Source organism: Ruditapes philippinarum, unplaced genomic scaffold, assembly GCF_026571515.1.
Source record: "Ruditapes philippinarum isolate M1 unplaced genomic scaffold, ASM2657151v2 ctg1013_1_1_1_1, whole genome shotgun sequence".
Classification (NCBI taxonomy): Eukaryota; Metazoa; Mollusca; class Bivalvia; order Venerida; family Veneridae; genus Ruditapes; species Ruditapes philippinarum.
Genome location: NW_026851668.1, coordinates 168,171 through 230,755, shown reverse-complemented (window position 1 = coordinate 230,755; position 62,585 = coordinate 168,171). Strand labels below are relative to the sequence as shown.

Genomic DNA, 62,585 nt, shown 5'->3' with positions numbered 1-62,585 from the left:
GAAAAGTTGACCCTTTTGCTGCCAGAGTATTAGTTACATAATTTAAAGGTATTTACCTGAGATATTTCTAATTATTACAGTATATATAATCAGTTCAATAAAAAGAAACGCTTTTCTTTAGCTTTCGACATATTGTCTACTTCAGACTATCATACTATAGAAATTTTTATAGATGAAATATATATAAAAAAACTAACGTTTTCTATGTAAGATATTGATTAAAGTTAAGATAAAATGGCTTTTTTTCCAAAACAATATTGTAGAAATGAAAAAAAAGAAGATATAATTCAATCAATAATCAGATATTAATGAGGTATACCATCTTGTAGGCAAATACATGCTACTGTGATTGGGAGGGATATACTTATTGTGCTGGCAGCGAAAGGGTTTGTAGACTTGCCCATTCATTATCAATGTAATACTGAATATATATACAGTTTTGTAAACAGAATCAATAATTCATGATGATATATCTAAATCATGTGAACATTTCAAAGTTAAATGATAAATTTGAATCTATTGTTGTGTATGATAATGAAATTTTAAGTTTTACGCATATTCAGTTCTAAGTCCTGTGTAAATTTTGTAAATGATTCTCTTTTTTTTTGTGACCATATATAAGTGATGTATTTACAATGTGCAATATAATCATGTCTTATATACATGTATTTGTACTGTGCTTAATGAAGGTAGCCTGCATAGTGTCTTAGTGCATGAAAGATGTTTGATTTGTGGGAAATTCCATTGGTATGGTGGCCATGAATCTTGGTGTGTGTGTGTGTGTTTATATGACTAACGATTTGAGGGCATTACAAGGTGTGTGTGTATGTGTACATTGTGAGGACATTACAGTGTGTGCATGTGAACATGTTAGCATGTATGTGTGTATGTGTACTTTGTGAGAGCATTACAAAGTGAGTGTGCATGTGAACATTAAATTGTGTGTTAAGAAAAAAGGTTTATTTTAAGCATATAATGAATGATTTGAAGGGAGAATGCTATGTGTTAAACTATTTGGGACCAAATGAATATCTAAATATCTAGTTGTGATACTTATATACTCTTGGATGAATGGACTGAGCTTTTTTTCTCCCCTTAATGAAATTGCAAGCTGTTAGATTCTTGTAGTAAGAGAACAAAAAAAAAATCAAAATTTCTTAATTTGATATTAGATATTTTAGTTAATTCAGCATTTCTGTAACCATGTAACTAAATTAAGCTTTTACAGTTTGAATGCTATTGGGGATATTGACTGCCCTATGCCATCAGCCAGACTGCACTAAACATGCCCGTCTGCTGCACACTATACATGCCGTCTGCTGCACACTAAACATGCAGTCTGCTGCACACTTAACATGCGGTCTGCTGCACACTTAACATGCAGTCTGCTGCACTAATGTATCAATATCCTTTACATTTACATTAACAATTGACTATTTCAAATTCAAAGCAGGACTAGTCCATTATACAAATTTAGTGAGGCCAGGGGTTGAAAATATACAAAAATTGGCAACCATTCTGTCAAATTTTTATAGACTGGTACAACAGCTTTTATTATGTTTTCATGATAAAATAAATTGCTCAAGTATTTCTACTTAAAACTTTATGTAATTGTATATATTATATTTATGTATTATAAAGAAATATATGTAGATTTTTATTAATATTTTTTAAAGGAGGTCTACATTTTTCTATTTTAACATTTGCTTATACATGCATACAACAGTTTTGTTTCTTTAGATCAAAACATGGTAGATAAATGATTTTGTTTTAATATGTTACCTGGTACTGTAGAATTGAATTAGAGAGAAAACGGTGTCCTCCTTTTTGAATGTTTATTCATAATGCTCATTTGTTTTTATAGCAGTGTTTTGTTTTTGTTTAAAATGATCAAAGAAATCCTTGAAAAAAATCATATTTAATGAATTTATTTAGGTTTATGTTTAAAAGCCTTGCTTGCAGATTACTTGCAACTGACTTGCTTATTTACTTGCATGTTTATTTGTTTACTTTCTTGTATATCTTAAATTGATTTTTGTTTTGGATATAGATATATCTGTATCTTGAAGAACTCTAGAAACAAAAATATATAATGAAATAAAATATACCGTAATATTTTGATTAAACATTTCAGTCAAAAACTGGGAAAACAGTTGAAGAAATCTACAATGGGCATACTTTTTAAATGTAACTCAAATATCTAATAATAAAGTCTTTATTTAAATCTGAAATGTGAAAATGGCCAGCTTTTATAGTTTCTAACAAATTATGGACAGAAGAGTTATTTCTTTCAAAGCTAAGGCCTTCCTTAAAAGTGGCCTGCTGACAAACTGCTTGCCGCATTTATGACAAAACTTATCTTGAATTTAAAATGAGCCGTGTCATGACAAAATCAACTAAATGACTTTGCGACCAGCATGGATCCAGACCAGCATGCGCTTCCATGCAGTCTGATCAGGATCCATGCTGTTCACTTACAAACCCTATAACAAGTAGAGAAACTGATAGCGAACAGCATGGATCCTGATCAGATTGCGCGGATGCGCAGGCTGGTCTGGATCCATGCTGGTCGCAAACCCACTATGTTGGTTTTGTCGTGACACAGCTCAAATGACCTCATGATTCCCAATGAGATGAGCCAATGATTTCCTTCGACATGTATAATTTTTGTATGTCCGTCATCGTCAACTTCAACTGATGTCCCATTTTTCTATTGCATGGTGTGTTAATTACTTTTCAATGAAATTGTATGATATAAATCAATAGTATGTATATTGTATATTTGTATGGTTTTTATTCAATGTACATATTGACATAGGGTTTTTGTTTTAAGATATATTCATGATAATTAAGCTTTGTATATTTTATAGCTGGTAACATTTGGCAGTGTCATTCTAAACAAGGTTTAATCAAGTAAATATTGATCACATGTTGATGATTTACTTTGTAATACACAAATAAGCTATCAATTTCACCTTTGTCAGTACTTGCAAATTTTAACAAATATATACAATGTAAAATGTGTTTTATAAAGTTTTTGATTTTGTTTTTCTCTTCTGATTTCATTTATTATTTAAGTCACAAAATAAGTATTTTTGTCGTATTTAGAAATCACTGTACTGTAAAATATACACGCAAGACTGTAAAAATGTGGACGACAAAACTTTTTTTTTTGTTTTTTGTTATATACATGTATATGTATATATAAATGTTCATTCAAAATAATTAAGATTGAATGTGAACAGTTTTTCTTTCCTGTTCATGAATTTATAGTTGTTGCATTTCTTTTCAAATTTGTGGGTTGCTCTTTATAAGTGTTTGATTTATGCTTTATTGTTCTTTACTGTTATTTTTAGCACCATTTCTTTAACAGTATTAAAGAACCCTTTCTCAAAGAACAGACCTCTTTAAGAACCCTTTCTCATACTCATAGCACATCCCCCACAGAAAGTCTTTGAATAAATTGATACCGTGATCCCAAAAGCTACTTATTTTAAAATCAATCTCCCAGAAAAAAAATATTTATCTAATTTTGTAACTTTCCCAGCCAAGCTTAATGAAAACTTTTTTTTTTTATTTGGAGAATTTGATTTTGATTATTGATATCAGAGTTTATATAAGAATCAATTACATCTATGTTGTTAAAAGTTTCATGTTAAGAAGTGAAAGTTTCAATATGAAAAACTAAAAATATTGTGAGTTGGGACCAATATAATGCAAAAATTTGGTACATTTTCTATTCAGTTGATATACATGTATATGTGATGTACAGAACTATTTTGTACCTTATCAATTTAGTATGGCTATGATTCTGATGAATTTTGTTGTTATTTCTATTTGTTTTATTCAGTTTATTAATTTCAAGTGAATGAATAAGTCACAGTCTTGTGCATGCTTTATGTGTAATAATAATTTTATATTGGTACTTGTATGACCTAATTTTCAATAAAATTGAGACATGTTCACAATTATTAGATTTATAATTTTACAGCAATCAGAAAAATTGTAAACTATATATAATTATATTTAAGTGTAGACTTGTATTGAAATGCTACATTATATGTTTTATGTTTTAAAGGAACTCAACTGAGGGTCAGAATACAAACAAAGTAACATAGATCAAGTTGGACACTTATTAATAAAAGGGATGAATTTAAAATAGATAATAAAGAAATATACTCCAATTTAAATTGAACAAAGAAAATCAATAGAAAGTGCAATTCTTAACCTGATTTGATTTGATTGAAACAAATTTTATTGCTCTTATTGTACACATTTATGAAAAGTATGTCATCAAAATATTTATACAAAAGTAGCAAGAGGGAATGAGTTTTTACAATATCAGCAAGAGGTTTTTCCTCATTTGAGATAAAGGCATAAATAAAAAACGCTTTTCATATTCAGATCATTTTGTGCAATAAAAAATATTATTTTGGAAAAGTGGCATGAGAGAATGATCTGAAACTTTGCACTCAAGTTTTTGCTACAGACCTACAACTATTGAAATAAAAATATACAAAAAAAAATCATGTCCTAATGCATGTAAAAAAAACCCTCAGTCGAGTCCCTTTAAAGTTAGCCATTCTATCACTAAGCTTTAATCTTGTTCATGCATTCCTGTAAACTTTACTTAAATACTCTTTAATAGTTATCAATTATTGATATTTTAATTGATTGAATTCAGGGAGTTTGAAATCTTAGAATCCTGCATTTGTAGTTAAAATAGTCAGAATCGTCAATTTTTAGCTCACCTGTCACAAAGTGACAGGGTGAGCTTTTGTGATCGCTTTTCGTCCGGCGTCCGTCCGTCCATAAACTTTTACTTTAAATGACATCTCCTCATAAACCACTAAGCCAATTTCATCCAAACTTCACATGAATGTTCCTTTGGTGGTCACCTTTAAAAATTGTTCAAAGAATTTAATTCCATGCAGAACTCTGGTTGCCATGGCAACCGAAAGAAAAAACTTTAAATATCTTCTTTTAAAAAACCCTTAGAGCTAGAGCTTAGATATTTGGCATGAAACATCTTCTAGTGAGTGTCTACCAAGTTTGTTCAAATAAAAGCCTTGGGGTCAAAATTGGCCCTGCCCCAGGGGGTCATTGATTTTCCCTATATGCATATAGTAAAAACTTAAAAAATCTTCTTTTAAAGAACCCAAAGAGCTAGAGCTAAGATATTTGGCATGAAACATCTTCATGAGGGGGGGAAGCCTTATACAAGTGAGCGGTCCAGGGCCATCATGGCCCTCTTGTAGAATGTTCTAAATGAAATTTATGTTCAAGGTTTAAAGAGTATGTTGGTGCTAGTGGGGAATGAAAGAGAGGTTTTACATTGTTTCTAGTGAACAGACAAGATCAAAACCAGTTCTTTCAATATTATATTCAATATTTTTTTGTTTTCAATTTTCTCGTCCCTTTTTCACTAGAACTTGTCATGTTTTAGCCCATTAGCTTTAATACTGGTACATTTCATAGCTTTAGTTGGCAAATCGTCATACTTTGAGTAAATTTTACATACAGGTTTGTATCTCCAAACTACTCAAAGGGGATAGGGTTTAACTTCACACACTTATTTTGGCAGCGTAATAGGTCACTCACTGTCCAAGACCCTTGACTGTAACATGGATTTTGACAGAAATATGGCTCTTTTTGAACTTAAAAAATTATACATTATCCAGTCTAGTTTTAATATTAGGCCCCGAGATTAGTTGAGAATGCAGTCCTACCTACAGCTCTTTTTTCTCTCTCCAGTTTTATGCCCAATATAGAAGCAATGCCTCATCATTTTACTTGATCATTAAAGTAGTATGAATTATTAAATAGTCTGTCTTAAGGTGTAAAATATGACTTATATCTGTTATTTTTGGCATTCGTCCATTTTAATCACAGCAAGTCATTTGCAAGTCATTTTCTTTTTTTAAATCATGTCCTGACAATAACACATTATTGATTCTCAAGTATTTTTTTTATTACAGTTTTAAATTTTCAGAAATGCTTTTGACAATCTTGTGTAATAGCTTTGCTGCTTTAAACTAGTCATGTAGGTAAATATTTTGTAGTTTAAGAATAAATTCAGTAAAAAAGACGCTGAAGATTAATAAAAGTTTAAAATTTTTTATTTTGTTCCCCCCGAGATAATCGCAATTAGGGAGAAGTCTTGTACATTGTATATGCATGTTTGGCAGAAAAAAGCAGTTATTTAACAAAAATTCGTAAAATAACAGCAGTATGAAAAAGAAAAATCATCATTTATTCACACATGTTGTATAATTATGGCATATTATTAATATTTTATTGATTTTTATTTTTTGATAAAGATAAATTGGTGTTTTTGGTTATTTTTGGTTATCATAAAAAAATCTGCCAAGCTGTTAAAGCTTTTATAAATCTTACTGCAGTTAAAGTCAAGTTTAATATCAAAATACAAAGATTGAGGCACCAACTGTATATAGCCGTGTCACACTTTACAGTTTTCATCATTTTGATATTAAATTCCCTTGAACTGACAATGGTTTGATCCAAATTTCAAAGCAGGGCCAGTCCATTACACAAATTTAGCAGAGTTACTTTGCAAATATTATTGCAGTTGGGATATGGTCTTTACAAGGGATGTTCAGTAAATAATGAAAAAAGAAAAAAACAATTGTATTTTAGTATATAACAATTTTGGTATGTTGAAATGAAGGGTTGATCTTTAGATACAAGCATAATAAAGGAAAGAAATATCAAGATGTATTTTTTAATACGATGAGCTTTGATGTTAAATAATAGTAATTTTATGTTTGAATCTCTAGTTTTGTTTATAAATACATCAAATTTAGTGTTTAGTTGAGTGACATTGAATAGCATTTACGGATAGATTAATTAATTTGTACCTCGTAAAATTACAAACAAACAAGCTTTTACAGAAAACATACATGTATATATTTTAAAGTTAAGTTTTACAAGTGTGCTATTCTTATGGATTGTGGGCTCAAAATGTGACAGTACAATTTGATGGATACACCATCCATAACTGTATTACAACTACGCAGTTTGTTTACATAGTTTATCATTAACTGATGAAAATGAAAAAATTTGTTATGAAATGATTTATAAAATTGAATGGTTATGTAAATTAAATGGATAATTATATAAAATTAAATGCTTTTATAAATTGAAATGGTTATAAAAATAAAATACTTTTATAAATTGAAATGGTTATATAAAATGAAATGCTTTTGTAAAATGAAATGCTTTAATTAGATTAAATGGTTATATAAAATGAAATGTTTATATAAAATGAAATGCTTCAATTAAATTCAATGGTTATATAAAATGAAATGGTTATTTAAAATGAAATGTTTATTTATAAAATGAAATGCTTTAATTAAATTCAATGGTTATATAAAATGAAATGGTTCTTTAAATTGAAATAGTTATATAAATTGAAATGGTTTTATTAAATGAAATGGTTATATAAAATGAAATAGTTAAGAAATGGAAGAAAATATAATTGTAGGTGATTTGAAAGTACATGTTATGATAATGCACGGACAAATGATGGTTATGTTAGAAATGTCATGTGTTAATTTAAGAATTAGAATATGTAAGGGAAGTGTTTGACACTGATGTAAGCAAATTTTGCTGTTGTATAAATGTAACTGCAAGAATATCTGTTCAAGTGTATATTGTTTAAATATGATTCAAATTCTATGTCCTGACAAATAAAAGCATATAAATTCTCAAAAGTCTTGTTTTAATGTCATAACATCATTCCAAATCAAGTACATATATTGTAATATTGAAGGAATGGGTAATTTATGGTGTGTGTGTGTTTATTTTTAAGCCATTGCTTTTAAGCCACAAGCCACATTGTTACTCAAAAAGTGCTATGGTTATATTAACACGGAAGAGGTGGAAGAAGATGTCAGGTACCACTGATCTGTATCATTTGGATCACATAGCAAACAACTGAAATTCTTTAAGCTATCTAGATAGCTTAGTCACTAAACGAGATTCAAAATCCCTGGCAGGACTTGAACTTGCAGCAATGAGGAGCAACTGATTCCTGAACTGATGTAGTGAACTTGACAAACCAGCCATCGATTTCGATTTATTCAGTGAATATACATTAACACATACAATATTGTCACATAATATCAACTTGCATATATATAAAAACACACAAAAAGGCAACAAAAATTATAAAATTAATTTATTGGTATGTTTTATGTTACCCTAGAATTGCCCATTAAGCTAAAAGCATGGTGACCAATTGTGCATGGATGAGCATACTAGTGCTGGAAAACATATGACAGGTATTATAAGATTCAGTCATTATACTTCCACTATAGAACAGATAGAAATCAGAAGGAAGTCACCACAGTTATTATCCCCCGCCGATGGAATCGGGAGGGGGATATAGTTTTGGCGTTGTCCATCCGTCCGTCCGAATTTCGTTTCCGGAGTAGTTCTCTGCAACTACTGGCTAGAATTCAACGAAACTTTATGGGAATCATCAATATCAAAAGGAGATGCGCATATCGTCGACTTGTTCTGGTCCGACCCTGTAACTCAGAGTTATGGCCCTTGATTAGTTATGTAGTATGCATATAGAGTAAAAATCGTTTCCGGAGTAGTTCTCTGCAACTACTGGCTGGAATTCAACGAAACTTTATGGGAATCATCAATACCAAGAGGAGATGCGCATATCGTCGGCTTGTTCTGGTCAGACACTTTAACCCAGAGTTATGGTCCTTGATTAGTTATGCAGTATGCATATGGAGTAAAAATCGTTTCCGCGCTACTTCTCTGCAACTACTGGCTGGAATTCAACGAAACTTTATGGGAACTTTCAATACCAAGAGGAGATGCGCATATCGTCGGCTTGTTCCGGTCAGACACTTTAACTCAGAGTTATGGCCCTTGATTAGTTATGCTATATGGATATGGAGTAAAAATCGTTTCCGCGCTACTTCTCTGCAACTACTGGCTTGAATTCAACGAAACTTTATGGGAACCTTCAATACCAAGAGGAGATGCGCATATCGTCAGCTTGTTCCGGTCAGACACTTTAACTAAGAGTTATGGCCCTTGATTAGTTATGCAGTATCCATATAGAAAAATATTTGTTTCCTCGCTACTTCTCTGCTACTACTGGCTGGAATTCAATGAAACTTTATGGGATACTAAGAGGAGATGTGCATATAGTCGCCTTGTTCCAGTCAGATACTTATAACTCAGATTTATGGCCCTTGATTAGTTATGTAGTATGCATACATCTCATTGGCATTTCCAGATTTTACTATTTAACACAAAGTTATGGCTCTGTTATTGCCCTGAATATTTATCAAGTTCAAAGAATATTACTGTTTATGCCATGATTAATATATAAATAAAGCCTTATGTCTTCAGTTGTTGTGTTAATAATAACCAGTACTCGGCGGGGGATATAAATTCAACGAATTTGCTTGTTACAGTAGGGACAGTACAAGTTCTAATTGAAACCAAATAACGGAATTCAAGTTAAATTTAACCATTTACTTGATGGTGGCTACAGAATATACCTATAATGTAGCCAGTGCAGACCAAGATTAGCTGCCACATCCAAGCGATCTGGTCATTATAAGTTTGCACAGTTTGTTATTCAGTCAGTACAGATTTTGAATTGTTCTCAATCTCTAAAAATGATGAATGCCCTTGTCCAGATTTAAAGAATGATGAATCTTATATAAGATACATGCATTTAGCTAGGTAAGAGTCAGAATGAATTACTTGCTCTTTATTGGATTTCCAGTTTATCAATTACACATGAAAAATGACAGATATCATTAAACATTTGTATATTTCAACAGAATGGAGAAAAAAAAAAACAATGCACAGGATACTGTGTGATGTGTCCCTCCCATTAAATATTCATTCAAATAATTGCCATTATAACTATAAAATGTAAATTTCTATAGAAACATTTAGTGACATCTGTTGTGTCTACGGCATGGCAAATGAGCAAGGATAATTAGATGAACAGATGGTAAATTTATGTTTTCCTTTATCAATATGATAGGAAAATAGCAAGTTATTAATTTTTAACGCTGTAAAGTTATATTGATATTCATGTACAATGTATTTGCAACATTAGAGTACAGTGAAAGAGGAAATTTGTTTTTGCAAGCTCTCTACCACTTATGGCATTAGCTTTCTACCACTTATGACAAGCTCTCTACTACTTATGACAAGCTCTCTATCACTTATGGCAAAGTTCTCTACCACTTATGGCAAGCTCTCTACCACTTATGGCAAGCTCTCTTCCTTTTATGGCAGGCTCTCTACCACTTATGGCAAGCTCTCTACCACTTATGGCAAGCTCTCTACCACTTATGGCAAGCTCTCTACCACATATGGCAAGCTCTCTTCCATTTATGGCAAGCTCTCTATACCATTTATGGCAAGCTCTCTACCACTTATGGCAAGCTCTCTATACCATTTATGGCAAGCTCCCTATAACTTATGGCAAGCTCTTTACCACTTATGGCAAGCTCTCTTCCACTTATGGCAAGCTCTCTACCAATTCTGAGTCTGTATGTTATATTACAGGGTTTATTTTTTCTCTTGTCTGAGTCTGTATGTTATATTACCAGGTTTATTATATCTCCTGTTTGAGTCTGTATGTGATATTACCAGGTTTATCATATCTCCTGTTTGAGCCTGTATACTATATTACCAGGTTTATTATATCTCCTGTCTGAACATATATGTTATATTTATTACCATGTTTTACTTCTGCCTAAGCCTGTATGTTATATTGCCAGGTTTATTAAACCTCTTGTCTGAGTCTGTATGTTATATTACCAGTTTAATTTTATCACCTGTCTGAGTCTGTATGTTATATTACCAGGTTTATTATATCTCCTGTCTGAGTCTGTATATTATATTACCAGGTTTATTTTATCTCCTGTCTGAGCCTCAATGTTATATTACCAGATTTATTATGTCTCCTGTCTGAAGCTATGTTATATTACCAGGTTTATTACACCTCTTGTCTGAGCCTGTATGTTATATTACCAGGTTTATTATATCTCCTGTCTGAGCATATATGTTATATTACCAGATTTATTATATCTCCTGCCTGAGCCTGCATGTAATACATGTATTACCAGGTTTTTGAAACCTCTTATCTGAGCCTGTATGTTTTATTACCAGGTTTATTATATCCCCTGTCTGAGCCTATAATATAACCAGGTTTATTATATCTTCTGTCTGAGGCTGTATCTTATATAACTGGGTTTATTATATCTCCTGTCTCACAGAGCCTATATCTCCTGTCTGAGGCTGTATCTTATATAACTGGGTTTATTATATCTCCTGTCTGAGCCTGTATGTTTTATTACCAGGTTTATTATATCTCCTGTCTGAGCATATATATTATATTACCAGGTTTATTATATCTCCTGTCTGAACCTGTATGTATATTATATTACCAGGTTTATTATATCTCCTGTCTGAGGCTGTATCTTATATAACTGGGTTTATTATATCTCCTGTCTGAGCCTGTATGTTTTATTACCAGGTTTATTATATCTCCTGTCTGAGCCTATAATATAACCAGGTTTATTATATCTCCTGTCTGAGGCTGTATCTTATATAACTGGGTTTATTATATCTCCTGTCTGCGGCTGTATGTTAAATTCCCAAAAGTTTATTATACCCTTTCGGGTCTGAGCCTTTTTATAAATCAAACTTTAAAATTAAAGTAAATTTCACCCTGAAAATTTCTAAAATAAAAACCCAAAAAAGGGGGTTTTAGGGGGTTTGGGGAAAATTATGATTTTATTAACATTTTTCCGGGTTTGGGAGTTTGTCTTATCCGACATCATCTCACTTTATACTGCTAAATATAATCTTCATTCATTGCCATAATACCAACTTGACATTATAAGATTTCTGTTTATTCCAATTAAAATTCTACTATTAATAATCTATTCATAAATATGATATGTGACGGTTTTACAAAGTGCAAGATTATTACTTTCTATTAATTAAATTTTTTTTTGCTGTATAATCGAGACTGGTTATAGGCAAGTTTGTTATTTCTTAGCTAGAAATACATTACAGACTGTTAGACTGTCTACCTTTATGTTAACTCTATATAATTGTTACATCTTTTCTACATACAAGATAATCCTATATAATCTAGGATATTGATGTAATAAAACTAACAATAAATGCAAATTTTGTTTGTTTTTTATGCTGATGTTGCTATTTTATGTTTCTAAGAACTTGACATTGTAATTGTTACAGGACTTTACCACAACACTAATAATAATCCTCTTGCCCTTGTTGAGTGGTTTACGCATTGGACTAGTAATCAAAGAATTTGCTGGCCTTATAGGTTCAAAGTATGTCAGAATCATTAGCCGCTGTTTCCTTAAGCAAGAGACTTTACACTCCCTGCTCAGTAGTGGTTGGTTTCAGGAACGGATTTGAGAGTGCTTTTATAAACTGATAGCTTCGAACTTAATCAAACTATAATAAATTCTATATAAACTAAATTGCAAAATTAATTGGTCATTTAACATTAATACAGATTCTAACTTGTCAGTTAATCTGTACAGTCTGACAAGGCTCTAGGTGCTAGGGGGCGTGAGGGATGTTGCACTTTTTCATTATCCCTCATGTACAGACTCAATAAAACCAAGTCTTCAATTTTCATGTAAATTTGCTGATTTTAATGCTTCCTAGGAGTCACTTTATTCCAGATATCTATACTGTTGGTTGTGTTCAATGCCATCATTTTTATCTAAAAATTCAATATATTAACAATGGTTTGTGTATTTCAGTGTATTTCTTTATTGTACAATACAACTTTGTGATTGGGTTTTCTCCCTTTAATTTGCTGAATTTCTATATTAATAGATTTCACTGTGCAGGGCTGGTGGGAACTACGCTGATGTCCTACTTATGGTAATCCCTTTTTAGCTCCAGCAGGTTTAGATTTTTTGTTGTTTCCAGTTTATATCTCTATTTTATAAAAAATAACATATGTGTACTTGAATGCTTGACAGCCACTCAATTTATATAAATAAGAGTATTTCAATATTGTACTTTTTTTTTGTTGGTATGGCAACAAAATATTTTTACTACGGCCAAAAATAGCACAGAGAGCAGAGTCAGCTACTCAGGTGAATGTACACAAAAAAACTTTTATTCAATCTTTTTTAAGACAGATTTTATTTCAAATCATTTTATAATTAGGCGTAACATAAACAAGCAAAAAGGCCTACATGGTTTTTCAGAAATGAAGTACAGTACATGTACAGCATATTTGTAAAACATAAATTTCAACAATTTAAAGTGTCTCACATATTCATAAATCATATATAAATTATCATTCTTGCACCATTTACCTGGAATTGTTTTCATAAACAAAACTCATAAAAAAAAATCAAGATTAACGCTGAATAATTTGAAAGTCTAAAAGCACTAAAGCACTCATTTAATATGATGATTTGACCCTTGAAATGACCATCATTATTTCAGGGGCTTTTGGACTCAGTCATACAACGGTATCATTGTAATAAAACACCACACAGGGGTATTTTAGCATTACTTGTTAAGAAAGACCACCATATCATCACCTTAGTGCAGTAATGGGTTAATTCCTATTGAATTTTAATAGGAGTAAACCCATTACTGCACTACGGCGATGATATGACCTTTAAAGTATCAGTGTGACTTTAAACACAGTACAGAAAGACCTTAAATGCCCCAGGTCTTTGAATAAGTCTTACCCTTACCTCGCTAAATACCTTACATGGAGTTGTCCAGCTTCTAATATGGACAAAATTGTACATGATTTTCAGGTAACTACTGGCTGAATTGTGGACAGTGCAGACCATGATCAAATGGCATGGATGTACCAGTTGATTTTGGTCTGCACTGTTCACACTGGTTGATCCAGTCAATAGCAGCATGGTAAAGGTTTAGCATGAACAGACACACAAGTACAACTACTAACACTCTAAATAAGCTAGCTGATTAGTTTCCGCATGAGGACGAAAAAAACTCAAAAGTTCGTAGAGTGATTCGAATCAACAACAAGATGCAAGTACATAAATGAAAGTCATGAACCATAACCATTTGGCCACAAATAGCCAAATTAATAACAAGGTATTTACTAGGTATATCATTTGGAGCCAACTTCACTATCTGGATATGCGATGCTCAGATCATTGTTTTAGTGTAAGTCTCCTGATGTGACGTAACCAATTTTTACGACCATTTTAATATACAATTTATATCATTCTACTCTTTTTAATCAAAGGTGTCTTATCTATTGACACTAATTATCAACGTTTCCAGAATACAACAAGTTCATGTATCAGTTATAAAGAGTTTGTTTCTTTAAAAAAATGCACGAATATTGAAATAAAGAGTGGTGGTGTATTGCTTTAAAAAATGTCTTCATTTAGAATAAAATCACAGTCCTAGCATCTAAAAACACATATATAAACATAGTTAATTTAAAAACATCTTATACAGACACTACACTCCATTTTAACAGTATCAGTATGATTGCATAAGAAAATCAAACACCTAAACCCAAGACATTGAACCCTTAACATTTATGACACATACAAAAGCTTATCAAGTTATCATGAAAATTGAGGGCTTGGTGCAAAAGGGTTGTAACTCAAATTACATAAAGAAGTTACACCCCTTTAACACCAAACTGTTGAAATTCTCTTAACACAAAACTAGTCAAAATAATAAACAATGACAATAATAAACCTTGATGTTCAGGTTTTGAATCACATATAACAGTTTTCATTTTTAACTTACTATTCTTAACAGAAATTAATGGTACTTAAAATGCAATAACTCAAAACAAGGGAATGTAAACAAAACTTAAACAAAGTATTCACTAACAAATAACATAAATGTAAAGATGCTACAGTTAATGTGCTACATAGAAGTTTAGATGGAAAATAGATGATCTAGTCTTTTTATGCGCTGAAACAAGATGACTGACTTCGGCTACTTTGTGCTTTGTAATTTAGGATAATGCAAACAAAAAAGTGTTTGCAGTATAACGAAGGATTCAATTAAAAGAAAATTGTAAGAGGGGTCTTTCATGCTGAAGTGAACGACCATGTTGAAAAACTTCCTTGATCTGATTTTTGCTTTTGGCTACGTCCAGACAAAATGGCTACACCAGCATCTCATGAAATGCTGGCCGTGCCAAATGTACCAGTGTACAAGTCTCAGATTAAGATACCAAGTACTATTTTTAGTAACATTTTGGTATTATACTTAAAGGAACTCCACTGAGGTCTAATAGCCTAAAATCATAAAATTTGAAATTCTTTAATAAATCAACTGATGCACTTTAAATGGAAAACTATGCAATAGATGATGTAAATATTCTCAGAACTAAATTGATTTTTATGCTTTTTTTGCCAAATTGAGTAAAAAGCATTAAATTTTGGGGTCAATTTGCGCAATAAAATTGGTTATCCCTGGGAATCAGAGTGAGTAAATGATCTGAAATTTTGCACACACAAATTATTGGTCCTGACCTACATACAGTAATGCAAAAATCTTATCAGTCTTTTCTTGTCAAAAAACCTCATCATGTCCCTTTAAGAACTGTATGACTCTGTGCAACATGAAAATAGCATACTTGATTGAAATTTCATTGATTTTTTTTAATTCAGCAGTTTATTAGAATTGTTGACAAAATAATAAAAATACTTGTTGAAGTTGATGACTTGATAAATGTATTTGTATACTTTAACCTGATAAAATTTGTGCAATGGAGTTACCAAATTTTGAATTAGAAACAATGTATTCAAAGCACAAAGGATTCCAATATCAAAACACTTATGAGCAGCGCCATGACAAAACCAACATAATGGGTTTGCGACCAGCATGTATCCAGACCAGTCTGCGCGTCCGCGCAGTCTGATCAGGATTCATGCTGCTCGCTATCAGTTTCCCTCCTTGTTATAGAGTTGTAAGCGAACTGCATGGATCCTGATCAGACTGAGCGGATGAGCAGGCTGGTCTGGATCCATGCTGGTCGCAAACCCATAATGTTGGTTTTATCGTGACACATGACGCATATATATTCAGCTTAACAACAGTTTAATGTGCTGGCCTAGTTTTATCCTTGTGGCAAAAGCTGATCACTTTCAAGCAGGTTCAAGGTCAAATGAATGTGGGATGAATAGTGATTAAAATTTAACATAAAATAGTGTGGAAATGAAAATTTAAAAATACATAACATTTATCTAGTTAATTACTTAGGATATTTTTTTTTCACAACAATATAAAATATGGCATACATTCTTGACATTGTAAAATGCATTTTTCTGACACTTAAGGAATGGCGCACAGTAGACAAAATATACAATGTAAAATAAATCTTAACTCTAATGAATGCAACTGGCAGATTATGTAACAATCTCTCACACTGACAATTCCCTCTATATAGATTTACCCCACTTTAATGAGAATTTGCCCCGTATATTAAAGTTTTTTTTTTCAAAAATAAAATAACACCAAAACATACATTAAATGTAAGCATTTATTATTGTTAAATGATTTAAAACAAGATTAGATTATTTCAAAGAGTGACAAGTTGACAATATCCTAGGGCAAATCACCCCTAATGTAAGAGAATCAATATGGGGCAAAACGTTATCATTTCCTCTGGTGAACTCTTGGCAAACTTTAATATAAAGAAAGCATTTTTTTTACAAAAATCTTATGATACGAAACAAAATTTGTACAACAGATAAACACAGTAAATCATGTACACTGTTTTAATACCATGCCTTTATTACTAGTTATCACATAATTTATGGAGTCTAAACCTTTAAATTATTCTACCCTAGACTTGCATAGACCTTGTTATTCTTAATATATATATCAATCACTTTATTGTTTCTTATACATATACCAGGAGTAAAAAATACTGTACTCTGTTGCCTTGCAAAAAATTAATATAGTTTATACATGTATACATATTGATTTAAGACACTTAAAGTGAAGTATTATCACACTTAAAAAAGGTATCGGGACACTAAATGGCAATTATCACAGGTGTTTATTCTTATGGAATGTTGTGGTTTCATTATCTATTGTCTGTTCTCCGTTTCTGAAAAAAAAAAAAATAAATAGTGATTAATTTGTGAAATAAAAAGAACACTCACACTTATGTATCTTCTTCAGTAGCAAAAATCTTACAAAAATTAACATTATGGCAGCAAACACCTTTCTTTAAAAAAATTCCAAACAACTAAAAACCTTTAATAATGAGTTTGAAGACATATTGTTTTAAAAAATTTACATAGTATTTTAATTTTTGTTTAAACTTACTGTTGAAGTCTTATTGGTTTGTGCGCCGAAAACGTTGTTGGCACGAGTACGTTGCCTCGATCCGGTAACTAGGTCAGATAATTCATCAGCTTCGTTCGGACGGACACGTACCTCAATATTAGGCTTGCTAGACCTGGAAAAAAGATAAAATATTTTGTGATAAATTAAGCTGGTAAAGTTAATCAAGCAATATTTTATATCTAAAAAAGAGACAACTTAGAAAATAATGTGTCCATAGAACACGGATGCCCCCACACGCCACTGTTCTGTCAATCTTATGACTCTAGGTCAAAATCTGCCATCCGGTTTAAGAGGAGTTGCGTTCACAAAATTTCTACATAGTATATAGTGAAAAAATCAACAAAGGGCCATAATTCTGTAAAATTTCGTCGCAGCGAAAATTCCTTCTTTTACTACCATCTACACATTAAGGTTGTTCATCCCTGGAAGTTTAAGCAAAATCTGCCATCCGGTTTAAGAGGAGTTGCATTCACAAAATTTCTACATAGTAGATAGTGAAAAAATCAACAAAGGGCCATAATTCTGTTAAATTTCGTTGCAGCGAAAATTCCTTCTTTTACTACCATCTACATATTAAGGTTGTTCATCCCTGGAAGTTTAAGCAAAATCTGCCATCCGGTTTAAGAGGAGTTGTATTCACAAAATTTCTACATAGTTGATAGTGAAAAAATCAACAAAGGGCCATAATTCTGTTAAATTTGATCGCAGCGAAAATGCCTTCCTTTACTACCATTTACACATTAAGGTTGTTCATCCCTGAGAGTTTAAGCAAAATCTGCCATCCGGTTTAAGAGGACTTGCGTTCACAAGATTTCGGGACGTACGGACAGACAGACGGACTGACGGAAGGACAAGTGCAACACTATATGCTCCCACTTTGTGGGGGCATAAAAAGCCCAACACGTCAAAATTGAAAATGTTGCAGGCTCGATTTGATTGAGCCTGTTCATAAACGGTACTGGCAAATGCATGTTACCGTTCACACCCCTTAGCACAGGCTTAGGCAGAATTCAACATTTAACATGAACTGATAAAATTTTGAATTTTGAAACAAGAGAAGTACACACAGCCAATGTTATAAAACTTTCCTACATTACAATTTACTCATGATACTACCTATTCATAATGTATTTTGCTAACATGATAACAACAAAATAAATAAGTATTAAGCATGAATTCCAAATTTTGCAACTTATTGTAGAAACATTTGAAAGTTTTCTTTTTTCTTTTTTTGGTGAGTGAGACTAGAAAAGTGTTGGAGCACATTGCTACATACCGTTGTATGGTATGTACTGGACAAGGCCCTTGAATGATTAAATGCTAAAATCTCCCCTTTTCACCAAACGGAATGAACTTTAGCACACCTAATTCAACTCTTCACACCAATTTATATACAATAATGAATGAAAATTTTAAGAATTAGCAAAAAAAACATTTTTTTTTTCTTTTTGGTTTGGGAGGGGAGGGGGGAATTGATTTTAATCGTCACCGTTTTGTCATAACCACGAAAACATTTATTTATCTAAATTTCATTCTGACATTTTATTCATCTAAGTAGCAGACTGACCTATTTTGAGCAGCACCACTGGAAGCATTACTGGCAGTGAATCTTGACAATTCTTTTTGTACATCTTTCGCTGTTGTGTTACTCCTCACCTTTGCTGTACCTTTAAAATCATTTAAAACAGTTTAGACAACAAAAAGTAAAATGGAATCCCCCTGGTTTAGAAATTAATATCTGTAAAATCAGGGCTAACTTTCCGTATGACCAAGCAGGCAGTTAAACTTCCCATGTTAAGCGACATGCCACTACATTCGATAATTTCTTTTACATTCTTTTCAATCTCATTAAAATCAGATAATCTATTTCGCTCCGTTACTCTTATCTAAGAGTGTAGGGTAGTGAAGCAACAGTTAGGATATGATTTTAATGAGATTGCATTTTTTCTATCTGGAACTAAAATACCTTCCCACATAAGGAAATGGCTCATAATAAACTACAAAGCAAAGTTTAACAAACAATTTATAGGTAAACATACTTAACTATGCAAGTTTCCTCAGTATTTTAATTTTTTTTTTTGCATAGTCACCGTACAGTATAACATCTACTTGTATATCACAATGACAAACTTTTTCAAATACTTACATCTTAATACAATTTATACATAAATCTTAAATGTAGTCATATTCAAATAGTATGTGCAATTATATTTACTTAAAACTCAGAAATTACACAAATTGCTCAGTCAAAAATGTCACATAAATAATCTGAGTGTCAGTTAAAAGAAAATCTGTACTTAGACTAAAGTAAAATTTATACTTCTAGTGTTTCCTGGTGTCACTGTTGGTTTCTGTCTGGGAATAGGCCTCGCCTCTTTTCTCCTAGCCGGAGCGCCACCTATATGACCTAAAAGGTCATGTGATGATGATTCCGTATTATCATTTAAGAGATTATCCAACGTACTCCTTGTCCTGGTATTTCCAGTTGCATATTTCCTCTGGACGCGAGGCTGACTCGGTTCAAGCCAGGAATCTGTCCCTGACTCGCTACTCTGTCGGGAAAAAGAACTTCTACCAGTGTAGTAATCTCCCCTGTCCGGAGTTTCTACCCCATATTTCTTTAACGTTGATCTTGTTTCCCTGGCAGGAGAAGTGATATTAGATTTATAAGTACCGTTTACAGATGACGGTTTCGGTTTATGCACCCTATGAGCAGCCCCGTTTGGCGCCTCTTCGTCACTATCGACTTGTGAACTAAAGAGGGAAGGAGGAGGCTGATGACGTTTGGAATTCAGGTTAGGAAAGTCCGCAGCTAATCTTTGAGCACTTGATTGAGAATTTTTCTTTTTAGGTTTTGGACGTTGTTCATGTGGCGGAGTCTGTGGCAAGGGAGTCATTGTCATTCTGTCACACATGGCCTGAAAGTGATTTGGTTGATCAGAGTTATAATAGTAAACAATATACTAGATCTTAACTTACAATAATTGCTAGTATAACCCTATTTTTCAAATATGTACCAGACAAAATTTAAATATATCAACAAGGCTTTTGTTTTTCTTTTGTCTGAAAATAAATACATTTAAACTAAACTTTACTTGAATTGGCTGCATGGTTGGAAATGACAAAATTATTGAAGCAGACCACAAATTGAAACAATACATAATTTAAATCAAAAGTACATGTATACAGTTTGGAAGATGATATTTTTGCTCCTGATGGCTTGAAAACAGAGTTCTTCAAAAGCGGTAAGATCCTTATTGAAGTTTTAAATATCATAATATTTTGTCTCATGCCAAATGATAAGACCATAGCAACAACTGAGTATAATGCAAACCTAAATAATCAAGCCAGTGCTAGTGGACACGAGAGATGTTGCACTATGTTATTATCCCTCATGTACAGACTCATTCAACCCAAGTCTGCATTTTCCATGTTATTATGCTGATTTTGATGCTTCTGAGGGATCACTATTTATCCAGATATTCACAAAAAATTTATCCTTGCTAGGGCTACACATCACAGCAACAACTTAAATCTTTGTCTCTGAAATGATGTTGCTATGTGGAGATTGTACTGTAAATTGTACTATTACTTTGCCTAAACAAGAGCACCGCTAGGCGGAGCATTATATGCCCGAAAATGATTTTTTTTTTTAGTAAAGATGAAACATTTCTAAGACATGGGAATTAAATAAAGTTTTACCTCCTTCACAAAACAATCCTCCTTTTAAGTTTCAATATTGTGGTCCAAATGGAACTTAAGTCATGCCCCGGAAACTGTTTTCAGTTCTAAGGTAATAGTGACCTTGACCTTTGACCTTGTGACCCCAAAATCATTAGGGGTCTTCTACCCAATATGGACAATCATACTACGAAGTTTAAACACAGTGGGCCAAATGAAACTTAAGTTATGTTCCGACAACTGTTTTCAGTTTTAAGGTCATAGTGACCTTGACCTTTGACCTTGTGACCCCAAAATCAATAGGAGTCTTTTACCTAATATGGACAATCATCCCATGAAGTTTGAATATTGTGGGCCAAATTGAACTTAAGTTATGCTAAAGAAACTGTTTTCAATTTCTAAGAAATAGTGACCTTGACCTTTGACCTTGTGACCCCAAAATCAATAGGGGTCTTCAACCCAATATGGACAATCATCCTATGAAGTTTGAACACTGTGGGCCAAATGGAACTTAAGTTATCCTCCGGAAACTGTTTTCAGTTTTAAGGTCATAGTGACCTTGACCTTTGACCCCAAAATCAATAGGGGTCTTCCACCCAATATGGACAATCATCCTATGAAGTTTGAACACTGTGGGCCAAATGGAACTTAAGTTATGCTCCGGAAACTGTTTTCAGTTTTAAGGTCATAGTGACCTTGACCTTTGACCTTGTGACCCCAAAATCAATAGGGGTCTTCTACCTAATATGGACAATCATCCTATGAAGTTTGAACACTGTGGGCCAAATGGAACTTAAGTTATGCTCCGGAAACTGTTTTCAGTTTTAAGGTCATAGTGACCTTGACCTTTGACCTTGTGACCCCAAAATCAATAGGGGTATTCTACCCAATATGGACAATCATCCTATGAAGTTTGAATACTGTGGGCCAAATGGAACTTAAGTTATGCTCCGGAAACCAAATTGCTAACGGACGGACGGACGGACGGACGCCAGGGGGTATAACATAATATGCCCGAAATTCTTTCGGGCATATAAAAAGGACAAGAACAAATATAAACTCCATGACCTGAATTTTTTCAAAATATAAACAGAAATCAAAAGCTGACCTGATGCTGTATAAGATTGTCTAATGGGAAAAGCTCATTGCAGAATTCACAAGGCAGAAACTGGTCGTCTCCCGCACCTCCAGCTAGTACATCAAAACCTGTTCCAGCTGGCATATCAAAACCTGTTCCAGCTGGCATATTAAAGCCTGTTCCAGCTGGCATATTAAAGCCTCGTTCAGGCGGTATATCAAAGCCTTGTTCAGGTGGGATATCATACCCTGTTTCAGCAGTATCGTCCAGCCTATAAATACATGTTTAATTTCAAAATTACTGAAACATCAATAAATTGTTAATATTATGTATATAGTATAGTAATGTAAATTATTCAATACTTATCATTTACATCCAATTGGTGCTTAGGAATTCAAATACAATATGATATATTTCCTGTATTGGACACTTTATTATCCAATAAATCATATAATGTACAGTTGAGTGTGTGTATTATTTTTCTACATTTTCACTGATGAACCTTTCTTAGAATACATGTAGATTATTTATTCATATTTTGCTTTTCCTAACCTTTCCTATGCTAAATATCTAGATGAACTTGTTCATTTTTAAAACTGGACTAAATCATTAATCATTTTTAGGGAAAATTTCAAAATAAGTGTTTAATGAAAAGCTAACAGGAGCTAGTGCAAGAAAGATCATGAAAATTTTGAATGTCAGTGTAAGGGAGATAATGAAAATTTAGATCATGTTAAATCTGCAAGATAAAGGGGAGAAAATTAGAATGTGAGTGTAGTAAAGAAGTTAATTAAAATTTGAATTGTATCAATCTGTAAGTGTAAGGGAGATAACAAAAATTTGAATAATGCGAAATCTGTCAATGAGAATTGTGAAAATGAATGTTAGTGAAAGAGGAGATGATTATTTGAAGCATGTAAAAATCTATCAATATAAGGAAGGAAATAAAATTAATTGGGTCATTTGTGGCTGAGTGGTTAAGGTCTTTGACTTCTTGCCCCTCACCGATGTGGGTTTAAATCTCGACAGGGACTTTTGATTCTTTCATGTGAGGAAGCTATCCAGCAAGCTAACGGAACGTTGATGGTTCTACTCTGATTTAATGCACGGAAGGGCACCGGAGGTTTATCTCCACCAGTAAAGCTGGAACGTCGCCATATTACCTACGCTGTGTCAGTGTGATGTAAAACCAAATCAAACAAACAAAATTATTTAAGTCAGATGAGTCAGTGTAGACAAGTATCAGCAATTTCTGTGCCTATAGAAGGAAGTTTGATTAAATTGTAACAATACAAAAAGTCTGGTTTATACTATGATATGTATATGTTTGTAAATATAACAGCTCAAGTCAGAAATCTTTTTAATTGTAATGAACAAAAAAAAATATAAAAAGAAAGCTAAGCTCAAAGCCTGATATTCTGAAATTCTGTATTTAGTTTATAAAGTTGCTAAGTTACCATTCGTCAGCACCATAAGCCTGTAGGTTGTTGATGATACTGGGAGGTTGTACGGTGTTTGTCTGACTGTTGGGCACGTCTCTAACATTGTTGGCTGTTGTCATCTGTGGTAACATGGCACTTATACGCTCCAACGAACAGCCGCTCTATAATTAAAGTATAGGTTTTACAATAATTCTAATGATTATCACCCTTAACATGCCAATTTCTTAGATGTACTTGGTTCAAGGTTATATAAAAAATTCTGTAAACTTAACTTCAGATCTCAGGTATTTGATTTGTCAGAAACTGAAAATCTTGAGATTTGAAAAGAACTCAGAAAAAAAGTTTTATAACCTGAAGGACAGTTAACATATTTGGAACTTTGGACAGGGCTTCCATTAAGTTCCAAAATTAGGAAGTCAGCGACTACTGGAAGTCACATTATAAAGGTAGAAAAAGAAAAGCATTAAATTTTGGAAGTCACAAGCCAAATTCATGGAGTAAATAACTCTCGAACTTCCACTTACTGAAATACTGTTTGGAGATATAAGAATGAAATTTTTAAACTGGTCAACAGTGTAGAGCCTGGTCAGACTGCATTGATGTGTAAGTTGGCCTACATTTGTAGCTCTATACTGGTGGCAATGTTTTATCACCTTTGATTTCAACAAAGCGAGGGGAAAGGTCAAGTCAAACTAGACTCTTGCTAAATGCTATCATGTCCAAATCAATGTGCCTCGAACAGAAGTTAGTTTGCCAGGAAAAAGATAACTTTGTTTTAGTTAATTGTCATTAATGTATTCAAAGATAGATTAGAATAAGGTTAATTCATAATCATGAGTTAGAAAATATTCAACACATAAAAATTCAGACCTGATGTTGAACGAGGTCATCTGCATCAAATGGTTCACCACAAAACTCACACGGTATCATCACCAGATCTATAAATAGAAACAGTTGATTAACACACGCACAGTCTTGTCTGGATGTGAGATCATTGTGGTTAAATGTCCACAGTGCAAAATGTGTCCACACTGAAGGTTGAAAATGCACATTTGTGTCCATAATGAAAGTGATATGCACACACACACACTCACACACATGCACATGTACATTTGTATATATATTACATGTACAATTACAATTTCATAGAAAAATGGTGTACACATTACATTTTGTATTAAGCAACAGCCCAACTTGAGACTTGTTTAAGTTGCAAAAATGTTTGGAATATATTCATATGTTTGTAATTGCTTATTTTCCAGAATGAACTTGTTCAATCTCAGTTTTAAAACAGTCCATTATCCATTATCCGTTATCAATTTTAGGGATATCATAATTTAGTACAGTCAGAATGTACTGTACTGATGTGTAGACTGATCAGGTTCTATCCTTGTGTCAGCTTTAGTTATATTTCCAGCATTGTATTACAATGTTGTTCAATGTAAAGTGATTCAACATTGTTTACTTGCATGATATTATTCTCTCATATCAATTTCTTTCCACTTTAGTTTGATTTTAAATCTCACAGACATGTATATGGAGGAAGATCTCAGGTTCCCCTCTATGTGTTAGTATCATAATGAGGCTCCCCAACATTACTGGCTCAGGAAGACTTCAGGTGCACCTCCATGTGTTATTTTAATCACAAATATCATAAAAATCATAGGTATCATAGCAGAGCCACATGCCTTATGTAAGCTTCCTTGCATAAAATAACACACAGGATACTTTGAGATTTAATGTCACTCTCACAGCCTCGAGGGGCAAGTGATCTAAAATCAGGAACTTTGACCCCTCTGCCAGACAACTCAAATATATTCTTATACTTAATCTCCTAGCAAACAAATTTAAAAATTCAGGTAAGTTTTACATCCAATAAAATCTAAGTTTATATATAATTTCAATAAAAAACCAAACATATTGTTATTTTTACTCAATATTTTTACCTTCTGACAGAGAGTTCCGTCCATATTTGACCTGTGAGCTAGGGACGGTAGGGGATTGTGGTTTGTTAAATTCTCTAACCATCTCCTCCATGCTATTGTCTTGATGAAGATCCTTTGCCAGGTGCATAGCCAGTAACCTATCATACTCGGACTCTCTGTCTGCAGAACCTATAGTGTAATTATCAAGTTTATACAGAATTTTTTGATGAGGGCTTAATAAAACCAAAAAGGTACAGAATAAATAACCTTAACCAGTTCTGGTGTTGATGTGTTTTACTGCTACATTTTCTTCTTATTTGGAGAATTTTTCTAAGTTGTGTAGAAAGTTATAAGCTTATAGATCATTCCAGTAACAAACCAGTACTGAGCAATTAATTTAGTGTAAAATTTCTTGCTAAAGGAAATAATGGCTTGCCCCCGATAGCATTTGAACCCACACAGCTAGAGATCCTTTTTTATTGCTCATATGAAGAGTTAACCGCTCGGCCATGCTACTACATAATTATTTAATTTTATTAAGGAAATATTAGGAACCATTTTTTTGTGTTTTACACAATTCAAATTGAAACACTTCTTACATAAGGAAATGATTTTAAGCACAAAGTCTGGCCTCATAATTAAATTCTTTCCTTTTTAAACACCAAGTCTTACCTAATTGTTTATCAACTGCTGGTTTTTTATTGTTAACCTTTGAAGTATGGCGAACATTGGCCTGCCTCCTAGAACCTATATAGTCAGCACCAAATGAATTATCTACAAATCCGCCAAAATCATGCCCTCCAGAGTTAACTCCCATGCTTCTACCTCCGGAGTTAACTCCCCTACTTCTAAATATATCATCTAAGAAATCATCAGGCCTTCTGTGCCCGTCAGCCACATTATTATTTTTAGGTTTTACTTCAGGATAAGCACAGTTACTGTCATCATGTTTAGTCTGTTCTTTCAGCATAATAAATTGGCCACATTTAGGGCACGGCTCAGTACGACTCCCGCAATAATCCAAATGTGAGTCTAATTTATCTTTTGGAAATTCCAGTTCACAATACACACAGTGCATAGGTTTCTTTGAGCAGGAATTTTCCTGAAACAAATAAATGGTTTATCATTTTTTATTTTAACATACCGGTAGGTTGCAAATTTTGCAAAGGAACATTCAATTATACCTTAGTTATAAGTATATAAAAAAATGTGAATTTACAACACATGTTTTAAACTAAAATATTGTTTAAAAGCATTGAGAACAATGAATCCATTATACTTAAAACATCCCCCCATCGCCTTTTCAAAAACAGCATCATATACATAAAATAAAGTTTAAAAGTTAGGAATTACATGTAGGTAATTTTTCAACTTTAAAAAATTTCTCAATTTTCCAAAAATGCTGTATAATTTTTCAAAAATTAAGCCTGGGCCTTTTCCTCTAAAAATTTGTAAAGACCCTCAGTGATTGTGTCTTCTAGAGTTTTCTGATTTATGAATCATATTAAACATTCAGTTACTTAAGAAAACAAGACCATTATCTCATCTGTTATCTTAAGGGTAACTATCAATAACCATTTCTGACAAAAAAATAAATAAACAAGATTGCATTTGAGAAAAATGCTATGCCACCGCATGGTTCAAATTTCATAGCTGTACACCAAAGGACAAGAAAGTAGGTCACATCATCAAAATCTAGGTCACCTGATATCAAAGTTCAATTTTACAACTAAAACTGTGCACATGGTCAAAATGTCATTGCTGTACATTAAAGGACAAGAAAGTAGGTCACTGTCCCCTTGGGCAAGGCATAATTTTGACCCAAGGGTTTAATTTAAAACAATTTTGATACAGGTCCACCAAACAACATTTCAAGTCAAATATCTAAGCTATAGCTTTCTCCCATTCAGAAAACATTTGTTTTATTTTCTGTTTTTACTATGTGTACATAATGAGAATCACTGCCCCCAGACAGGGCCAATTTTTGACACCAGGGGAAAATTTTGAACAACTTTGGTAGAGGACCTATAAATAATATTATATATCATACATCAAAGCTCTATGCCTTGTACCTTCAGACAAAAATATTTTTTATTTTTTCACTATTATGTACATAATGAAAATCAATGACCCCCGGGGCGGAACCAATATTGACCCCAGGGCTATAATTGGAACAATCTTGCCAGAGGTTCACTACACAATGTTTCATGCAAAATATCTTAACTCTAGCCTTTGTAAATTTAGAGAAGATGATTTTTTAAGTTTGTACTATATACATATACGGAAAACCTATGGCCACCAGGGGGCGGGGCTAATTTTGACACAAGAGGCAAACTTTGAATAACTTTTGTTGAGTACCTTCAGATGATATAATTTAACAAATATTAAAGCTCTTAGCCTTGTACCTTAAGACAATAAGATTTATTTATTTTTTTACTATATGTATATATTGAAATCAATGACCCTCGGGGCGGGGCCAATTTTGACCCCAGGGCTATAATTTGAACAATCTTGCTAGAGGTTTACTACACAATGTTTCATGCAAAATATCTAACCTCTAGCATTTGTCAATTGCTAGAAGAATTGTTTTTGAAGTTTTTACTAAAAGTTTTTACTATATACATAAAAGGAAAACCAATGACCCCCGGGGCGGGGCTGATTTTGACCCCAGGGCTATAATTTGAACAATCTGGGTAGAGGTATACCAGGCAATGCCTTACGCAAAATATATAAGCTCTAGGCCTTTTGGGTCTTTACAAGAAGGTGTTTTAAGTTTAATATGTACATATAGTGAAAATCAATGACCCCGGGGCGGGGCCGATTTTGACCCAAGGGCTATAATTTGAACAATCTTGGTAAGGGTCTACCAGAAGATGCCTTATGCAAAATATCTAAGCTCTAGGCCTTTTGGGTTTTTACAAGAAGGTATTTTAAGTTTTTACTATATGTACATTGTGAAAATCAATGACCCTCGGGGCGGGGCCAATTTTGACCCCAGGGCTTTAATTTGAACAATCTTGTTAGAGGTCTACCAGACAATGCCTTATGCAAAATATCTAAGCTCTAGGCCTTTTGGGTCTTTACAAGAAGATTTTTTTAATTAATTCTTATAATTCCTTTTGGTTGCCATGGCAACCAGATTTCTGCATGGAATGAAATTCTTTGAACAACTTTGGAAGCCCTTCACCAAAGGAACAATCCTGCCAAGTTTGGTTGAAATTGGACTAGTGGTTTTTCACAAGAAGATTTTTTAAGTTCACTATATAATCTATATAACACACACACAAACACACACACAAACACACACAGGTGAATCGCTATATGCCACCGCATCGCAGATGCTGCGGTGGCATAAAAATCTTAGTTAAAAAAGCTTTCAGAATAATGCTCTTGTCTTGCAACTGTGCCTTGTTATGATTAACATGTACTCCAAGTTTCATTTAGATACCTTTCATACTGTGGAAATCATTCTACTTAAATAACATTTTTTCCTGGGGCATAACTCCTAAAAATACTACTTCAGAGATACATGTATAGTCTTGTCTTAGCCTTGTCTCACATCTGTACCTTGTTATGATGGGCAACTGTCTCCCCTTTCATGTGCATTTCTTTGTTTTGAAATTGTTCTACATAATAAGCAATTTTGACAAAAGTTCTATTGTAAAAAGAGGGCATAACTCAAAAAAAATAGCTTTCAGAATAATGCCAAATGTCTCAAAACTGTGCCTTGTCATGATAAGCAAGTATTCCATGTTTCATATTGATACCTATTAAAATATTTGATTAATTGGCTACATTAAAGTTTAAGCATTACCATGACAACAACGACATGTGTAGCAATTGTAATAAATGTAGCTTAACATTCACATAGACAAACTTAAAATGATATTATACCTCGTGTTCCTCTAAATGCATTTTCTCAACTTCTGTTTCACATTTAGGACATTTGATCTTGGCATGATTTTCTTCATAATGTACTTCCATTTCATTTTTTGGAATAGGTTCATTACATTGCTCGCACAATGAAATGTGGCGTTTACAATGCATCTCGTGCATTACAAAATTATTGGCCGAGATCTGCTTCTTGCTGGAAATATAAATATATTATTTAATGAAATATCATCAAAAATATATACTTAGTCAAGTTACATATACAGTAGAAGTAGATACATATTCATTGAGAATGGAAATGTCGCAACAGATTCGCCAATTTATTATATGCTGTTGTTAGATACTAAAATGCCTACTTGTAATAAACTAAACTGTTAAAGAAACACAAAACGGTAACACACACTACCAATACAGCATTGCACATGGACAACTTCACAAATTTGGAAGTGGGGCGTGTTGCCACATAAAATAAATAAGGAAAGTAGCATCAATGACATCAGATTGTCGGCAAGATCAAAGGTGTCAACTACATGTAATCTTGTGGAATTTTTGAGAGGAAAATTTGAGAGCTCGCGGTGGAGATCAAAGGTGTCAGGGGTGACAGGATGATGATGTGTTTTAACAAGACTTGCGTGGATTTTTTTATCCTCAAGGTACTTTATACCGGGAGGTACTTTGTACCGGGAATGTCCAGATATTACAAACAATACTTACATAAAAAAAATTCTTTTGTATGCAAGTGTTTTTCACATTAATTTCATACAAAATATAGCATTTTTTGAAGAAAATTCAAAGTTTTAATAACCCTATTCACATAAATGTGTTTTACGTATAAAAACCAGTAATATTGCTAACAATTTGGACCCATCATGATATTTTGAATGTGTGTGCAAATGCTTATCAAATTATTACCCTTTTACTGTGTGATAACTGATAAATATTGAATAGAACTTTAGTATCATTAACAGCATGTCCATTTACATATGTTTTTAACTTTTATTGATTGCTTAAAAGTCATTCCTGGTATTAAGTACTTAAAAACAAAAATGGCTGCCACTCATATGAGGTTATTAACAGAACTATCTTTTTGATGTATAGTTAAAATTTCTTTTAGATATTTGTTATTTTCATCAAAAAATGGTACCTCCTACAGAAAATAACTATTTTATATTAGATTTTTTTTGTATTATATGACCGTGGGCCAAATAAGGCTTACACTCCCGGTAGATAGTACAACCAGGATACTTCATTTGAAGAAAGAATAAAAAGAGAATCATTTTCACTACGACTTGATCTTTATTTAAACCCCCCCCCCTCCCCCTTTGAAAAATGTTATGCACGGGGGTGTTAATCGGGCTTTTACGGTATGCTGATTTACAACAGAAACATAAAAAAGAAACAAAGGCAATTTTAAGGGAATTGAAATTATGGCAGTCAAAATCCTATTATTTAAATTGATCTGTCAGTAATAGTGAATATTTGAATCTTTGCCATTTTTAGTTTCTAGATAAATCAATGTGATCAGTTACGTATTTTGATAAAGATGATAAAAACTGATAATTAGACAACCTTGTACTTCGATTATTATTATTACTTAACCTTGTTATTGGCTTTAAATTTACAAGAATAACATATATTTGAGGTCTTGATATCCTATCCAAGAAACATATCCTAACCTTAAATGTGATATGATGGCAAAAGTTGAATAAAGATATATCATAGTTTACTTACCAGTTATTACACAGTTTTGTGTCTGGCTCTGAATCCCCCATCTTTCAAAAGTGTCTAAAAACCTTGGAAAATAATCTTTAGAAAATCGAATTGGCCTATATTACCCTGAATATATGTTGAGCAAAACGGAATGGTTTTATTAACTTTTTAAATTATATATAATTTCATAAACGACTAAATTTTGCATAGACATCTGTCACTTTCTTTTTCCTAACACAAAAACATTCTTGTCTGAAAGCTTATTTATTACATTTTCACTGATTGGCTAAAATAATTTTGCATTCATGTTACATTGGATTTCATTGGACCGACGAAACGGATATCAAAGTACTGTCGCGAAGTTGTAAACTTCCGGTATATTTTGACAGCTGATTCACGTGGTTAATTTGAAGTCGCTTCAGTTGCCATTAGAAAACCACTTTGTAATTGAAAACGATATATATAGTTTCAAAATGGCTGGAATTACAGAGGCACAGCTGAAATTAGTCGCAGATCTTGAAATGGAAATGATGGCAGACATGTACAATAGGTAAACAGAGTGGGTGGGGAGTGGATAGGTCAAACTTTGCTAAAAACCGGGTAGATGCATTTAAGTAAGAAAGGTGGAAGTAAATTTACATTGTATTATCTTAAGATATATATTTGAAAATTGTATTAAACCGAAATCGTTCCATGACAAAATACTTAGAAAAATATACTGCCATACACATGTTTGTCATCAGTTTTCGTGGGTGATGAAATAAAGTATGGACATGAATGCCGCATGATTTTCAGATTATTCGATTAAGTTTTCTTTTAATGGCTGCATTTTTCATTTTATTTTATTTAGAGAGTTGAAAACACAATATAGCTGTTGGCAACCCAAATAAGTTGTCGAGCTTCCAGTGTCCCATGAAGTGGACGCTTTAATGAATTACATGTATAGATAATAGGAAGTGGCTAGCCGTACGGGCCCGTACGGCTAGCCAAAAGTTCTAGCCGTACGTGAGTCACGTACGACTAGCCTGGACACACTGTATTGGCTAGCCGTACGGCACTTTTCAAAATTATATGGAAGGCGAAAGTGCATATGTTAATATTTTTTCCGGTAAATTCGAGCTAATAAATACCAGTTGTTCTGAATTTTCTTCATATTTTTGTTGTTTTGTTTGCAGGATGAGTACAACCTGTCAGAAAAAATGCATACCTGCTCGATATAAAGACTCTGACCTAACAAAAGGAGAGACTGTGTGTATAGACAGATGTGTAGGTAAATATATGGAAATTCACGACAGAATCGGTAAAAAATTAACACAAATGTCACAGCAAGACGAGGAACGTGTAAAACAGTTACAAGCACAGATGCAACAATGATGAAGATTTCTAATTAGTGATTTTTTTAAATGATATAGAACTCAAGAGGGCGACAAGTGTGTTCAAAAATGCAGCCAATGAGATATGATTGTTAACTAATATCTTAACTGGATAAGAGAGAGAGAGTTTAATAAACCAGAACTGGAAGTGAAAGTTGTGTACAAAAAATGATGTTCAAGTTAAAGTTTTGACATAGCTGTTTAGTGGATTAGTTCAAAGTGTTTAACTTCAGATATTTTGATTTAAAGTTGATCTAATCAACAAATGCAGACAAACAGTCAGTGTTATAATTTTAATGGCTTTAATGCTTTAAACTGGGACAAAATATAAACCAGCTTTACAAAGTAAAGAAAATATGGTACATCTTTTTTCTGACAACATTTTGCTACTGCGGAGGTCCACCTTTGACAGCCATTCCGTCTTTGTTACAAAATTAATATTATATGTAAAGAATCCTTTGATTATGTAGTTACAATTAAAAGTTCAGTATGTTTATGTTTGAGCTTGGTCATGAATTTAAAGTAAGCCTTAGAATAAATCATATATTACGTCATCGTCGGATACCCACGGCCGAACCATTATCATTCATCATGTTATGTGACATGTTTATCAATCGTGGGTATCCGACGATGATATTACGTAAGCTGTTGATTCATTTGGGTTAAATCAAGAGCAGTCTTGTATTTTAATTGCAGTTAATAGGGATAATCTATTTTAAGTTTCCATTATTACCCCTTGCTGCAAATTTAGATTGATTAAAAAGTTACTGTTGTATAAATAACAATTTTTACTGCAATTTCTGTATATGATGCTTAAGTGAATTATTAATATGTAATTATTACAAAATAAAAATATCTGTATAAAAAGTATGAAATTATGTTAATACGTGTATTTACTTTTTTATGCCCCAAAGGGCAGCATATTAAAAATCGCACTGTTCGTCTGTGCATCCCCCTCAGGATTTGAACCCACAGCAGTGATGATCAAGTGGTTTGAAGTCAACAACATTAACCCATTACTTCATCATCATGAGCATTTTGTGAAAAATGGCTGTTTTCATTGAAAAGTATCCCGTTACAAGTTCAAATTGCTATAAAACTATAAAAAATGCTTCAATACTAATCAAACTTGGCACAAATGTTGACTGGAGCGTTGCCTTTGCAACAACATGCTTAGGCTTAAATTTTCTGTTACCATGGCAACGAGGGGACATCTCAAACTTGCCAAAAATCACTATTTTGCATTGATTTTTTCCATCAAAATTGATTTCAAAGTGCTGCAACTTCTCAAGGGATTGAGATAGAGTCAAATGCTTTTCAGCCTTGGTTACACATTACCTTATGATCATTCTGGGGTCATTTTAGCCTCTTACAAGTCCAAAATTTTCTTGGCGATGAGGGGGACTGCCGCCCCCCTTCAAACCCCCCAAACAGAAGGGGGCACATCCCCCTTCTGGCAACCCCTTGATGTATCTTTTGGTTGGGAGTCCACACAAAAAGTGGTCACTTTTTTTTAACAACATTTCTCAGACAAAAAAAAAGTGTTGGGGCCTACAAAAACAAGTGTTGGGCCTAAATAAGGCATTTTTTCACCATTTGAGACAACAAAAAGGAGTGTGTGTGTGAAAAAGGCGTGTATATCGCGTAATGGGTTAAGCACTCGACCACACAAACCTATGACTGATGAACCCATGTTATTGATTGGTCAAGTACTGTATTACATGTACATGCATTAACCTAATTAACTCAAAATCAGTGATGTCAGGGATCATCTTCTAGAGGTAACCAACCTCCATACCAAATCTTAGGAGAGTAGGCCCAAGCCTTATTTAGTTGTTTCCTGGACAAGCTTTCAGGGGTCAAGGCCACAGTGTCCTTGATTTATCCATGAGGGTCATTAACTGGCCATTGGCAATGTAATAGCTTGTTCCTACTTGAAAAGCAGATGTATGTACAGAAAGACCCAATTACAGCATGCTGGGTAGAATTTCAACTCACACTGACAATATATGTTATGCCATTTGAAGAACTTGAGGCGCCCCTCAGACCAGGTTTGCTGAAATAAGTTAGCCTCTTTTATACTTGTGTAGTGAACACCTTTGAACCAATAAAAGGATCACTTGCAAGCTACAAATAAACCAATATTGCTCAAATTTATGTTTGACTTTGGTAATATCTATGTAGAGGCTTCACCATATTTACTAAGACTACCAAAATCTTTAGACTATACAAGTTGTGTAACAACTTTAATCTTTTGAACTTCTTGATCTTGAAACACATGCTTAACAAGAAATGCTACATATGACCTTTAAAGGGTAGTAAGAATAAGTAACCATTACCAGTCACAGAGAAACTGCATATAATGGAATTATGGGCAACTATGCAGCAACACACTGGGAAATTGTTAAATGGCAATGAAACACAGTTAACAATGGTGGTTTAGTTAACATGTATTGAATTAAAATATAAACTAACCTATCAACATGGTCACAAGGTCCCAGTCACCTAAAATCAGTAAAGGTCATTTACAGTCCAAAACCAATGCTCCTTTAAAGCCTGATGTGTTGTTGAGTTATTGGTTGGAAGCTGTTTTGGCATAGGTCAATGTGACCATGACCTTAGAACCCTGACTCGAAATACAAAACCTTGACCTTATAGCCCTTGACCCCAAACTAAATTGAGGTCATATACTTTCTAAGACCAATGCACCAAATCCCCATGCATTTTCTAGTTACTGATTGAAAATAATGAGGGTCAGACCATCGAGCAAACAAGAAATGTTGAACAACACATGCCAACCTTTCTAGCCCTTGACTCATATCATGGGTAATTTTGTTATTATAATAGAAACATCCCATAAATGGGTATGTGGAAGTGTTCAGCTATGGAAAAAAGTAATGACCGATGTATGACTATTCTGACATTTAATGCTCCTATGACCTTGACCCTAGAATCAATAGGGGACTATCTCCCTGTTATGACAAATCAGTATGGATGAACTGCTAGTTACAACCAATCTGTATGTGAAATATGAAGACTTTGTGATAAATAGTTTTCAAGATAAAGAGCAGAAACCATTCTTAAATTTAAGGCCCCTGTGACCTTGATTTTCGTGACCCCAAAATCAATAGGGGTTATCTACTACATATCACTTATCATCATGTGAAATATAAAGGCTTTGTGATCTAAATGGTTTTCAAGATCATGAGCGGAAACCATTCTGACATTTAAGGACCCTGTGACCTTGACCTAGTTACCCCAAAATCAATAGGGGTAATCTACTAGTTATGACCAATCAGTATGTGAAATATGAAGACTTTGTGATAGTTTTTAAGAAACCAACAGACATTAGCAAAACAATATACCCCCTCTTCCTCCAAGGGGGGCATAATAAAGGTAAATAGCAGAATATCTTGTAACGTGTTTGTCTCTATGCCGATTTCAACACAATTTTGGTTGTATTTTTGCTATTGGTCTATCTTTAACATACTCATCTTTCCTGGATAACTAACCAGGGTCGTCAAAACTGAGGTCATCTCTACAACAATGTCCCCTATGAAGTTTGACAACTATAAATCAATCAGCAATTGACTAGAGCAGTTATAGTACAGAAATTAGTGGTCAGATGGACCAACTGGCATGAGCAAAGGTTCCTATATCCTCCTGACCTTAAAAACAAAACATTTGGCTCTTGTTTGGAAATTGACCTCTCCATACTTGAGGATGATATTGCCAATAACTAAACAGTTTGTACATGGAAAGATCGTAGTATACTGAAAAGAATAATAACAATTGAATACCATATCTTTCTTTAATAAATCATAAAAAGTGACTTATTCCAAAGCAAACAAAACATTTTTTCTTCTTTGAACTTTTCATTAAAAAATTAGATTACAAACCATAAATAACACATTAACAACATCTAGATGTGTGTGAACGATTAGTAATACATCTTTTTAAAATAACTTTGTTATTATGGTAACTTCAACCTGTTGAATTTGATTTTGAAACAGTCAATTTAACGTTTAACATGTTTAAGAGATTTAAATATCAAAATACTACTATAGCTACCATACAGTATAGAATTTTGGTCAGCATGCTTAGATATGCAGGCTAGCTTAGCTCTATACTGATGGGAAAGGCTTATTATTTTTGGATTTAACTCGATATTGTTTGTTAGAGCAGTACCTAGACAGTTTCAAAAATCGTGACCACAAAATACACACATTATTTTTCCGATTCTTACATTTTTCATTCAATATTGTATATAAATTAGTGTAAAGACATTTCAAAGTTCATTCTGTTTGGTGAAAAGACGAATTTTAGCATTTAATCAATTTATCACCTTGTCCGGTCTGTACTAGTACTGGAATACGGTATTTTGTGTGGTGCTCCAATCCTTTTTTAGTCTCACTCATTATTTTTTACAGTTTCAGAAAGGCAAGGCAGTGTTTAGTCTAGGATTTGAAAATCAGGGGGGATTTTTATGGAAAAGTGAGAATTTATTACATTTGTTGATTTTTTTCCTTCTTTCTCTATGTAAAATTTTCCCCGTCTCTGAAAAAATAGGGAGGAATTCTCAAAAATATGAGTAAATCCCCCCTCCTAGAATAGACACTGCAAGGGTTAAATTGTCTGTGGTGAGATGATTTTACAAAATATTCTTACAAAAAACATGACTTTCTTGAAATAAAAATATTTTGTCTGCTCTCCAATACACTATGAAAAAGCTAGGAAAAAACATGTAAATTTTTACAGAAAAATAAACTGAGAAATATTAATATTTACTATAAATTTAGGTCTTATACATTGTAGTGAACATTTAAGTAAATGACATGGAGTAGACACACTATTACAATCATGTGAAACACATAAATTTAATTACAATAATACTTTCTGTATCTATGACATATATATATATATTTATATACATGCAAAAAAAGGGGGGGGGGGGGGGGAGAAAAGAACAGATTTTGCAAAATGTGCATAAAAAGTATTTAGGAAAATAAAAATCTAGAACAATAAAAAAGTATGGCATTCTAAAACAATAAAAAAAAACGATATGTCATTCCTAAGCTCTTTATTTTCCAGTAGTTTTAACTTGTTCACTTTACTTTTTTCTTAATTTTGGTACATTACTATCAGTTTTATCATGATAAATTTTACAGAAAATTTGGTCACATTTTCGATACTAATAACTTATCTTAAAATATAAATCTGATATTACTTTCTCTAAATAGTTAAGTCACTCATACTTAACGATACGTAAAGATTTTAGACTAAAAACAGACACAATGCAGAAATTACATGTTCTGTATTTCAACAATTTCTTCTTGTTGTTCTCTTATTTCAATCTGTTCTCCTGCTTGTAGCAGGGCTGATATAACACCAAATGTCTGATTTGTATCATGGCCCGTAGCTTGAAGAGTATCGTAAAAATCTTTTGACCGCACAATAGTGCGTTTACCATTCTGATTTATCAAGATCATTTCTGACCCATCAATACCTTTCTGTTCGCTAATCGTAAGAACAGCTGTAGAGGCATCGTCTTCAACATTTTCAAGAACAACTTCCGGCTGGTTGTCGTGTTCTACTTCCACCTCACTCGCTACCTGCGGAACAGTTGCTGTACCTTGATGATACATACCTTCAACATTTCCCATCCCATACAGTCCAGTCGTCTCGGGCTGGACTGTAAAGGTCGGTTTTACTTTTTTCATGTTGTAAATCTTGTTGGCTCGCGTATTTCTGACCTGTGGCGAGGCTTGTGGAAATGAAGGATGTTCTGTCGCCACTGCAATACTGCTACTCATGAAAGAATATTTTTTTTCTGGCTGTTGAACATATTCTTGATGTCGTTTCATCATTTCTTTGAGGAAATCTTCAACAGGAAGTTTGCTTAAAGATATCTTAGTGCGTTTTTTATCTTCCGCCTTGACCTGACTGTCACTAGTAGCAGTTTCATCAGAGTCTTTATTACTGTGTGCTTTTCTTTTGGCGGTTTTCGGTACTTTCATTGTTTCTGGGTCAAAGACTTGATGATCTTTTGTTATGATCGTACCCTCGTCAAATTTTTCATATTCAGCTGACTTTTTGTGCTGTTTTGTTATAACAATGAGACTATGTGCACTATACAAATGTTTTCGTAGATTCCCGGTCAAAGGTGTCCCATAATCGCAGAATTTACACATAAACATAGCCTGAAATATCAGAGAAAGTTATGATATAAAAACAACAGTGTGATAATGTTAAGCTTAACCAACAGTAAGTCTGAGGTGCAATTAATTGCTCAAATAATGTACGCAGGGCTCCAGATGAGTATTTACTGATTTCACTTTGATGTTTTGAAGAGCGAAAATGAGGGAAATTCTATATAACTTATTCACACATGTGTGATCAGCAATAAGTTCAAGTTTCGGTTACACGGGAGAAATGTTGTTCATTGCGTATTCACAATTTTGAAATTTTAATTGTATGCGTAAATCTGTGTTTTTTATAAGTAATTTACACAATACACATCTTATCTGGAGCCCTGTGTACCAATTATTTTATTAAGTGGAGTGTTTACTTAAGATAACTACAAGACTTAAGCCAAAAGTATCTGCAACATTTTTACTTCCAATCACTTACGAGTTATTTCAAGTTTATTGAATTCAACACAATTAAATTCTTACGAGCCCTGGCGTGAACTAAATGGGTTTACCTACTGTAAATTGCACAGATTTGCAAAATGACCTATGGGTCATTGAATGGCGGCATGGCCATAGTGGTTAACACTTCGGACTAGTAATCTAATGATCGCTAGCCGCATGGGTTCAGGGGCAAGTCGTTGTGTCCTTAAGCAAGAAAATATATTCTCATTGCTCATTACTGGTTGGTTCCAGGAACAGATTCAAAAGAGTGTCTTTAAGCTTATAGCTTCCTACACAATCGAACTACAATAAATTCTGTACAAACCAAAATGACCTACAATTACATGACTGCCCTCAGTTTTTAAACAGATATGAATGTGCATGCAAAAAAACAACAACATAACTCTTTGTTATATGAAAATGCCCATTTTCCATTGAAATAGAACATATAAAAAGCGTACCTTTTTAGCTGCATGTGATATCATGAGATGAGTCGACATGCTGGATTTATACGGGGTTGCAAAATCACAATGCTCACACTGTATCTTCTCCTTCTCTACAATGGAATAGAAATACAGTTTATCACATAAACCACATAGCAGGAGTGTAATTAAAGTCATTTAATAACAAGAGCACCGCTAGGCGGAGTTTTTTTGATCCGTGTGTTGTTTATTGTTTATGTGAAATAAATTTTTATATTAAAAGGAAAAATGGCAAAAAAAAAATTCATTTTGACTTTCACATGTTCACTCATTTATACCCTTGGATGGGCATAATGTCACTAAGTATAACAAGAGCCTGGATAATATCAAATTTTCTAAGATTAAAAAAGGGTCATAATTCTGCCAAAATCCATGTTTAAGGTATGGTCCTCAGACAGTGACCTCCTATTATGCTCTCAAATATGAGTATTTAGTTTCAATTCGTATTCTTCAGTAGTTTTGGAGATACCAACTTGCACGCGAAAACTTAAACCAAAGTGTGACGCCTAGGTGAGTACAATAGGTCTCCCTATTCCTCAAACAGTGGAGCTAAAAACATATGAGCCGTGTCATGACAAAACCAACATAATGGGTTTGCGACCAGCATGGATCCAGACCAGCCTGTGCATCCGCGCAGTCTGATCAGGATCCATGCTGTTCGCTATCAGTTTCTATACTTGTTGCATGCTGGTCGCCAACCCATTATGTTGGTTTTGTCACGACACGGCTCATATAACAAACCTGTATGAGAGTATTCAATGTGTCTTTTCAGGATCTTTCGTGTCTTGAATGTCTTTCCACACTGTGCACAACTTTCAGGCCCAACTTTAGCTTTAAATTTGAAGAAAACAAAATTACATTATTTGAAACTATTTCAATACTGCTAACAAGCATTTTGTTGCATTCATATTTAGACACTGTTTAGGTCACTTGACAAATTTCCTGTTTTCCTGGTGGAGAAAGATCCGAGAACTTTGCACCTCAATGCATTATTTCAATCATCTGAGGTCACCAGAGTGAAACCACCAACCTTTTATATGCCAGCTAGATTCATCAAATGAAAGAATTTGTACAGCAGTCCGGAAACATATATTTAGCAACAATACTGTAAAAAGGTTGGCAAGCAAGTTGAAAATTCTATTGATTTTTTACATTTCAACCCTTATGCTGCTGAATTTTATAACGGACTTATAGCATCTCTATTGAGGACAGCTCTAGTCAAACTGCATGGATGTGCAGGCTGGTCTGGCTCTATACTGGTGGTAAAGGGCAATCACTTTTAGTTCCAGCAGTCTCATTTAGACAATAAATGTACATTGTATGACAATTCTCAAAATTTCCTTAATTCAATTTTTTATGAGCTCAAACCTACAAATGGAAATTAAGCTTTTAAAAAAATATATGAGCCGCGTCATGACAAAACCAACATAGTGGGTTTGCAACCAGCATGGATCCAGACCAGCCTGTGCCTTCGTGCAGTCTGATCAGGATCCATGCTGTTTGCTATCAGTTTCTCTACTTGTAATAGGGTTTGTAAGCGAACAGCATGAATCCTGATCAGACTGCGCGGATGTGCAGGCTGGTCTGGATCCATGCTGGTCGCAAACCCATTATGTTGATTTTGTCATGACGCGGCTCATATATATGTAAGGTCCTCACCATTTTTCTTGGTATCTTCCTTTTCAGTATCTTGTGTATTCACCTATAGTAAGAATATATGACAAAAATATAAACAAAACATGAATAAATAAATTTAACTATTCTCTAAACACCTAACCTGCTGAATTTGTGTAATGGACTTGCTCAGCTTTGAATTTGGAACAGTCCATTCAAAGTTTAAGGGATTTCAGTATCTAGATACTAAAACTGGACTGCCAACTGTATTGTGTATAGAGCCTGGTAAGACTGGTTTGGCTCAAAAATGGTGGTAAACTTTACGTTCCAGCAGGTTGATATAATGCACCGTGTTAAATTACTTACCTAAATGAGATCAATCTCATTAAAATCATATCCTAACTGTTGCTCCACTACCCTTTGCTAGGTAGGTGACCCGACACAGCAATGTAGTCAGATCTATTCATAGCAAAGAGTAACAGAGTGAAAACGATTTTATTACATGCTTTTTGGTGGTTAATAGAAATACACTGATAATTTCACTCTTTAAAAAAGTGAAATTATCATTTTGATAATTTCACTGTTTTGAATTTAAGCCCCTTACGTTGTTTCAGTTAAAATACCAGCTTGCACAGTACTGGGAACCAACTTAATGACCTGACGTCGTAAATGACATCACATTTTATTATTATTTGGCGCGATTTTCATTCAGTATTAGGTTTTATGTCTTTTTAAAACGCTTCTTTGCATATAATAAATAGTAAATTTGTTCGTTTAGTGCGAGATCAAAATATATTTCACCTTGTGAACACCAAAAATTCATATTTCACTTGCGGCTGCACCACTCGTGAAAAATACCTTTTGGTGCTCACTCAGTGAAATATATTCCGATCTTACATTGAACTAAACAAATATCCTCTTTATCTTATTTTAATGAGATTGAATTAAGGTTGTAATACTTAAATCATGATAAATATAAATTCGACAATTTAAGGATAAAAAGCATTCAAACTTTTCTCTTTATTAGAGTATATTTATTCCCTTTCAGTATGTTTTATGGCAAAATTCTTTGCAATTTAATGATAATTTTCTCCAAACACATTGAAAAGGAAGACAAACAAGCAATTATTATAGTATTGCAAGCAATCCATAAGTCCCCTACCGGTAAGAAACCCATCAACATTCTGAAGGGCCATTGGCCATTCACTAATGTTTCAATTTTTCTCTATTTTAAGTAAATTTGTTGGAAAAGTTCTTTAAAAGTGATCACAGGAAACAGTTTTTATGAACAGACAGACAGACGGACTGAAGGACACTCTAAAATTAATATTTGAAACATCCCGGTTACCAAAATATAACATTATAAAAGCAAAATTCTTAAAGAGGAGATAACTTTTGAATTAAAGATGCAATTTAATAAACATTTTCAGCTCTTTTTGACTAATCACAAATATTGTTATATTTGCCATGTTTTAAGCCTATTTGTTGCCAAGGCAACCAATATTTTTACAAAATAGGAAGAACAGATAAGACATGCATAATCTCAAGACTGCCCTCTACCCATATGTCAAGTTTAATATTTGAAACATCCCGGTTACCAAAATATAACATTATAAAAGCAAAATTCTTAAAGAGGAGATAACTTTTGAATTAAAGATGCAATTTCATAAACATTTTCAGCTCTTTTTGACTAATCACAAATATTGTTATATTTGCCATGTTTTAAGCCTATTTGTTGCCAAGGCAACCAATATTTTTACAAAATAGGAAGAACAGATAAGACATGCATAATCTCAAGACTGCCCTCTACCCATATGTCAAGTTTCATAAAAATATTTCCAGTACTTTTTGAGTTCTCACTGGATTCAGTTTATGTGTAAAATTTGCCATATTTTCAGTCTATGTGTTGCCATAGCAACCAGAATTTTCAACATAAGAAGAAAAGAAAAAGACATGCATAATCTTTAAACTGCCATCTACCCATATTTCAAGTTTCATAAAAATATTTCCAGTACTTTTTGCGTTATCACTGGATCCAGTTTATGTGTAAAATTTGCCATATTTTCAGCCTATTTGTTGCCATAGCAACCAGAATTTTCAACATAGGAAGAAAAGAAAAAGACGTGCATAATCTCCATACTGCCATCTATCCATATATCAAGTTTCTCTAAAAATATTTTCAGTACTTTTCAAGTTATCGTGTGATCCAGTTTTGTGGACGGACGGACAGACAGACGGACGGAGGGTAAACCTAAAGTCCCCTCCGGTAAACCGGTAAGGGACTAATAAAACTCTAATATACCTTTCCGTCTACATGCATTTACCTTTAAGCTTTGCTTTTTTGTCCTAAATTTTAAATTTTCTGACAGTCTATTTTCTATAAACAACATCTTAAGCTGCTTTATTTAAGCATCTGGATAAACACCTAGCAAGTCTTCAAAAAGAAGGTTAATAACCAAGTTGTATACTCATAATACTGTAAAACAAGAGGGCCATGATGGCCCTGAGGTCGCTCACCTGTATAAAGGCACCCGGAGCGGGGCCAGTTTAAACCCCAATGAAGGTTTTTAAGTTTTTGCTATACAAATATAAGGAAAATCAATAACCCCCGGTGCGGGGCCAATTTTGACTCCAGGGCTTTTATTTGAACAAACTTTGTAGACACTCCCTAGAAGATGTTTCATGCTTAATATCTAAACTCCAGCTATTTGGGTTTTTTCAAAGAACATTTTTTAAGTTTTTGCTATATACATATAAGAAAAATCAATAACCCCCGGGGCGGGGCCAATTTTGACCCCAGAGCTTTTATTTGAACAAACTTTGTAGACACCAATAAGAACATGTTTCATGCTAAATATCTTAGCTCTAGCTCTTTGAGTTCTTTAAAAGAAGATTTTTTAAGTTTTTACTATATGCATATAGGGAAAATCAATGACACCCTGGGGCGGGGCCAATTTTGACCCCAGGGCTTTTATTTGAACAAACTTGGTTGACACCCATTAGAAGATGTTTCATGTTAAATATCTTAGCTCTAGCTCTTTGGGTTCTTTAAAAGAATTTTTTTTAAGTTTTTACTATATGCATATAGGGAAAATCAAAGACCCCCTGGGGCGGGGCCAATTTTGACCCCAGGGCTTTTATTTGAACAAACTTGGTAGACACTCACTAGCTCAATATCTAAACTCTAGCTATTTGGGTTTTTTCAAAGAAGATTTTTTAAGTTTTTGCTATACACATATAAGGAAGATCAATGACCCCCGGGGCGGGGCCAATTTTGACCCCAGGGCTTTTATTTGAACAAACTTGGTAGACACCCATTAGAACATGTTTCATGCTAAATATCTTAGCTCAAGCTCTTTGAGTTCTTTCAAAGAAGATTTTTAAAGTTTTTACTATATGCATATAGGGAAAAGCAAAGACTCCCTGGGGCGGGGCCAATTTTGACCCCAGGGCTTTTATTTGAACAAACTTGGTAGACACTCATTAGAAGATGTTTCATGCCAAATATCTAAGATCTAGCTCTTAGGGTTCTTTAAAAGAAGATATTTAAAGTTTTTTCTTTCGGTTGCCATGGCAACCAGAGTTCTGCATGGAATTAAATTCTTTGAACAATTTTTAAAGGTGACCACCAAAGGAACATTCCTGTGAAGTTAGGATGAAATTGGCTTAGTGGTTTATGAGGAGATGTCATTTAAAGTAAAAGTTTAAGGCCGGACGGACGCCGGACGAAAAGCGATCACAAAAGCTCACCCTGTCACTTTGTGACAGGTGAGCTAAAAATTGTCTCTCCTTTTACCTGTTTAAATATTTGTTTACTTCTTATTAGCATCATATTACAAAAATATATTATTTAAATTTTAACTAATACTTCAATACTAAAGAAACACCAACTTGAGATGTTTAGACGCCCTTTCAGAATAGAACCTTTACTCATACACAGAATAAAAGCTCTGTTCGAACTCAAAATAAGTTGAAATAATTCTACATGCCTCATTTTGAGCAGGATTATAAGTTAGAAATTTCAATGAATTAAGATCACAAAATACTTACTGCAGGAGACGTATGACACATCTCTTTGTGTTCACTCATATCTATTAAACTCTTGGAAGAAAATCGGCAGTCCTACAGAAAGTGAAAATAGAACAAAAATATAAATACGAAACTATCAATTTCATTTTTGTTTGTTTGATAAAGACAAAAATATTTCACAATCACTTTATGTTGAAAATAAGAAATGTTTAAACTCAACATTATCATCAAGAGTACTTAAAAATATTAAAACATTATATTTTCATTTCTGAAAAAAAAGCATGGGGAACAAAGTAGTAAAAACCATGCCAGATTTATAGGCCTTGGTCAGTGACCTACAATTATGACTCTGAATGAATCCGACAAGTCAAACACTCACAGATTATTGAGAAGAAAGTTTTATACTGCTTGAAAGATTTAAATATCTAAGGGGCCTTTTTACTTATTTCAAGAACCATTTCATACAGCAAGAATCATTGGAGTTCATTCTGCTAGAAGGTTTAATCACTGGAAGTGTACGGATAAAGTTTGAATCCAATCCCTACATTCTTTAAATGTGATTAAACCCTGATAGTACTAACAACCAAACATCAACATATCTAATAAACAAATATTCTTACATCTGTTGAACAAACATACACCATATAATCAGAAAAGTCTATCTCAGCATCGTCTTCATCAGATTCTTTGGACACATCTTCATGTATTTCTTCTCCCAATTTCTCCTTACTTGCAACACTCTTCTTTTTCCTTAATCCCTTTCCTTTATTTTTCATTCTCCCTGCAGGACTATTACTACTCACCACCTTTTTTGTTACAACATCAATTTCATCATCTTCATTGTCAATTTCAACTTTTGTCTTGAATTTTTGCTCCTCAGTCTCTGACCTTTTGGTTACATCTTTAATTATGAATGATTTTGCAATTATCTTCTTACCTCCTATGTTTTTAACAATAGTTTTACTGGCCAAGTTACTTTTTGTTATGTCATTACTGGCTTCATTTAATTCAGCTGAAAGGTTCATTTGATTGCCGGTTTTTCTTTTCTTAACTGGAGAGGATTTAAATGATTCATTCATCTTCCTTTTTGCTACTGCATCAACATGTGTTTCATGTTTTTTGCTGTCTTCTACAAAATCATCTGCAGACATTTCTTCATAATCCTCATAATCATCATCTTCATCACCTTCTTCAGTTTCATACAGAGTTACTTCAAGTTCAGACTCACCTGATGAAGCCTGTTCTTTATTTTTTGGTATTTCTTTTGCTAACTCTAGCATTTCTTCAGTCGTCCGCTTTTTCAGTCTTATTTCTGGTTGGTAATATCTTGGGACAATGATTATCTTCTTGGACTGGCTTTCACTTATTTGCTTCTCTGCTTCTCCAAGTGCTTTCTCATCAACTTTACTTTGTGCAATTATTTTAATCTCTGTTGCTTTAGACAGATCTTTATCCTTACAATCAACATTGCCTCCTTCAAAATCTGTTCTTAACTTCTTCCTCTTTGTTTCATTACATTTATCATTATCAGAGTCATGTTTTATTGCTTTGCCTTCCTTTTCCCTGTCAAGATTTAAACTCTTACTGGACCGCCTGGATCTAACTACAGGTATTTTGTCATGCCGGTCAGTAACAGGATCATTGCCTTTCTCTTCATCAGATATTGGTAGTTTCCTTGGTGTTCTTGTTTTACGCTTGGTTGAACTTGACTTCATTCTTTCAGCAGTAGCCTCATCAATGTCATGCACCTGCAAATCATCTGGAAGTCCTTTAACTTCACTTGCATCGTCATTAATATTATCAGTCTCAATACTTTTATCTGGTGACATTGTTTCAGATTCTACATTGTTGGTTTGAACACTTAAAGTGTCTTCTTCTTTTCCAGTATCACCTGTACTTTTATTGTCTAATTTAGCATCATTACTATTGCCCCCTTTCTTAGTTAGTGACTGGCTTTTCATAACACCCCTCTCTTTCTGACTTTCCTTTAGATTAGTTAGGTATGTACCAATATTGTCTTTACTTTTACCAGAACTTTTTTTCTTATTTTCATCATCACTTTGGAAAGCTTCTAACATATCATTAACTATCATTCCATTAACATCATCATCACTTTCACTATCAAAGTTTACCACTTGTCCAAAGTTATCACCTTCAGCTTCTATCTTCTCTTCCTTTGGAACTTTAATTTTTTCTCCTAACTGGACTTTTATTACCTTTGGAAGACATTTAGAATTTGGATCTGTTTCCGTTTTGCTGGACCTACTTTGTATTTCTTTTCCCGATGGAGGATCACTTACAGAATCTTTAGGAATTAAAACAATCTTTGGACTGAATACTTTCTTTTTCGTTTTTGAGAGGCTTTCATATTGAAAATCCTGCTTGGTAGTTGAATTCTTTTGCCTACTTCCTCGTCTTGGTTCCACATCAGTTATAGGGAGTGGTTTTGTATCAGTGGATGCACCAGACATTAATACTGCCTTGATATGTCGATACTTTTTAGCTTTTTCTTCTGCTTCTTTTTCTTTTGCTGTTTTTGTCCTTTTAGGTCTGGGCATCTTTAAGGGTGACCTTACTGTTGCAGGGTCTAAAGCAACAGTGTACACATCTGTTTTTCCACCTAATTCGTTATTGACAGACCCTGCACTCATAGTAACTGTTTTCGTACAAGTTAGACCATTTTCATAATCTTCAAGATCTTCCTCTTCAGGTTTCATCCCAATAACATGTTGAGGTATTGCCTGTGTCGTAGGTTGTGCTGCATCAGGACCAGAAATACTAGATACTGCTTTATCAACTTCTGGTTGATGTGGCTGTTGCTTCAAATAAGGAACATCTGAAAGGGTCTCTATGGCAACTGCAAGTAAATCTTGATGCTGGGCTCTTTCCTCAGCTATTTTCTGACTCTCTGATGGATTTGGTGCCATCTGCTGCAGTTTGGGTAGTGTGACAGCAGACGGCTGTGTGCTTGTCCCAGGATTTTTTGATGGAGTTCGGGCTCCTGCTGAGACATCCATATACTGCTGGTCATACAGGGAGTCAAAGTTAAAATCAGTGGATGAAGTTTGAGTATTGTTAACATCAGCAGCATCTCCAGCATTATCTACATTGTGTGCATTAGGAGCTACACCATCTCCAGCCGGTTCATTAGCTGGCACATTGGAATCCTGGATTGCATCTGCCTGTGAAACAGAAGACAAGGAAGCTGTCTCTGTCGAAGCAACAAGGGACTGTGAACCTAAGGTGTCTGATGTTGTCTTAGAAACAGTGCTTACCGCAAGCTCATCTGGAGTAGCAGTAACAGGTTCAACAGCTTTTGGTATCTGAGCATTTGTTTTCTGTGGTGAATAAGTTTTTTCAGTATAACTAGTATTAGCTTCTGGCGGAGGAGGAGTCTTATTTGAGTTGTATTCAGACTTGAAAGGAACAGCATTACTTGGGTTCTCTTTCATTTGCTCATATGTTATTATTTCTTTATAACCATGCATCACTCCCTGCAGTTGAAGAATTTCTGAAATCTCTAAAGTGATATCCATAGTTTCTTTAGCAACTAGAAGTTTTCCTGTGTAGATATACTTGACTAGGTTTGCCAACTCCACCACTGAGATACCTTTTAGACAGATTTTGGAGGCAGTAGGGCCTATAACTGGGGATAACTTTTCTCTAAAGTACTTGCTGGCAGCCATTAACACAACCTGAAATTGAAATAAAATCATCATCAGTTAACAAATTTCAGCAGGGCCATTTTTCCCCTTTTTAAGGTCTGCTGAATTGAGCTTTAATAATTTCACTGGTATTTTTTAATAATACTTATATATTTTTTTCTCTTAAATGTAAGAGTTAACAGCTTCTTGGATCATCAATTAATTTGCACAAAAAATTAAGTCAGTGCACTTGACTATTCTCAGTGCTTGACAGAAAGAAAAGGGGCATAACTCTGTAAAAAAAAAGTAACTCAGATTTATGGTACCTGTACCTATCATGTAAGATTACAATAAATAATCAGAGAGAACATGTGTGTGAAATTTCAACCCATCCCCTTCTGTTTTAAGCAAAGTATGATGGCCACCGCATGGTTAGTACAATAGCTCTCCCTCGTGACTCTTCAAGTACACGAAATTTATCATTTGCAGGAGTTGAGTAGGTTTACTTGCTTAAAATAAATGCATTGAAGTTATTTTACAATCATGTTCTTTCTTATGAGTCAAAATAAAATTTAAAACCAGTGGTACATGTACTAAATAGGTCTAAAAGACTAAAACAATAGATAATGAAATTTGAATCTGTTAAACAACTTCACATCTAGTTGCTATGATGTTTAATAACAATCAAGATTTCTTATACAATACATGTTAGTGATAAATGCAATGTTTTCATTATGTCATTGTTTAATAGTTTATTTGATTCAAGCCAAGGTCAGGTGCTATTTTGCATAATAAATAATTATGAAAACAAAGAATTAATTCGAGATTTTTTGAATTTGCAGATTATAAATACAGTGCTGCAAATATAGCAGAAAGACATGATTTCAAAACTAATTTTCCCCTAAATACAACATCCTGATGGTCATAAGACACTGCTACCTCAATTTTGGGCACTACCATGCCCAGACTTATTATTGCTATATTCTTTTGCTTGCTCAATTTTTGTACATGTTTTTTGTAATGGTCTGTTCCAAATTCAAAAGCAGGACAAGTCCATTTTACAAATTTAGCTGGTTAGTAATAACTTATCTATGACAACAGTACAGCCATGTTAACCTCACTGTACTTGCAGTCTGATCATGTTCTACACAAATAGAAACTGTATTTTACTATTGAAAATAAAATTTAAATATCTCAGAAAATATATGTGCAGACACTTTTTAATTAAATTTAAAAAGGCCCACTGTAAAAGCACCAAAGTCTCATATGCAAAGACTGCACATGGTAGAGGTTAAACTATCAAAGTAACACTAAATCTTCAGGACCTTAATGCATTTAAATACATTGTCATGAAGAATATATATGAGCTGCGTCACAACAAAACCAACATAGTGCCTTTGCGACCAGCATGGATCCAGACCAGCCTGCACATCCGCGCAGTCTGATCTGGATCCATGCTGTTCGCTTACAAAGTCTATAAAAAGTAGAGAAACTGATAGCGAACAGCATGGATCCTGATAAGACTGTGCGGATGCCCAGCCTGGTCTGGATCCATGCTGATCACTATGTTGGTTTTGTTGTGGCGCGGCTCATATATATCTTTACATAATAAACAAATTCAAGTTCATATGATACCTTATGTGCCATGACTTCTCCATCTTCTGCAGCAAGTATGACATCACACATGACCCCTTGTTTTTGCAGCACATGTAGCTCCGCAAACATCGTACTATGATGACCGGGTGTCTGGATTGTATAGTAATCTTCCATCTGTGAATAAATATATCATAACCATTTATACACATGTCAAATGTTAGTCAAATTTGGGAGAACTGAAAACTTCTATGTCTGACAGCCAAAATTGAAAGTACGAACTGAAAAAAAAAACAACACTTTTTTGGTTTTGCAAGTGTGCAAAGTTTGATTTTGAAAATATTTGAGGTGGTACGCAAACTTTAACTTAAGTGGTTACTTTGATGCTCGGGGACCAGTCTCCAAATAGTCAAGCTAAAAATCATGAGAATAAAAGGTTATTCACTATATATTTTAAACTACTTAGTGCTCACACAAACTGATAAGAGCTAGAATATTCAAACTATGTTTCAGAAGCTGCATTCCCTATAGCTAGTAAAGTTAATTTATACATGTGTAGTGTTCACAATGCATACTTACATCAATGTCATTATGAGTGGATCACATTGTGTGTGTTTTTGTTTGTTTGTTTTTTTGTTGTTGTTTTTTTGTATTTAAACCAACAATAAATGAATGGGAGCAGAGACTTATAATAAGGAGGGATAAGAAGCTCTGAAAATAGAAAATTTTCCAATCCAGACCTACAGTCCCTTGCGCGAGATGCATTGGCCTTTGAAGTTGGTCGATTTCCACTACTTTTTTGTTACTTCACAAATTCAAGATAACATGACTTAAATTAAGATCATTTACTACACATTCACAACAGACATTTTACCGGCTCACCAAACCATCTTGCAACAGGCTGATAGAAATATGTTAAAGGTGTGGGATTATGAAATAAAATGTGTAAGATATAGATATTGTTTACTAGTCTTGAGCAGTTACCATTATGTTATTATTTCATCTAATTCAAAGATATTTGCAAATACTTTAATTTTTATCATCTTTTTAAATCTTTTTTGTCCTTTGCCAATTCAACATGGCAGAACATGGTCCCGGAAAATCTCACGAAAAATGTGAACTTGCGAGATAATTAATCTTTGAGACAGATTTTAAGTGTATGATGTCATAACTTCCTCTCCATTTAAATGAAACTCTGTGAAGAGAGTAATTGTGTATTTATATTTGAATAAGTTCATCAGTAATACACCCATAAACACTTTCCCAACTAGAAGCAACAGGCTATTCCTATCAGTAGTTTTTCGAGTAAACATAACCAGTTGTGTATCTTGATGTATAAATTGTATGTAAAATGGTCTGACTTATCGTAGGTTTAACAGTTAATTTAAATACTTTGGTGTCAAAAGATGTGTTGAAGTATATACTGTGACAAAGCTAAGATCCAAAGCTTTCCATTGATGTATGATTTTTAAAATCGAATATTTAATCACAACAAACTAGCGGTTTAAAAATGGCTAAATTTGTATTGTTTGAGCATAAGCCGTAAGAGCAGGGCTCTCGATTGAAACGGGGATCCGGGTTTTGACTCGTGAAAATCATAAATGCACAAATTTGACACATGATAAAATCTGCTCAAGAGTCAATTTGCCACATGGGATTTTCAGCTATGCAATAATAATTACCTTTAATCCACCCTAATTACCTATCAAATCCTACATATGTCAAATCGCACTCATTAAAAATGTCAACAGGCAGTATAAGCCGTGTATAAAATGCTTTACACACGGCAATTGTTTATACCTTGTGCACTGAAGCGCGACAATTCAGTGGCTGCAATTTGACAGTGCTGAAAATAGCTCTACACAACTGATAAGAATTACATACTTGAAGTGTCAATTATTGATTGCTTATATGTCTTTGATTTACTTGGGAGTACCTGTACATTTGTTATTTCTTTTTCCATTAAATATTCCAAGGTACATTTTGGTTTTTAAAAATTAATATGATAAAGCATATCAGTAAAGATATTTTTTTTATATTTTATACATTTAATCAGAAAAGCTGCTGCTTATTTTATTCTTTCACAGCAATTCATTTTTGTTTTGTTTTATTTGTTTTGTTTTTAGGTGGAGATATCTTCTTACGGTAAGAGATATCAATTTTACTTGAAAATAAGGGAAACAACTCGTATCTGTTAAATCGATAAACCTCCATTATTCACGTAGTCTATATCAAAAGTGTTTATGGGTGCATTTCAGTTTTTTAGGCCAATTTTCTGGCTGTTTTTTTTATGTAGTTTCTGTTTCTTCTTAAATCTATTAAGTATTCAGATGCTTCCATTCCATCCACAAGCGTAAATTACAATTGTTTCTACCAGCCAAAACTGGTGAAAGGGTCTTAATAACTCTCATGAATGAGCACTGCACAGTTTTTAGTTTTAATTTTAAAGGTCATTTTATTATACCATACAGTATGTACAAACCATACAAAAAAATCATGAATACCTTACTGTACAAAAACAATAACCTTATTGAACAAAAACCATAACAGTTATATTTTCAAATAAATACAAAATACTACACATAAAATTGGACGAATCGTGAGTGGGATGAATCGTTTTCTGTATAACACAACAAGATTCCCTCCCTTGTCAAAAAGGGGAGGTAATTTTTAATAATTATAATGAATTTATTAATCAAATCAGCGTAACACGAGGCCTCATCTATTAATAAAAAGGTGATTTGACGGAAGTTTTACAATATTATTCTTCATATATATAAAAATGATGCAAATGAGAAGCCCGGCTGTACATTTAAGGTAAATATCCTCTCCGCCATTTTTGTAACTGACACACAAACAAAAGTTCACGATTTACCAATTTATTTAAACATTTCTCAATTTTCTGAAAAGAAAATAACCAGATTAGTATATAAGTATATAGAATATAATACCTTGAAACCTTTATACCGATTTCTGGCTTAAGAAACGATTACGGAAAGACAGACTTCTGAATTTTTTTTAATGAAATGGGCACCTTGTCGTGGCCGACATCCCGTTTGCAAATGGCGTTCGAGGGACAAGTTCATTAGTCAGCTTTTTATAGGCAATGTCAATATTATTTTTGCTAAAAAAAGATAAAATCACAAAACAAACTACTGTTCATATTGAATTAAATATGAATAAAAGTCCTTGGATTTTGGAATGAAAATAATTGAATTTACAGCAAATTTTGAACACACACCGAATTACTGATGAACTAGTCCCTTCATAAGATCCCGCGCCAAATTTTCATTAAAGCCGGGATAGAATTGCTTTTAGTTAATTCAGGGTCTTTCAAAATCTTTTTGAAAGACCCTGGTTAATTTAATAATAAAATATGACAAGTTAAAATATAAACTCAATAATAAATCAAGCGAACTTAGTTTAATTACGTTCAAAAATAGAATTTAATAGACCAAGATGTAGACCTCTTTAGAAACCTCTATCTAGAAGGCATACGGGTCGCGGACGCAACCACTTCACGACCTGCTCCTTTCAGCTAGGATAGATATGCGGGCATAAATAATGTTGCTTCACAAATTGAAGCTTTTTCGAACCAGGAACAAAATACCTTTACACCAGAAACTTCACCAGCCGCTCAATTCTCACATCAAGAAACTTGCCCCACAAAACCAGTAGATCTAACACACTTCCCTTCCCTTATTTTCCTGAAATAAATTTATTACTTAAGTGTCTAGCTGTTGTTTTCTTTCTTTCTTTTCTTCTCTTTCCTGGGGTGATGGTTTGGGAGGGGGTGAAGTGTTTGGAAGTGAACTGGTTATAACTTATTGGCTATGTGTCTCAAATAATTGTCTCGAAGCACTCCGATCAATCCACTTGCTATCTAGTTCGAAATATATTTTAGACGTAAACCGACTTTGTTCAAAGTTGTTTTTTACATTTTCCGATAATTGATTGTAAAACTGTAAAAAAAGAAAATGTGAAGTCCTTCAATGAAAGACTTCTTTCCATCAAGCATTTTAATTATAATGTGTCTAAAATAAGAATTTACGTACTATTCAAATTCGTAAAAGACTTTGAGTTCACTTCAATTTCCAAACGATGTAGGTGAGCTAAACAAGCGATTTATCAAGTATTAGTCGGCCGTTTCCATTGTTTCAACTGATTCAGTTTCACACCGTACAATAGAAATAGAAAACACAGCCTAGTACTGTTCTACAGAAATTAGAAACATTCTCCTGGTCGAAGTTTCTGATTTCTGTAGAACAGCATGAATGAACACTAACACCTATATATACATGCACGTGTATAAAATACGGTGAGTATTAATTGTCTTGTTTTTATGCCTTCCAATAATATTTTGGTAAAACCAAGGTTATGCTTTTAAAGCCAACATCTAAAGAGTGCTACTGACAAACTTTAATTTTGACCATATCAAAGCTTTACCTTTTTCGATTTAAAATAACAAAACATATACATATACATTGTATATGAAATAAGTCATTCGGCGAAATAAGTCACAAAACGTACATTTTCTATAGTGTTAACTAGAAGTTCTTTTTAAGATACGATACATTATCATCTTAATTTTATCATTTCAATATGCCAAACCATGGCTTCTAAAATGCCTTTCCTTCTATTTAAGTTGGCATATGTTCGAAATATGAGTAACATTATCAACAGTCCACAGCTATTTAAGGATAACCACGACAGCAGCTAGACCCTAAGCAAACATGGATAACATGAAAAAAGTTAAAGAAACATTTTGTGAAATTCTTGTGCAATATTAAGTATAGAAAAATAAAATTTACGTTCATTTGAAATAAAAAGTAATGATTAATATGGTACTTTCTTCTGAGCCGCATGTTAACGGAAACTTTTGTCCTAGTTGAATAAAGGGCCATTTGAGGATTCATTCCTTGCTATATATAGTAACGTGTTTTTCAGATAACTCATACAGAGGACAGATCAGATCCGACTGGACTGTCTTTCAAAGGTCAAGGTTGAATTTGAATTAATCATCATGTCAGGTTATTTAGTAAATACATAAAAACAAAGTTATCACAAATAGAAAATTTCAATAATTTGACATTGACAGTCAAGGTCAATTAAAGATAAAGGACATTTCAAATAACTCAACATATCGGTTTTGTCGTGTGTGTTCTTTGGCCAAATATAAATCACATCAAAAAATAACAAAGTTATGAAAAATTTCATCATGTCGTTTTTTTCTTCATTCTTTTGAAAATCTAATCTAAATTCAATGAGTTGACATTTAAGACCAAGGTCGGTTAAAGTCAAAGCCATATTTGAATTTTTAAACATATCAGTTTTGTATAAGTGTTCTATTGTCCAAGCATAAATCAAAAGCATACATAAATATCAAAGTTATGTTGTAAAATCCACTAATTGGATCTGAAGTGTCCAGATCAAATTAACGTTAAGATCAAAGATACTGCAAAAATTAAGCAACTCATTGAATGTAAAGGATGTTTAAAAGTCAAGGTCAAGTTCAGCTTGGACGATAACGGCATCGAACGACATGATTGACTTTAGCCTGTAATAAATAAACTCAATCAGTTTAGATAAATATTTTCTTAAATCTTGTCTGAACTTGTGACCGCAAGTATGAATCCAATCGATTCGTTTCTTACAAAGTCATTGCCAATTATAAACAAAGAAGAAAAAGTGAAATCGCAATAATTTGACAGGTCAAGGTCATTTATGAGTCAAGGTCGAATTGAGTTTTATTTTCTAACTACATTGTCCGAAAAGTTGTTGTGTTCAAGTATGAAGATAATTCATTCATAAATAAATAAATAAAAAAAGTTAAATACAATTATTGCAAAAATCAAGCAAAATTCAATAATCTGACCTTCAAGGTCAAGGTCATGAATTATTGACGGTCACAATCGATTTGATCTACTTAGAGTTCTTGTACAAAGGACTGTTGTGTCCAAGTATGACGACTATCCATTCAAAATGAATATAACAAAGATACAGCAAAAGATAAGCAACTCATTGAAGGTAAAGGACGTTTATAAGTCAAGGTCAAGTTCAGCATGGACGATGACGGCAGCGAAACGACATGATTGACTGTAGCCTGTAATAAATTAACTAATCAGTTTAGATAAAATATGTATAAAACCAGTTAACAGTTACTTCCCCTTTTGTCCTAAAATCCCGGAAGTGAACAAGGTGCAAATAATATACTGTTTAAATAGCGCCGAGTTTATTTAACAGAAGTTAAAACATGTCGGCTGAAGTTTTGGCAGAGATTAAGGAAAAGTTTGAAGGAGATTGGAAAGTTGAACGCAGTGAATGCTTTGAAGATTTTCTACGTGAAGTGGGTAAGTTATCTAGATTTACAAGTATGTCACGAGCGTAATATTATACATGTTCTGAGCCTTGAAATAATTAAGGAGTGTAAAGCTGTGAAACGATATTAAAACCATTGAAATCGAAAATGACTGAACTACGTTGTATTCTTCCATTTTGACACTTTAAACAGTAGAAAACATTTTTTCTAAATATACTGTAATTAACTTATACCTGTATTTAGATATATTTATCAAAACTTAACTGGTAACTTAAGTATTAAAGCCGGATATGATCGCACACGTATATTACTTAATTTACATTGAATGCTATCAGGTTTTTTCTTTATTGTTTTATGTTAAAGCTATCAAGCAGTGCGCTAATTATAACCATAAAAGCAATGTGTCTTTGATTGCGTATTGAACGAGAAATCGATATGTACATAGCATACTATTATATAGAAGGCAAAATAGGAGCTTTTCATATAATTATAAATATGGTATGCACTTTTATACGTTAATTTAAACGTTTAAATATCAGGTTAAAGAAACGAAATTTCGAAATTCAGTACATTTCCTGTTGACATAAATTTATGAACTTGGAGTAACATCGTTATCATTAAATCGTGTCTCATAGATATTAAATTGTACTAGTAATATAAATTATAACGTGTATAAGATATAATACGACCTGTCATGTTTCAATATGTTATACTCAGTTAAAGCTAGTGAGAGTGTAAAAGTGTCCATTGACTGTGTATAAGGGGTTACGGGTCCGATCTACTGTGTCATATATATATATAATATGTACTTTATCTAAAAAAAAACTTAATTCTTTATAATCTCTTTAAACAACTCAGGTTGTATCAATCTTCTCGAATGTCTTACATTGGCTTACTTTTCTGGTATTTCTTCCAGATACTATATAGAAATTATTTATAGTTTTATACAATTTTGTCACCCACATTTAAAAGTGTGAACGGTATACCGCCGATATTTATTGGCATATCCAGCACCACGTAAATATTGATGACTGATCAGTTGGCTAGACTCTTGAAAATAAGAAAGGAGATGCATATATATGGTTTAACAGACATTTCCTGTTTGTTGCCCCCTTTTCAGTGGTCCCATATGTGGTTGGGTGTTCTTGGAGACTGTGTACCGTAAACAATAATCTCTCATGATCAGTTGTTGATCCATTCAACTAGCAAGTTTTTTTTGCGCCTGCTCCTTAACTTTTAAAGAATCAGTGCAATGACACGTTCGTGGTATCTACACTCTAGACTGAGACTGAACCTTTATTTCAGGGGTGAATTTTTTAATTCGCAAGATGGCAAGCTTGGCCAAACCCACTTCTAACGTAAAGGTAGATCTAGACGAAGAGAGAATAACAGTTGCTATGAACGCTGGCTTTATGGTAAAAGCAGATACATATAAACTTGGAGAAGAGTTCGAAACGGACCATATGGGCAGTAAAAGTAAGGTAAGACATGTCTAGAACAAAGCGAACGCACTGCATCCTAATTTGATTTTATGTCTGCGTTTTCAGAATATTAGTCACTAGCATAAACAGTCATGTGTAAGCGAATATGCAATTGCAAGATGGGTTTTTAATACTTTAAAGGTCACTGGATGCCAGCCGGAGATAATTGTTACATGTACCATTTCGATGGTGGAACCGAAACTGCAAAGTATTTGCCAGCAACAGAGCGAGAGGCATATACATTTCTGCTGTCTGACTAGGCTGTAAAAAGGTCTGCTAGCTGGCCAACTTATTATTTCTATTGCGATGTATCTAAACTGATAATGGACTGAAAGAAGTCTAATCATGGTATTACAAACAGGTAAAGGGTGCTGTCACGGTGCTTTGATTTTGGTCAATTTTGACCCAGTGTTTTGTAAAAGACCCTAAACCAGCAAGACTCCTTTACACTCATCTACATAATACTATCTGTTTTGTCTTAATAAGGATATAACCTTCCAGTTAGCTCAATGCGTCTGTGAAAGGGGCGACCGGATTTGATTTCCGGACGGTGCAGGTCACTTTCGTAGGGGCGTCCGTAACAAAGTGTTTAAGATCGGTGGCTTCATACCACTTGCCTCTCTCTGCTGTAGGTTCGAGCAGCGTGTTTCATGTGACGAAGTTATCCAGCTGGCTTACGGAACGTCGGTGGTTCTACTCCTGAAATAATGCACGGAGGGCCACCTGAGGTCTTCCTCTCCTAATAAAGCTAGGGAGTCGCCATATTATGACATATGCTATGTTGATGCGACGTAGAACACAACTTTCGTTGTAAATTGATCAATAAAATTAATACTTTCTATGGCCATTCGCACTGTATCTCTGCCTTGGTATATACAGTTACAAGTTAATAATTTATTGCGAAAGTGAAGGCAGCTGGCACTGGTAAACTGCTTGACAGCCTTCCCAGGAACGGTGTGGTGGCTGAAGTGTGCTTATAAAGTGGCTTACTGTCGTGATGCGTGGGGTTAAACACCACAACCTATATAATGTTGTTTGGTGGTTGAGAGTCTTCTACTCCGACTGGGTCAAAATCTATCAAAGCAATTTGTTGACAGTCTCTTTGGTTAATGTTATTTTTAAAAGATCAGTCTATTTTGCAGGCAGTTGTTAATTACGAAGATGGTAAACTAGTCCAAAACAACACACCAGCAGACGAGAAAATAAAACCAACGAAAGCAACGCGAGAAATTGTCGGTGATGAAATGCTTTTGGTAATCTATTTATAACATTCAGAAATATTGTGTAGATAGTGTAGAACTTTAGATTAATATTTTTGTGACTCTCACATATTGTTTTCCCCTTGTAAAACATAACATAATTGTTATTTTTATATCTGGGTTTACATATTTGTATGTTTGTTATGTGTGTAATACGCAATTTGTGTTTTGAATATACATGTATGTATGTTATTTCAGACGATGTACATAGGAGATGTTGTTTGTAAGAGATACTTCAAACGTCTACCACCAAAACAATAGAAGTCAGTTTGTTGGTTTATGGCAGAAAGATTAGTCACGTGCAATGGACTGGAGATGGCTATGTCCGGATTTATTGCAAATTAAATGTCAATATTTTTTTTTCGAAAATATATTTAGAATGGTTCTTTGAAATGAATGAATTGATCGGCTGCTTGGCTTTTGATTTGATATTGATTGGACTTTTTATTTGAAAGTTTGTAAGTCCGCATTAAGTGCTCTTCTGAGCTTATGTTATGATTAATCATGTATTTCTTGACTTGATCTGATATTATATTATAAAGTGATTGACTAACTACCAATATAATAATCAAGTAAACTGTGTCATAGCCGGAATCTAAGATACAGGGTACAGCTGTATGTTATTGGTAACCAGTTTATTTACCGGCCATTTATATTTGTAATTTAATTTTAGCATTATCCTCATTCTAAGTGCAATTTATTGTTGTTGTTGTTGTTGTTTCTATGTATGGAGTTGTTTGTTATTGTGTATTTATGGTTGTTTTTTTACGCATGATGGTGTTTTAATGTATAAACATATATAAATATATTAAGAATTTTAAATTCATGTGTTTTACGTGTGTTTATTTATGATAAAATTTTCATCCGGCGATATTTTATAGTCATTTGATAAAATAAATTGAAAAGTGTACTTAGATTTCTTTGTAGTGAGAATATGGGCGACAAATAAATAGCGCACTGACCTTTAATTTAATAGCCTAGCTTATTTAATATAATGTAATAACGGCCACCGTGGGAAGTTGATAGATGCCAAATAAAATTGTCAGTCATTTTATACTTACTGCGAATAAGAAAGCATGTATTTTGTCCATTTCATTTCCTTTTATTTTTCTTTAAAGTGTATAAAGCTATATATCTGTTGTTCGTAGTTAACAAAATGATTGTTTGAAATAAAAAATTCAGAATATCTGTAGGGAGGGAATAAGTTTGTATATATTTCATTAAAAGCGACAACGGTAAAACCCCAGCTTAAAATGGCAGCATATTTTGTTCTTGAACATATTTATTCTATTTAAATTATTTATAATTAATACTCGTGTGATGTTAAATAAGAGAATTCTTAGAGAATCCACCATAAGATAAGGTTGTTTTAGCGAAGCCCCTCTTGCAAAGCCCCAAAACGAATTCAGTTAGTTCCACTTGCTGCTAAGTCCGGTAATAATGTCACCAGCACATGTGGAATTACCAATTATATCAAACGATCATATATTATATTTGCTAATATAGTTCACGTTCGTTAACCAACAATACTGTAACCTTTACGATGGGCTAATTGTCATTGGAAAGATAGGAGCAGCTAGCTTTTCGGCAATATGCATCACCAGGAGTTGACTTTCACTTTCGTTGTGATTGATAATGGAATCCTTTCTATGGTCATTCGCTCTGTACCTCTGCTTTGGCATGTACAGAAGTTGTCAGTTCCTTGCGAAAGTGAAGGCAACTAGTTCTGGAAAACGGCTTGACAACGTGCCCAGGAACTATGTGGTGTCTGAACCGAGCTCTGTAGGTAAATGTGGCTTGCGTGACTGCCGTCATCCGGAGTGACAACTATTAACACTACCACTAGCTTATTATGGCGTACTCTATGTTCCGGTCGTCTATATATATACGTGGCCCTGACAAGAAATCTAGTACTAACATTTCCGTAAGTTTTACTTTTTTCTTTTCTTGTTTTCCACGTTTTAACGCCGATTTCAGCACATTAGCTCATATATCGACGATCGATACACCTAACCGGCTTTCTGGAAAACAAGCATTTTTTTCTAAAGTCCAGTGCGACCTGTTGAATGTACTCATTTGCATGGGAATGCACTCCTTGAAAATCTCGGTAACTCTTATTTCCGATCAAATTTAATGTGCCTTCGGACGCATACATTCTTGTAGTCCAACGAATTAGACTTGTCAAAGAGACACCGAGATACAATTTTAGACGGGCGCTGTCTTTTTCCAACGGTTTGACAGTAAGTAATGGTTTAAATAAGCCTACAGAGACCCGAACGCAGTTAGTTCGCGCGGATAAATTCACATAGAGCGTCCTGATTGGACGTTCGTTCCTGCTACAAAATAAATAAATATGTTTATTGTGTAGCTCTAGTTGATTCATGTTGACGTGAAGTGTACTCTCCCAGCTTTCAACAGAGCGCGTTGGCTGCACCTTACATGAAAAAGAAAATGCGATTGAGATTCATTGATAACATGATGTTGCCTAAAGTTAGACTTTTCTGCGTGATTTGCCAGCTGAGACTAAGATAAAATGCACACAAGGAGAAGGGCTTTTATGTTGAAAACTTTCTTCTATTTATTGGTTTAGATTGCAAAGATGAGACCGACATGAGGACTTTGTTGGCTTAATTTCTTTTTTCTTTTTACAAACAAAGATTTCAATCATTATGTTTAAGTACAAGGATAGGATAAGTGATATGATGACAAGAATTTCCCTTATGGTAAACCATTGATTGCTAAGAAAATTTAGGCCCAGGTTTCAGTTCATTGCATTTAGGAATTACATGGATCAAGCTATATACTTCTATGAAAGCTCTGATATGAGTAATAACTCCGTCAGGTACTATATTTACACCTCTATATATACACCTATTTGTGTCCTGGGAATAGCCCACATAATTACTTTAATTTAGTAATTAAGATTCGTGATATGAGACATATAGTCGCACACTAATACTTGATTAATTACTTAGATATTCATTCCGTCCTGTCGATGTCTGTGGGCATTGCGGATGTACAATTGTACACGTTTATTGATAAATTTA

General features: G+C 33.6%; 4 protein-coding genes across 4 annotated transcripts; 2 read left to right on the top strand and 2 right to left on the bottom strand.

Annotated features, from left to right (window-relative positions):
- Positions 1-13,828: 13,828 nt before the first annotated feature.
- On the bottom strand, positions 13,829-31,339 carry LOC132736339 (TRAF-type zinc finger domain-containing protein 1-like). The gene is made up of 11 exons (XM_060723454.1): positions 31,134-31,339; positions 29,406-29,598; positions 26,184-26,613; positions 25,533-25,700; positions 24,457-24,524; positions 23,602-23,747; positions 22,175-22,415; positions 19,706-20,303; positions 18,953-19,052; positions 17,365-17,497; positions 13,829-17,143 (listed from the first exon to the last, which is right to left on the bottom strand). Exons 1-11 carry the CDS (start codon positions 31,172-31,174, stop codon positions 17,120-17,122), a joined length of 2,142 nt encoding a protein of 713 aa, XP_060579437.1. The 5' UTR covers positions 31,175-31,339; the 3' UTR covers positions 13,829-17,119.
- A 112-nt stretch (positions 31,340-31,451) lies between these two features.
- Positions 31,452-32,613, top strand: LOC132736350 (mitochondrial import inner membrane translocase subunit Tim10-like). Its single transcript, XM_060723465.1, has 2 exons — positions 31,452-31,662; positions 32,288-32,613. Exons 1-2 carry the CDS (start codon positions 31,586-31,588, stop codon positions 32,484-32,486), a joined length of 276 nt encoding a protein of 91 aa, XP_060579448.1. The 5' UTR covers positions 31,452-31,585; the 3' UTR covers positions 32,487-32,613.
- Positions 32,614-37,433: 4,820 nt separating this feature from the next.
- On the bottom strand, positions 37,434-53,567 carry LOC132736329 (uncharacterized). Its single transcript, XM_060723443.1, has 8 exons — positions 53,431-53,567; positions 50,522-50,656; positions 45,863-48,937; positions 45,264-45,335; positions 41,259-41,301; positions 40,341-40,430; positions 39,579-39,673; positions 37,434-38,685 (listed from the first exon to the last, which is right to left on the bottom strand). The coding sequence occupies exons 2-8, from the start codon at positions 50,654-50,656 to the stop codon at positions 37,789-37,791; spliced, it is 4,407 nt and encodes a 1,468-aa protein (XP_060579426.1). The 5' UTR covers positions 53,431-53,567; the 3' UTR covers positions 37,434-37,788.
- A 3,077-nt stretch (positions 53,568-56,644) lies between these two features.
- LOC132736319 (fatty acid-binding protein 9-like) lies at positions 56,645-60,448 on the top strand. Its single transcript, XM_060723433.1, has 4 exons — positions 56,645-56,829; positions 58,104-58,279; positions 59,422-59,532; positions 59,737-60,448. The coding sequence occupies exons 1-4, from the start codon at positions 56,733-56,735 to the stop codon at positions 59,797-59,799; spliced, it is 447 nt and encodes a 148-aa protein (XP_060579416.1). The 5' UTR covers positions 56,645-56,732; the 3' UTR covers positions 59,800-60,448.
- Positions 60,449-62,585: the final 2,137 nt, after the last annotated feature.

What these genes read in the sequence shown, in the direction of transcription:
- LOC132736339 (XM_060723454.1), bottom strand. Translation starts at nt 31,174, where the DNA reads ATGGGGGATTCAGAGCCAGACACAAAACTGTGTAATAACTG. An exon ending in ACAATCTTATACAGCATCAG is followed by an intron (nt 20,304 to 22,174) that starts GTCAGCTTTTGA and finishes AATCACTTTCAG; the next exon opens with GCCATGTGTGACAGAATGAC. An exon ending in GACACCAGGAAACACTAGAA is followed by an intron (nt 19,053 to 19,705) that starts GTATAAATTTTA and finishes ATGATTTTAAAG; the next exon opens with GTACAGCAAAGGTGAGGAGT.
- LOC132736350 (XM_060723465.1), top strand. Translation starts at nt 31,586, where the DNA reads ATGGCTGGAATTACAGAGGCACAGCTGAAATTAGTCGCAGATCTTGAA. An exon ending in ATGGCAGACATGTACAATAG is followed by an intron (nt 31,663 to 32,287) that starts GTAAACAGAGTG and finishes TTTTGTTTGCAG; the next exon opens with GATGAGTACAACCTGTCAGA.
- LOC132736329 (XM_060723443.1), bottom strand. Translation starts at nt 50,656, where the DNA reads ATGGAAGATTACTATACAATCCAGACACCCGGTCATCATAGTACGATG. An exon ending in TGTATGTTTGTTCAACAGAT is followed by an intron (nt 45,336 to 45,862) that starts GTAAGAATATTT and finishes CACTTTCTGTAG; the next exon opens with GACTGCCGATTTTCTTCCAA. An exon ending in GGAAGATACCAAGAAAAATG is followed by an intron (nt 40,431 to 41,258) that starts GTGAGGACCTTA and finishes TCAAATTTAAAG; the next exon opens with CTAAAGTTGGGCCTGAAAGT.
- LOC132736319 (XM_060723433.1), top strand. Translation starts at nt 56,733, where the DNA reads ATGTCGGCTGAAGTTTTGGCAGAGATTAAGGAAAAGTTTGAAGGAGAT. An exon ending in ATATGGGCAGTAAAAGTAAG is followed by an intron (nt 58,280 to 59,421) that starts GTAAGACATGTC and finishes TCTATTTTGCAG; the next exon opens with GCAGTTGTTAATTACGAAGA. An exon ending in TCGGTGATGAAATGCTTTTG is followed by an intron (nt 59,533 to 59,736) that starts GTAATCTATTTA and finishes ATGTTATTTCAG; the next exon opens with ACGATGTACATAGGAGATGT.